This window comes from Varroa destructor, unplaced genomic scaffold, assembly GCF_002443255.2.
Source record: "Varroa destructor unplaced genomic scaffold, Vdes_3.0 BEIS01000002.1, whole genome shotgun sequence".
Classification (NCBI taxonomy): Eukaryota; Metazoa; Arthropoda; class Arachnida; order Mesostigmata; family Varroidae; genus Varroa; species Varroa destructor.
In genome coordinates this window covers 11746727-11818815 of record NW_019211455.1, presented here as the reverse complement: position 1 = coordinate 11818815, position 72089 = coordinate 11746727, and the positions used below count along the sequence as shown (strand labels likewise).

General features: G+C 42.5%; 1 protein-coding gene and 4 long non-coding RNA genes across 8 annotated transcripts; 3 read left to right on the top strand and 2 right to left on the bottom strand.

The window, feature by feature from the left end:
• The first annotated feature begins 9672 nt into the window (after positions 1 to 9672).
• Positions 9673 to 12120, top strand: LOC147757379 (uncharacterized). The gene is made up of 2 exons (XR_015321608.1): positions 9673 to 10938; positions 11251 to 12120. It is a non-coding gene; the product is annotated as an uncharacterized LOC147757379 (long non-coding RNA).
• A 6978-nt stretch (positions 12121 to 19098) lies between these two features.
• On the top strand, positions 19099 to 27617 carry LOC111245394 (uncharacterized). Of its 4 annotated transcripts, none has more exons than XR_015320911.1 (4): positions 19099 to 20054; positions 20904 to 21287; positions 21612 to 21716; positions 21944 to 27617. It is a non-coding gene; the product is annotated as an uncharacterized LOC111245394 (long non-coding RNA). The 4 variants fall into 4 exon arrangements; XR_015320910.1 differs by having other exon boundaries at positions 19112 to 20054; positions 20893 to 21270; XR_015320909.1 differs by having other exon boundaries at positions 19112 to 20054; positions 20893 to 21287.
• An 11367-nt stretch (positions 27618 to 38984) lies between these two features.
• LOC111244843 (uncharacterized) lies at positions 38985 to 44207 on the top strand. The gene is made up of 4 exons (XR_002671077.2): positions 38985 to 39350; positions 41543 to 41654; positions 41846 to 42932; positions 44077 to 44207. It is a non-coding gene; the product is annotated as an uncharacterized LOC111244843 (long non-coding RNA).
• LOC147757378 (uncharacterized) lies at positions 42692 to 45480 on the bottom strand. Its single transcript, XR_015320908.1, has 3 exons — positions 44277 to 45480; positions 43995 to 44149; positions 42692 to 42828 (listed from the first exon to the last, which is right to left on the bottom strand). It is a non-coding gene; the product is annotated as an uncharacterized LOC147757378 (long non-coding RNA).
• Positions 45481 to 58891: 13411 nt separating this feature from the next.
• On the bottom strand, positions 58892 to 70075 carry LOC111245751 (uncharacterized). Its single transcript, XM_022794466.2, has 5 exons — positions 69115 to 70075; positions 62638 to 62775; positions 61878 to 62382; positions 61453 to 61731; positions 58892 to 61274 (listed from the first exon to the last, which is right to left on the bottom strand). The coding sequence occupies exons 1-5, from the start codon at positions 69304 to 69306 to the stop codon at positions 61030 to 61032; spliced, it is 1359 nt and encodes a 452-aa protein (XP_022650201.1). The 5' UTR covers positions 69307 to 70075; the 3' UTR covers positions 58892 to 61029.
• Between the last annotated feature and the right edge of the window lie 2014 nt (positions 70076 to 72089).

Here is a 72089-nt window from a genome sequence, read left to right as displayed (position 1 = left end):
CTACGCGAAACCACTACCGCTTCCATTAGCTTTATTCAGTTTGGTATGGGTGAGCCATGCAGAAGCTATACCAAATATGCGTTGTTATCACAGACGCCTACCGACTATACCTAAGTAACCAGTACAACTAAAGCCACTCACGGTGAGTCTAGGGGGTACCGTATAGCCAGTCTAACGCTACGCTGTAGGGCATTGGCTTATGCAGACTCAAACAGCTTTTGGAGCCGAAGTCTATGCATGACGTAATGATAATATGAACGTCCTGTGCATATAGATACCTGTACGCGGCGATACATCAGCGTGTGTTCCTCTTAAGCCAACGAAGTGATGGACCGAAAAGCTTATGAAGTCCCACGACACGAGGTCTTCATGAAGTTGGCGAAGTGTCTATCTCTTTGGTGATTATACGTGGCACCTAACAATATCCGCCGGCAGGCCCAACGACAGCCGCAACCAGACGTACATAGTAAATAAAATTGACAGTCAAGTTAAAAAAAAGATAGGTATAATTCGCGGCGAAGCTCGGCGGGCATTCCTTTGCCGCATTTCTAACGCAGACAAAACACGGAAAAATAGTGAGAAATATGAAGAGCTAGGGCATTTTGTAGTCGTTGGTCATCGTTTCTATAAACATTTGACTTGTAGCTGCATAGATGGGGTAGTAAAGCATAGCGAACAGGAACATGAATAATACTGTATAGGATTTAATAAACGTTACAATGGACGGCCTATGTACAACATTGTTAACTACCTCGTGTCTGCCTGTCTGTCTCCACACATTTGACGTCAATGAGACACACGGACAAACATGAGTAAACATAACTGAAATGGGTAAAAGCAAATAGTAATCAAATATATAATTAATATTTATAACTGTTATATTGCAAAGTTGTTATGGACTAGGAATTGTATCGGTAAGGTGTCTGAGACCGGACATTTTCTAGCATATTTGTGTGGCTTAGGTTTGCTGTTGTTGTCGTTAGAGTTTTTATTGCTAAATTAACAAAATAAAGAAAAGCATCAACTTTGTCCGAAGACTACTCGTTAAACTACGCGACACTGAAAATGTATTGTTAAAATATCGGAAAAAATTTGCCCGTTTACCAGCAGCCCTTGCCGAACAATTGATCGTACCATAGCCAACGACAAAAAGAGATCGAAGATTCCGGCACGCACAAAGGTGTCTACACCTCTGCGTGGACCATTCGTCGACCCGGGGGGTTTTGACTGTTCATCTATTCTGGGAGCTAAACCATATTCAAGCGCAAAGTTGTGTAGCCTCTCGTTTTTCAGAGGCCTTAGCTAGGCCACCTGACCTATATTTACTGACTAACGGTTGGTATTACAGTTATTATAATGACTACTAGTATAGTTACGTAGTTTGTTTGGTAAACACATTGCGCTTCAATCGGATGTGGCAAGGGTGCAAAGGACTATGTACGCGATCGGTCAATAGCACCTCGTCCGAATCGCCAGGGTTTATCTTCTGTTGAGCATAACACACAAACTATACTCGTCCAGGCGTTGGAAGGCGTTTGAATTTGGAGAGATGGCCGACATGCCGATCGTGGCCGCTGAGGCCCGCCCACTCGGTTCGGGGTGCCATCTGTACAGCTGGAGTAAAGAATGTTGTCTAGATCACTATAACACTGGAAAATACATTGGTGTGCAGGAAACGAAATCCTCAGTCAACTTATAAGGTGACCAATGCAAAAAACATCTGTTCAAAGGCTAAAAATTGTCCTACTGCGAGTTCATTCTACAGAGTCGCTGTACCTGCTCATACTATTTATCGAACTGGCATTGTTATTTACATGATAACACATTAAAGTACATTGATAAACAATTGTGTAGGTATAAATGAAAATAACGCACCCGAGCGTTATTCGTTTAGAGGTAGCTCGAGCACAGCATGAACCTGTAGCAATACATACAATTATTTAGTAACATAATATTATTTTCCGTACCAGCTATACATCAATGAGCGATTGGCTTTCAGGCCTCGGATTGATGCAATGTTATTATAAATAGTCACATAGAAGGCTAGCAATCACAATGGTAGCTCAATCATCGTACCTTAAGGTTACTCTTGATGTGACCACTATGTGAACTCCTCAAACATTATGCAACTACTCAATGTCTGACTGCATTGATGGACACGTTAGGGGAGACGTTATTGGAGGACGTGTTAGGCTTGCTTTATAAGGGGACAATTACACATGGCTTGGCTAGTCGTTTGTATATATATATTGTTCCTAGTATCTTCAATTGGCGGTGGAATCTAAGCAGATAGGCTCAGTCAGTGTCGGCCTAACAACTACCCTTGTCTACGCATATCAGTACGATGTGTCGCAGATATATCGTGTTGGATTATTTCATGCATCTGAAATGCGTAACAAACAAACATCAAAGGCTCAAGTAGAGCCTGTGGCTGTAGTAAGCGCAACATAGCGTTTCTTCTCAAACCAATTTACCTCGCTCTTAAATATCGCCGACATATCAGCTAGATTTCGGCCTTTAGCAAAACTTCGTTTGTGAATCTCGGCCTCCTTCTTTCACCCCTCCTTCCGCCCCCAGTCAGAGCTAAACCGCTCCAATCGTCAGGAGCTGCTCGGCGATTCAATGGTCAAACTTCGTTGAACAGCCAATATTCCTTCCGTCAATCCTTTGATCAATATCGATAAATAACGGTCGTCTCGTCCGCAATCAGAGATCGCGTTAACACTTACATCGGCTAACAGCCACAAGAAAAGACAACATCAACTCGACGAACTCCCCACTACTACAATAGACTGCCATATTCTACTCTTAGTACGCCATAAGAACACTCGGGACGAAATACGTTACGGAGTCTGACTTTTTCCCGTTCCAGGCACCATATTACCTTCATAAAGAGTCGAACCGGCAGCTTGAGTTATCGTTGTAGTTGACCGATGGACGGCAGTAATCATAAATGATTCGCGCTTCGTCGTTAGGCAAACGCTGAACCGGACAAAACGTGCACCCTGGCTGGTTCTATTCTTATGATTATGCCTATGTTTGAGTAGTGCAATCATATAGAGAAGTTTTTCTTAGTAAGCGAGCCATTTGCTTGTGGGTGGATGACTAGTGAGAAAACAGTCATCTCTCGATCAATAAATCCAGTAGAGTATGAAAGCAAAAAGTTGACTAGAAGTTCAGTCGGCAACGTCCTTGCTGCCGTAATCATTACTAGAATCATCATATCACAATACGTATGGATATCAGTCACACGTAGTCAATACGATGAAACTTCGCTGTCACATCGTTAACTTACTCAAGCCAGATATTCGACAGATAAAACAGTGCCAATTACTAATCAATATTTTAGTTGAGCTACGTCAAAAGGACACTGATAGGTCAGTGTAGTAGCAAGCAACAGGTTAAAGCGGTTTCAGCCTTTGTCTTGGCTTATTGCCACAAAACGAGTCATCAATAGAACCTCGTTAGACGTACCCCACTTCGGGGTATATCGGGGACAGCTACAGTATTGAGTAATATATACTAGTAGAAGTTCTGGAGACAATTTTTGCTCAATGGGCGATTCAGCAACAATGGCAAAAAACACAGGACGCGCCACAGCAATAAAGGAGAGGCCTGGAGCAACTTAAATGGGCGTATGACTAACTGACTGAGTGTGTAAGACAGAAAACTGTGTTTGTGAATGGCGTAGGTAGTAGCTGTTTGCTGTTAGGGGGCAAGCAAGAAAAGCGAAAGGGGATTGGCTTTATCTGTCGCTATCTATCGCCTAGTGAACGAGGAAGAGAGAAAGAACGGCAGCTTTCTGCCCTGCTACTGCTACCGCTGCCGTGAATTGGGTACGGAAAAACTAACGGCACGAAATAGACGACAGCGTGGCAGAAACAACAACAATAACAACAGCCATCGCAGCACCACATCGACATCGAGCATTTGAAGGGCGATCATCCTTCTTGGCAGAAAGAACGTTGGCAGGCCCCTAGGAATCCAGCGCGCGCGTCCTCACAACCGGCAGCAGGCCAACACAAACCACGACTACTAAAAAAGTTCAGCTGGCTGAAATACAGAAGCTGACCAGAAAGTCAATGGACAGACCGTCGGAGTCATCTATTGACGCCGGAGAAGTTGCCAGGCAAAAATAGCCGCTTGACTAAGTTCAGCCAGCGCAAGCATACCTTTGCCGTCGCCTTCAGGCCTAATCCCTTTCACATGTAGACAACGGCTTCGGTCTCATACCAACCAATTAACTCAATAAGCAAATGGAACGATGCGGCATTGCTTTTAGTCTGACCGACTAAGCAGGTGGTTTTTTTTTTAATCATTGGCCATTCCGCGCGACGATGTGTGTCAGCACCGGTAATTCGTAGCTGCCGAACAGAAGTTGTGTTCGTAGCTGGACAATCGATAAAAAAGTTGTAGCCATGCAGTGGCGACCAGGTAACTTCGTAGCTTACCTATGTATACGTGTGTACTTGTGGCCACTTGTGTTGCATGATCGGTTTGTCCCCTTCTGCCTCCCTTTTATCTTTTAATTTTTTTACGTACGAGAAACATACATAGATGGCTATGTCTTGAGACGGGCAATAGGTTGATTTTAAAGTGGTAACAAGGGAACATGTAGCGACAAAGAAGCATGGCTACGAAAATGTCGTATGATGCATGGAGCTAAATTTCAACGTAGCCATAAGAGCAACTGTTCCTTGTAGATCTACACAACGTAACTTGTGACTAAATAGAAGATATTTTTGAAGTTGTATTAAACGTATCTACTGCATATTTAGTCTGGAATCTTGATCGGGAAAAAAACATTATTCCGCTATATAAAGCCAAGTATCACGGGCGATATTGTTTCGCTGGCTATTTCTATATGATTTGGTGTTCCGGATAAAAGCCTTAGTCGCTAATCATTGGTTAAAAATCTGTGTAATGAGTGAGGTAAACGTGAAATTATACAGCTTTTTTGATCAGCAAAGAAGATCTTGAAGATCTGCTGGAGGTGAAATACCTTATTTCGTCAAAACAGCCTCCGTACTTATTGTGCAGGCATCATTCGAATTTCCTCGTGTATATTTTTCTTCGATTTTTCTAGCTGTGGTTGAAATAACCAAGCAAATGTTATCGTAGGACATTTCATCGATTGACCATCCCCGCTTCCCATACAATAAATACGAGCTGTTGAACCTAAGTTCTATAGGAATTCTTCCCTTCTATAAGTGGTATTTGTTTTTAGGCCAGAGACACCGCCGTGCTCCTTTGTCACAGCCTGAGTAAAAAAATTACTTAGTTGTTTCGGATCGTTCGATCCGAATAACACGGATAAATGCCAGATGCGCGAAACGTCCCGTCGAATGGCGGCACTTTAAAAATGATAAAGCATAATATCTAGTTATCTACGTATATCTAACGTGTTCCTTATCCAACATCCAAATCTCTATTATCAGGCATTTTCGACGGCCGCGACCATTGGCGACCCTTGCAGTGTTTGCTTGGCGTTCGGTACCGTCCCCCGCAACGAGTGCAGGTGCTCATCCGAACACTTCGACCGAAAAACGTTCCAGTGTGAAAAGTCCTAAACGCGTGTGAAAGTCCTAATGTGTTGTACGTGCCACACGCCAGTAATCGTAGCAAATTCGCGCCGCAGATACCCGATAGCTGGATCAATCGACTGATCATACACAGGATCTCCCGCACGAAAAAATAGACGAATCTCCGATCATTTCTCTCTTGCTCGCCGCTGGTTTCTTTCGTGATAGAAACTTATCCATATGAGAATCAGGTTTATTGGTCAGCAGCTGTGCTCAACATTAACCGATCCATCAGTTCGATTTGAGATCATTTCGTATGATCGAACAAAGATACAGACAGAGCAGACATTATTCTAATTACTTTGTTCGCGTTTGAGAGAGATCCCTTTTCATTAGGCCGTCCGCCACGTAAGTTCAATGTTTACGTGCAAGCGTAACAGCGAGTGCAGCAACATGCGTTATGGCTGAAACAGACGCGCGTAGCCCTATGTCTGCCGTAATGGCCGAACATTATAGAGCAATTGAGGTGTATCTGTATGTGAAGACGAACGAGTAAACTTCATTATGAAATCTGCATTCCGGACGCCCGATCGATTGATCCGTTCGATGAACATACGCGCGAACAATCTATATGGCACGGACGTTGATGTTCAATTGACTGAATACTCTTCAAAAGACCAGTTTGTTTCATCAAAGAACGGCTGAATTCTCGCCTTTGCAATCTTCTTTCTTTCCCAATCCTTTTCATTAGCACAATCTGATCCACAGCAGTATGCTTCATGCGGTTCCTGCAATGTAATATTGAATCTCAGCAGCGGCAGAAGGACCAGCAGCACCATTATATGAGTATTCTTGCATTCCAGTATATTGTTCCTACTGGTCTGTACATGTATAATATTCTATAGAACGATAGCTCGGTTAGTTACACAGTTAACATGTGTTTTATTATCATGATTCATAAGGATGTGGCTACCTGGCTCGATATTATCAGTCTCGTAGCAATCGCGCGGAAAAGTGGCGACCTGCGCCTCCGTAGCTGGGCGCATCTGAGCCAAGCCAATAAGCTCCTTTTGCAGATTATTCTCACCCTTTTCTATGGATATCATCTCTGCCAAAATAAATATCGGTATTCTCTAAGGTACTGTAAGCTTTTTTTGACTACTAGTACCATCGGCGCTTCATATACCGGCTTAACGTTCCCTCGCGCGGAGGATCGAAAGAAAGAATCCAACAGTCTTCAGTGATAGGCATTTACTCTGCAATGCAATACCGCTTTTGTAGGCGTGGAACTTGTCACTCGTAATGTTTGACACCCACCTCAAAAGTTCTGTATTATTAAATTGAATAAGTTTAATTATGTACGATTCCAGTATTGAAATTATCATATCAAAGCTAAATATAGCGCTAATCAGGCTATAGCTTCAACTTAACCAGCCATAACTACTGTTTGAAACTGTGGGCAATTTCTAATATAATAAGACCTGTGCCGCGCGCACACTCTCATTCGAATCATGAGCGCAAAATGAGAAAATGGTTTACTCATCGAGAAATGCTAGAACACGACACGTTACTTACTTACCTATAATGCGCCCAGTTTAATTTTTCCGTAATTTTCTATTAGTGTTAAGTTAAATAGCATGTGATTACTTCGCTACTCTTCGAAATGATATAAAAATCATTATCAAGGACGAATCGTTTAGTTAAGTGACGACAATTCTGATGATGATTTCGTACCTTGCCCGGCGAGTGTTAGCTGCCGCTGATGCACGACGGACAAAGATTTTGTCAATAACAACCATTGGTGCCGAAAATTGCCATTGGGTGTCCAGCTGTTGATAGCACTGCTGTCGTAGTAGCAGAGGCCGAATTCGGGGATGGGTGCTAGACAGGCTACGGGTCGCAACGTGAAAAGATACGCGCCCATGATATCGGAAGAGGTGGACTCCACCATCTCGATGACGTATGGAATAGGAAAATTACAAAAGGCCCCCCCCACACCTGCGGAAACATTGACGATACTGGAGATAGTCCGTTTAGGGCGTCTACAATGACCTTTGCAGTTTTGAGCTGTAACTGTTTTTAACTAGAACTTGTTGGTTGTACAAGTGTTCACAGGGTCCCACTTTTCGTTGGACCTATAACAATGTAGACAGGGTAGCTAATATATGTCCATATCTATTTACTGTATTTTCATCTTGATGAAAAGCTTGGCTGCAGAGAAAGGTATCAATTTCCGTTGTGCCCAGATGGCTTATTTGGATAGATAGGGCTATCCGCTTAACAGTTACATGCGAGCATTGTCCGATTGAAACCTAAACTCATGAGAACACCTGCATCGGACCACCACCCTGATGCCATACAGCTATAAATGTTTATGGTGTATGTACCGCTTTTTCAGCTGCATGCACCCACCGGTATATTACTGTCTACGATTTTTATAGTTTAACAATGGGTTAATGTAATGTGAAGGCCAAGACAAGCGAGCGTCCCGAAATTTTGTTTCTTTAATCTTTGTTCAACGAGGTTGTACTTTTTGTTACGTTCTTAATTCAGCCAACGTGAACAGATATGATATGTTGATGTACACCAAATCTGGGTGCTAGCACACGTGCACGCTAGCTCGTAACTCCTTGATCGTCGCCTTAACAGGAGGTCCTTGAATAGACTCATTTTCAAGTTCGAAATTACCTTCCCGGATCTCTTCGGCCAATGACTCACACTGTTTTTGGTACTAGAGCATTTCCTTTTTCGCCGGTGTAGCTCCAAGCTAGAGCTCATTATCCTAAATCACTTGAATTCTCCGTTTTGTTTAAGAACTTAGTAAAGTTCGCCGCCTGAAAGCCTAAATGACGATATCTGAATAAACAGGCCGGCATTTCGAAAAGTTCAAATACATCTTGAATACCGAAAAAAGGGTCCCGGAATTTCGCACCGGCATAAATAGCGCCATCTTGTTAGAAATATGTATATACGCATAAATAGGTAGGGTCATTTTTGAATCGCTGGTTTTGCCAATGAGGCTCGTTATGCAGTTGGATCGACGAACAATTGGGTTGTGTATGTGTTGATGTAGTAACACGCAATGGCACTTAGTTATGAAATGGGGTGCACATCAAGGAGCTCTAACAATAAACCGAGCCAGCGAAGCAGCCTTACCCCCAGGCATCTTTTATGGCCGCAACGAGAATAGTGCATAGGGCATTTTGTGAATGAACGTGAATTTTTTACTTGGTAGTTGCTGCCGCCGCTGTTGTCGTTGTTTTTTTTCTTTCGTCACAGCAGATATGATGACGTGTGCACGCGGCGACCGCTTCGGGCGACAAGCGAGGGACGGTCGCGATATGCTTCTGGTGCCTGAAACTCTTGCCTTGCCTGCGCGGTACGAAATAGATAGTGCGATAGAACAAACCTGATAGCGACAGCTCAGCGGAGCGGCATCTCCGCAGAAGTCATTGCAGCAGCAGCAGAAATTTCTGTTCCCTTGCTCGTAATTCTCACACTTATAGCAATAGTGGTAGTACCTGCCATTCTGTCCACTGCTTTCTTCCTATTGGAACCAGCGTCTGGTCTATTGCACATTGTATCTCCATATACGAAAGAGTGTCCAGCTGACCCTTGCGTGACGATGCGCGCGCATCTTCGTACACGCTTGTGTGTACGTATACATTTGTGTACCTATCTGGTTTTCTATAAGCGTGCGTGCGTGCGTACGTGCGTACATATGCACTTTATCTAACAAGTCGTTTTCATTTTTAAACGGAAAGAAACTGTTGGCCGAATCTGGCAGCGGCAGTAGCTAACGTGGTCTGTCGCTGCTTCATTTCATTCCGTTCGCGGGCTTCTCGTCCGTATCTTCTGTAATTACGACAGACGCAGCAGCAGCAGCAGCAGCAGTTGTTGGTCGATGGCTTGCTCTGATGATATCCTGCCGTCACACTCTCTGCCTCCATTTTTGTTATCTTCGTCTTATGTATTGCCTCTATCCGATTCGTTGGCCCTCTCCAGACGCCCATCTTTTTCTACCTTCTACCAGTAGCAGCAATAGGAGATGCTGTAGATGAAGACAGAGGCGGCGGCGGTGGCGGCGGCGGCGGCGGCGGCGGCGGCGGCGCGATGGTGGCGACCTGCAGCAGTCCGCAGCGATCGTTGCCGAGGCACTAGTGAACTGCTGAGCTCGCCATCTCTTGTTGTCTTCGTTCACCTTCTCGCCGCCGCTTCGTTCGAACGGAGCAGAAAAACAGTTCGCTAGCTCAAATCAACTTCTGTCTACTACGACCAGCGCCACCGCTATCACCACTAGGATTCGTAGAGCTTATGTTGCCGCTGCTGCCACTGTCACTGCTTTTTTTCATCGTCGTCCTCACCTCTATCTTTGCCTATGGCGTTTCTTTTTTCGCTGTTGGCGTTACAGAAGTTGCAGCCAGTTCCTGTTTAGCCAGGGCTTCGTAGCATCGACTCATTCGCCGGTAGTGGCACGCTATCTGTTCCTAAATGTCATCTCTTTTCCTTTTTTGACGATACCCCGCTGCATGGAGATACTCCGTCCCCCACCTAAGCATGCTCGATTTTCTACACTCGCTAATACAGAGTAGCGGTGGCCAGAAGAGAGGATGAATCTGTGTATATTTCTGGCATATGCCAACAGTAACGCTTACCTCCGGAGAAGCACAGCATCGGGCAAAACAGAATGGCAACGAGAGACTTCAGAGCGTGGCGCAGATACCCGTTCGACGTCGGATGAACGGAGCCAGTTGTTTCCCCCGTCAAAGCAGTGGCAGTAACGCGAGCTGCCTCCGCTAAGTAATAGCAGTTTGCGCTACCTCGACGTTCGGCTAGCCCGCAGACAGCAGCGCATTCATTGATTGGATAGCGGATAAACAACGAATAACAGGCCATAGGCAGTGGTGATGATGCAAATTGAGGCACCCTGCTGGTCAAGTTGCGCGGCAGATTCAGCAGCCGAATCGAAGATGGACACAAAGAAAAGCCAAGAAGAGATTAGAAACGAAGGCTGAGGTGTGCAGTCCATGGACACGCCGGCAACGGGAGGGTGAAACAAGAAAACCAAAAAAAAAAATGGCAGAAAAAATAGGAAAATGGCAGAAGGCAAGCGGCCAGCGCAATATACGAAGTAACTACAACAGCAGGAACAAGCGGTATCAACATAAAGAACGAGCAAAAGCAATCGAAAAAAGTCAATGATCGTACGTAAACGAGCAAAACTACGCGTGTGTGTGTGGATTATCTACATGTTTGTACATATCTGTCTGAGTAGGCTCATGTAAATTAACGTAATAACGTCAGCAACGGAAGCGCCGCCAGGAAACCGTGTTACGGTTTAAAAGCTTTGGACACTCAACGTCTTTACATTCATTCGGGTATCATTGAACAACAGGGCCACTACGACCGTTCACATGTATGGAATATCTATTTACTGCTTTTTTATGCGATGAAATATTACTGGTTCGCCGTATCAGAAACCATGTACTATGAAAGACGATAAGATGTCATTGAGGTAATCGCCAGTGAGCATCGATGACGCAGGTGATAGTAATATTCGACATAAGTACAGTGAATGGAAAAACGTGGGGAAGGAAACGTATGTAACTGGGTATGAAGTACCTTCTGCGCGGATTACAGATAATTAATGCAGGGCATTTGGGGATTAACGGCAAAAAATAGGTAACGTCATAAAAAAAGATAATTGTTAATTGAGAGTACATTGCAGGTCTACGTGTGGCTAACATGGGGAGAACATAACCTGAAGAGATAGACAACTCAACGTGCGCTTACAGCTTCGCCCTTCTTATGTGTTGCTACGCTATATCTTAAAAACACGATGCATACATTTCTATATATAGATGACAAATACTGTTGTGTGTAATATATGAGTTATCTAACAGGTTCGAAACCTACAGAGCTTATACGAAGTCCTGGCTATGAAAATAAGATTCGTACTTTTTTATAGCTATTAGTCCATAAATCTATTTTCCATATGTCTCGATGTTTGGCTTCCACTGGACCTGAGTGAATCAGAGGTCGCTTTTCTCCTGCGAATTTTAGCGTCCCTTAAAATGCCGTTTTTGCCTTCATACAAAAATGTCTCATAAGCCTAACTGACAACACGGACCATGGCTATATTTAGGAACTAATCAATACGATACCGTAACAACAGGGAAATTTCTAAATGTTTCAACTGTTTCGTCTGACACCGCCGTTGATCAGCTGGCCGTCAGCATAAAACGAAATGTGATTACGCGCGGATTCGAACCCAGACTACTACATGTATCTGCTATTAAAAAGCAAATAATAACTTACCCATTATCACAGAGGGTCTAGATAGACAATGCAAATGTGCTTATATACAATCCAAAATCGCGTTCTGTTATTATTTCACGTCGTTTTTCAATAAATAATTTCGTGCTTTGTATCGACAAGCACAAATTAGAAGTTGCTACACAAGCCTTTTGTGCGCAATGGTAGAGCGCTACCCGCTTGTTGTGCTTCGGGACTGTCTTGTTATTAAACACATTTTATTTTTTTTGTGTAAAAGTAAAAGGCTGATTTCACTTGTAATAAAGGTAACGTGGACGAATAATCGCCTGTTTCTTGGTGGCTATAACTTAATATAGCTTCTTCCCTATATAGTTTAGAGATAGTTAATCATTCAATACAAGCTCATCGTACTTGTTGACGCCATACAATTTTCGTAGAAGCATACACCTGTATATTTGATGATACGATATATCAGCGTGGACGATGAGGGTGGCTGCTTGTTACACGCCTCGGTGTTACTTTTGAAGGTGGAGAATGAGAAAGAGGTTGTTGACTTCGGTTTACGGCCAACCAAATTAATCTCATGATTCATGAAGAAAAAACGGTATCCCCCTAGGGACAAAAGTATTTCTTAATTCAGTTATCTGCATTATCCGTACAGAACTTTCTAGGAGCAAAACTCAAACGACCTACAACTGATCGGCCTAATCCGTGCGCTCCGAGATTTGAACCCGCGGACCTAAACTTCTAGTGTATATATATATATATTTCGTATTTACATGTATTTCTGCTTCGATCAAAGGAAAAAATTATGGCAAGAAACGATAGAATCGATCGACGGCGTCCACTCCGTTCACAAGAAGCTTATCCCACTCCAACTTACCACGACTGAAGACAAGTTTGGCAACACTTACATATTATACGTAAATAAGAGAAAAAGCTGCACAAAAAAGAGGTATCGTAAAAATGGCACGAAAAAAGGAAAATTCTGATCTGAAATTTACGCAAATCGATGCGATTTCGTTTCAGTAAAAAAAAAAAAAATGTATTTGTAAAGGGAAAGCATTGGATTTTAGAAATTTGTCCTTTTATGGTGTATATACACAGCGTCCTCCTCTCGCGAGGCGGACGCATTGTTCTGACCACTACAATCCCACCAATTAGCTATTCTAATAGTTCGAGGATTATGTTACTTCAATACTTCGTTGTTTAGTGTGACATTTGTATCGTACGGCACGGTAATTAGCTCGGCAAAGTACTGGCCCCAGCAGATTTTGCCGCAACGACAACTCAACAGTGGATCTGACGATGGACGGAATCTGCGCAGTTATTTCTGTCAATTTGAAAAACAATTATTGTCGGTAACAAAAATCGTTCTGAAGTTTTTTTTTTCAAGTTTTACGTCTGTGTCTATTGAGGGGAGACAGAGAAAGAGGGAGGGGTGGGATGAGAGAGGGATATACTTCATAAGAGGCTTTTACATGTCGAAAGCGATACGATGTGCATTCAGTGACGAGAAAATTGCTTCTCATCTTCCGGGACCCGATACTTGTGACCGTCGGGGCTTTCCTCTCAAGTGTTTGACACAGCTGCACCGTCACTTAATCAACATCTGAAAACAAACATGGCTCCTTTCTGCTATTGGTTCGTCAGTTCAGATTTTAATTTCCAGATTGCTAAAAGTTTTCCTTTAGGGCAAATCGCTTCTAACTCAGGTAAAATTATAATACCTGATAATACAAGAGCGGAGATACCTGGCGCATCGATAATGAACATTTCTTTTCGTTTTTTTTTGAAAATAGATTTTATAAAAAAAAAACTCATATGTTTGTCTTATTATGATGATGATTATTATTATCATAGAGCTTAGCTTTAACGCGAAGCTCTCGATCAGCCGTCATGAAATTTATTTATGGGCACTTGGTTGTGGCACCCGGCCATCCGTCTCTAATCTCGTTCCTGTCGTCGACGTTAACCGTTTCTTCATTCACTAGTATTGCTCGCTTACCGACATAAATCTTCGAGATTTTTCTTTATGGCCGTGATGTAGCCGATACAATGAGCCACCGTTATACAGCAACGCGAAACATGCTATGGCCAGCTTCTGAAGAAACATGTTAATTGCATTAGCTAACAGGAAAGAGCAACAGGCCCAAATTGATTCTGTTCTAAATATCCTTGTTTACTTCTTCCTTATGGAGTCCTATCCAAGTGTTGGTCATTATATCTATTATGGTCAACAGACGTTCTAGGGCTGGATCTGCCACATAACCTATCCCTTCAGGAATCATTAGAAAAGTAAGTGGTCCCTGTACCTATGAAGGATTCTTGAAGTCCCTCCCGTTACCCTTTTACTTAAATATGTGATCGTTCTGCTCGGTTCCTGCTCTTTTCGGCTCTGGCGGAGCGCTACCCGAAAAAAAGAAAAAAAAAACATACGAACCATTAGATTACCGCTTCGGCGTTAGAAAAACAATGAAACAATAAAGACTCGCTCTTCTCGAGCCTCAGCTTGCGTTCTGTGTGGTGACAGTTGGTCGGGCGCACCCGACGCACCCTCATTCTGTCACCTGACGTTTCATATTTCTCTCTTCGACTCATGCTCCTCTTCTCGTTACCACCACCTACACCTGACCAAATCTTCTTCGAATTGACAAAATATGGGTCCCTGCCCGGCGTCTTCCTCTATTTAGCCTACGTAAATGTACTTCGGATATATATACACATAGAGTTTCTTTTGTATCGCTCCGGCTCCTACTAGAAGTAGCCTTAGCTAACGATTAGATGTATAGAAGAAGAAAATATAGAATATAGGGAAAAGTATCAAAATTGACTTTATCATCGACCAGGCACGTCGTCGAATCGAGAAACCTTCGACCTATGTGGAGGTTGAACGTACTGTGTCTGGACAACACTAAGCCAGTTACGATGGCGGAGACGGCGGCGATATCTCGAATTGATTATAAATGCCTAATGTTTATATTGTATTTTTTTGAAATGTTTTTGTTTTCGCTATTGTTGCTGCTGTTGTTCAAATCTATTTTTTTATCACAATCTTTCCAGTATTGTCAGCGTATTTATTCGAAGCATCTTCCATCTTCGCCAGCGGTACCGGTTGTGGCAAGTGAGTTCCGTTTATCCGCTGGCAAACGTGAGGAGTACGTGGCGTATTTTCTCATAGAAAACACAGAGAACGTAAACGTGGTGATCTATTTTGTTATTAGTCGGCAGGCGGCAACACGCGTGCGGCGCCGGACAAATTTTTTAACTCTAACTTACTAGTTTAAACTCGGTTTCTTGTACGCGCTGGTGAAGGGCTGGTACGAGGGACGCGGTCAATAACAAAAAGCAGACCCGTAATGATACGATCAAACTAATTAAAACGTTGTCGATTTCAAGGGAGGATAACCTTTTGTTACCATTATACCAAAGACATTCATATTAAATTGTTAAAACTCAATTGATGGGTGGATCCAAAGGAAACAGACAAATCCCTATAAGATTAAACCCGCATTCAATAGTACTGCAGCGGTCATATGGAAGCGAACTGTTAGGGTAGAGCGTGCTCTACCATATAAAAACTATATATCATAGTGCTATATAAGCGTTAGATATGTTATTATATTATAGAATGGAGATTGTGTATGGTTATGTTATGCTGCTGGAATTGTGCATTTTCGCTATTAAAATTCTACCCATCTTGCAATATGTGATTGATCTTTTTGATCAATTAACATAGCGGCTCCGTTGCTTGCTAGCGGATAAGTAAGTTCAATACGTTTAAACGATGAACGTCTAAAAATCACGTAGATGCTGCGGTAGAAGGCTCGAATTGGAAAAAAAAAATTATACCGAGCAAAGAATAGGCTCATCAAAGGTAAGGCCGCATTGCAGTATGAAATTGCTCTTTATTGTGATAGCAGCTATGTGAAGTGCTTGTTTGAATAGGACAATCCTTATATCTAAGGTGCCTATGTACTTGAATGAACACAGAAAGTCTAACTTCTCTTGATCTAACTCTGCTTTGTTAAAATTAACTGTTGATCGAGAAAAGCAAGTAGAAACAAAGAGCTTTCGGAACGCCGTTTCCTACAGCTGATCGTCAATACATCTTAAGCGTGTTTAATCAACGATACGAATTGACCTGAGCCCCCTTGTTACATTTATCTAAAATAATCAAAGGGTAACAATTTTTACAGAATTATGCGTGACCGAGGTAAATAGATGGCCAATGATGTCGACGGTACGAATGGCAACGGCACTCATACGATTTAAAATACGTTTCTGATACTTTCTACAATCTTATCTATTATCCGTACGGTTTGATCTCCCTTCTATAAAACTGAAATACGCTAGTCTTTTATAACTGAGGTGTTCCGAAACCGTACTATGTCTATCATTCCAGCCAGATATACACTGACCATTACGCTCGCTGCAATTAGTCCTAGATGTTGTCGACTTTATGGCTTACTCTTGCAATCCTGCGAAAGGTAACAACGTATCCATGTGTATCTGCACCGTTAAGGCACTGAATCCCTTCTAATTTTGAGTCCAGCTCTCCGAAAAGATTCACACATGTTACAAAGGTTTCACCTATTTCGGTCAAATACAGAGTTCTTCATAGCAAATTGGAGAAAATCACCTGCGGTTATTTAGCTCATGATTAAAATGAAACCTGCATTCTGTTCACTAGTATACGATATTACGTGGCACTACAACGATCCTAAAGCTACAGTTTAGCCTGATCAGGGATAAGCTTCTGCTAGAAAGAGGCCTCTACTTGGACTATTTAGTGAAATATTTTGGACTCCAGGAGTAGTTGTTCTTCCTCAACAGTTGTTTACAACTTGGCGCATCGGTTTCATCAAACTTCATAGAATCCTTGTCAGTGTACAACTAGGCAGAAAGACCTCTGACATCTCAGCCGAATCCACCTGCCGAATCCGAAGGCACACGTTAATGCTACCGCATGATATCTTCATTACATACGTGGAAACGAAAAAAAAAACAGATCTTTGACTCGAGCTTCGTTGACTTTTAGAGTAGATCGCGGGTAATCGAGGATCTGTCGCTCGCACATTATCTAAGGCAGCGATTTAAAGTAAAAGATCAATTAGTTATAAACTATTCAGTTTGTCCCAGGAACTGTTCCTATGTCAATGGAACCGATCCTTATCGAGGACAACGTTTGTTCTGGGCGAGTTCTTTCGCCCAACTTTGCATACATTTCTCATATAAGACAGTTGGGTCAACGAACGCCGACACAACGCAAGGTCCCGTCAATATCTTTACTTCCATAAACAATCCAGGGTCAAACTCTATCTACACCCATTCGATACGACAATCCAGGTAGGGATTCAGCCAATAGTAGTCATCAGGGCTTGGGTGAGGAGCTCTCCTCTTGCGGTGTACGTATTGCGGTGTACGTAGTCACCACATAAGCATGCAGAAGCTCCAGTTGAGGTGGTATGTCTGAAAATTTCTACCGGTATCCATCAAAAGGCGCTGAAAACCATATGGCGCCACCTAACTCTAATTGTATAAAGGAACTAAATGGCCGGGTAGCCAGACGATATCCAGCCACTGACTTCACGATATATAAGGAGCTGATTCTAGGAATGGGTAACCCAAAATTGAGTCAGCTGGAAACGAAATCTGGAAACGGGTGATTTGTACGACGACATCATCTGGCGTTTCGAAATCATCTGGCAGTCTTGTGCCGAATTGTCATTTCATCAATGCGATAGGTATTGTCGCACAATATTGGCTACTTCCAAAATCTCCATGTTGTTATCGTACTGTTTAGTCGTAACCATTTTCGTCTAACATTAATTGTTGTATTCTTAGGAAAGTGATATTGAGGAACGTAGTGATCTCAGCGATATTTCCTCATCAGCGGGAGATACAGGTGCTGTTGAGTCACACTGAAGAGTCACTCTCAGGACAGAACTTCATCAAAATTTCGTGCCGGTACCCTTTGAATGGATGAGTCATTCAGGTAGTTGTGAGGGTCCTATTTACGTTCATCGGTAAGAGGCGACTGGCCTCGATAAAGCGTGACTGTGCTGTGCTGCGGATAGCATAAAAGCTAAATTGTTTAGCGGACATATCTGGAATGGCCTTATGCTATTTACAAATTATCAAGCTGCTAATTCTTGAGCTTCGAAAAAATAATTCGAACTAGTATATTATCTCTGTACTCAATTCAGCATATCTATACGTTCTAGCAATAAATAAACTAGCAGAGTCAAAAAGCATTAGATCTTCAATTAATATAATCCAGAAGCATAAATATCACAGATAAATATGCTTTTTCTGTTGCCCACCCGGTGGGCTACGTTTCGTCACGCTCACGTGACAAGCGCTTTTCATGACGGAAGTCATTACGGATGCCTCGTCCGTAAAATTTTTAGCAGTACCATGACCATTCTGAATGTATCTAGAATTAGAGGGACGATCGGTGACATTATTGTTGTTTAGTTAGTGGACTAACTAATATCCATAGAAGGGATGACGCAAGCGCTTCTGTCGAAGAGCGAATGCATCGTCTACTGACGGCCACCTGTATGCATGGCCGCACTGAGCTGCTACAGAAAAAGTGTGTCCTCTGCGTAGCAGTGCAACAGTCAGACAGAGCCAGAAATGATCCTATAAATGCTGATACGATCACAGGACCAGCACGCCAGGTTGGCACCATCTAATCAGTAACTTTGTTAAAACAAATGTGATCGGCTAAAAGTCTAAGTCAAGAGAAGTTTCGAATGGACGCCGGTGAATCGCCCGAGCTTGCATCTATCTCTAAATGGAAGTCGTAGTCTATTTAGGCTTCATAACGCGAGCCATTGATCTTCACCCTTATGATTCCTATTCAGTCTAGACTCACAGTATTTATACCTTGTTAAGCCTCAGAAAAATCCATTTGTTTCGTATCAATAATTTCCAAAGTGATCCTTCACCACAACTCACAACTATGTTAATTTCCATGCAATTAGAGACGAAGGAAGTTTCTCTGTGACTTTCTAGCCCCACGTACTTTTCTTACGCGAAATATATCTTATTTGTTTGATAAAAACGTGTCCATGTACGTATATATCATACGTCTTTATGCAATCCTCACTTCCTATGTAACCGAAGAAATGTCAAGTGAAGTTTTCACAAAAAAGAAATCGGACGATTTTTTGGATCGAGTACTGTTTTTACAAGTATCGAGTACTATTTTTATCGAGTACAATTTTTCTATGAATGAATTACAACAATTTGAATTTATACTATTTCGGTTCAAAGTCTTCGCTGCTTTTTCTATCTATTAATTTCGATGGGCCATTAGACTTTACCAGGGAGCTAGCAATGCCATCGTAGAAATGCTCGTTGCATTGCAAAACGGACACGTTGAGAGAACGTATTGCGTACTGCTTACGCGCTTGTGTGTATATGTGTCTTTTGAGCATGAGTAATCTGGATGGCTTTGGAGTCATGGGTTTGTGGAATCGCCTCAGGATGCTACGATGACGCACCATCGGCCCGTTGACTGTGCTTTGCCCGCGCTCGGCCCGTTAACACATTTACGCTGTGAGCAAAAAAGTAATCCATCTCTGAGCGAGACAGGTATCACCATAACACATATACCCTTCCGCTTTTTCAGACTAACTGGCTAGCTGGCATACGCTAACGGGCTCTCACGCAATAACTTTTAGACGTATATCATACCAGGAAATTCCTGCGGTTTGCAGTGTAGTTTCCATGTTCTTTAGCTCTCCCTTAACAAAGAGACACAATTGGAGTAAACCCACGACGGATACAAACGCCGCTGGCAGAGGTCCGTCCTAATGGTTCAACCCGTAGACTCGTTCGCCCCCCGTATCACCTTCTCGTAGCCTTCTGATCGACACACAAACTTGCTCATAGAGCTTTCCAGTGCTCTCGGTTGAACTAGAATCGGACTTATATCATCAGGGCTTGCCCAGCGTTTTCGTGTCAGCGAAGCCCTAACTGGTTTAGCATTGTAGCGGCACGCTGTTGTCACAGTTCGAGAGAGGGCAATCAGAGGCGGCTCCCTGCTGGGGAAGGGCAGGCCAGAATGGACTAGGTGCTAGCCTAGAAAAGGGGCAGCACACTCTGCGCGACGTCGGAGCCAAGCACAGACCAAAAGCACATAACCGGCTGGACAGCGAGGGAGCTGCCCCGCCATTCACAGCAATGAAGTGTAACAGTTGACACCATCTAGCCTCAGTGGACGTCCATTTCAGGAATCATATGGTAAGTCGGATTTAGGTCGATTCGTTAGCGGTTAATTAGAGCTAGACGCAATTACTGGACACTATTCCTTGGCATTATCTGAAATACCTCCCTGTCTCGACTTGATGCATGATGAAAGGAGTTCGGATACATCGTGTTGTAACGAGGCTGATTTTCGCCAAATTTTAACTTGGACAAACGTAGAGTCGAGTCTGTCGAAACGCTATGGCTATTTTGTAGCTGTATGTAAAAGCCGCAGCAGAAAATTTTTCTTTCGATAATTTGTTTCTAGACCTGTTGCACTTCGTCTAGATTCTACGAAATCAGCTATTTTGAAGTTTGTCTGACCATGGCTGTCTTAAATTACATAGTAGCCTAAACTGGCATCTTTTTGATAGCCCAATTACGGCGTAGAATTTTTTAATCTTAAAATGGAATTAAGTAGTTTTAGCAAGTCGCTAAAAATATGAGAGATCTACATATTCAATTCTATTTTTATCCCTATTATGTAAAGTCAAATCAAGTTAGGACGAACAAATCTCTATTATCTGATGAAATGCCCAACGCAATTTCTAACGTAAAGCTTAAAAACCTTGCTAAACAAACGCTTTTTGAGCCAAAGAAGGGGCATTCTAGCTAAGCTTTAATATAAGTTTCTTGGAACAGGGCGAAGGTGGTGAATCGAAATGTTTATAACACAAAAATCACTTGTAAATTTCCAACCTAGTGTTACATTAATATAAAATGTAATATCTTATCAAACCTCAAATACAAACCCAAGTTTACTTCCGCCTTCCTTTTTCCTGACGCTAGTCATCTTCATAGAATATCTAACAGCGAGCATTGCGCATCTTGCAAGAATTTGGTCAGACTATTACAGAAAGCGGGTTATTTCTGCCCCTATTATTCTGGGATCCCAAAATGCTCGCCGTGCAGTGCCACCTACCTCGAACTCACTTAGCGCATCCGTACAGTCCGCGGAAGGTTTACACAGCCCGGAAAGGCAATGCGGGGGGTGGGGAGCATGAGTTTAGCAGACGGGGTTCGTTGACCTGGCTGACACATCAGGAGTCAGCGGAGTCCGTTCGCCCCCGGGGCAGAATGGCCCTTCTCAGTGTGGAGTTTTCTTGATCGGGTAGAGGGAGGTCGAATAACATTGAGCTGACATATAGGGTGAAAGCACGGACGAAGCGGCGACTTTGGAAAGTCCAAGGATTTTCGCCAGAGGAGTGAAAACGTAATTTTTTTCGCATAGTACGTATACCTTATATAGAAAGTCGATATATATTTTTATTGTCCGAACTATATTTACAAAAAGAAATGAAAACGATTTGAACAATGCTGCGGCGGTCACCCGATCAGAATTGTATTAGGCAATACCCCCCACCGATGTAGTGCGATATTACAGCAGGTATGCAGTGCTGCAGTGTTTTGGCATGTTATTGGATTTCAAGAGTTCGCAGGTAACACATCTGTAACTACTTAAATTAACTTGGAACGGAAACAGAATCACAAACATTTCAGGGAACGTTTCACTTAGTCGAGAAACGGCTCTTTGTTTTGTCCTATTTTACATAGGCCAAACCCACGACATCCAAGGAACCGGGCCGTCTACACCCGGATAAGTTCCTGCCACAATGTTGATGAATAAAATTGCACTCCACTAGCAGAGTCCATACGTAGGTTAGTCGAATTATTTTTTACTCTGTCTAGTAAAGGCCAACCGCCTAAGTAATACTTAACTATAACAGAAGAACCGGAGACGAGACTCGAGACATTTTTTTAGAATTTCCAGTAACACTTCGAATTCTCATACAAATGGTCATCTTATAACAATATCCATCTATGTCCATAAACCTGGAACAGGAAAACCTTCTGTCTAAAACAGCTGCATTATATTATCTTTACAGGCTACCCTTAGCTTTCAGCTGCACCTCCACACAAAATTTGGCTGTCATCATCATCAACAATGATTTCTGCTAGGCGTGCTATTATTACTCGCTGCTTTAGCACCGGAAACGTCATCAAATCATCACTGTAATGTACCACTGGCCTGAACGAGAATCCAGTGCAGAATCAGAAGCACTGCCAAAAGCCAAGACTACTTTTTTGCTCATAACCCGCTCCGTAGTTGTTCTGCTTAAGAAGTAATTGCGTGCGTGTGTGTAAGGTTCCCGCTTGGACAGCTTCTTCTGGACGCATGCTCTCGATAGACCCGCTAGATTAACCAAGCTTTTTTAAAACTGCCTAGTGCACAAGAGGACCTCTGGCAATCGCCAGTGTCTCTGTGGCACAGCGCTAGGGCAGCTAAGACCTGAAAGGACCCTATAATCCTGGATCTTCGTGTCCTCCTACAGCTAGTTCGAAACACCTTTCTCGACACCTAATCCATTCAACATCTTTCTCGAGACTTCCGGTATTCCGAGGAGACAACGCACCATTGACGGCCATCGAAAAGACATGAGATTTCAGCGACCTCTAGAAAATCGGATGCGAGAAATGTAGCCCAGTGTTCGCGATGTCAGCACCAGTATGAATCCACCCTATAACGATCGCTTCGTAACGTATGACTTTTACATACATTATGTTCTCCAGTCGCTAACATGATTGGACTCTAAAAGTGTCCAGATATCATACGGCAGCCAAGAAACATACATTCATTCGTACTGTATGGATGCATTCATCGCTAAAATCAGGTACAAACTTTGTTTGAGCGCAGAAATTGGTAGCTGGAACAAACTACCCTCAATAGGCATCTTTTCGAGTCTGCTGTTCCTATTCGTACCAGGAACGCGAACTACAGCCAGATGAACGGTTCTCATATTGAAATCTATTAGCGTTTGGGTTGGTACTAGAAATTCCATAGGCAATTTTCTGTATGTTTCCTGAGCAATTCCATGTCGTCCTCTCTGGCAGGGAATCTCATCGAGCTCTCATAAAGCTTGTGTTTTATAATATTCTTGAGAAATGCGTCGTCAAGCGATAACATATATGACTCATGGCTATGTCGTGGCGATGATGGCCTGCTGAAACGTCCCTCAGATCTTCAGTGAGCAATCGATTGTCCCCCATAAATTACCCGAACGTGCGTTAATCTCAGATTCATTCAACTTAGAATAGTCGTGAAGCGTCTTTCGTGTGATATCTGGCACACTGGCATGAAATCTATTTTTGCTGAATATGCAAGCACTACCGAAGTATGCATTTTATTATTGAATGTAACGTACACGTACACGTACCAACCTAAACATATCATCGACTTCTAAAAATGGCTCCTATCAGTATTATATCTCTGTTGAGCATTTACTAATTTACAGCACAGTGAATAGGCAGCGTCGAGTGCTTAGATGCCCTAATTACCAGCTAGCCACTGCCTGCGATTGATTTCTGTTTTCTGCCTTCGTGCCAATATGGGGTGGGCTTATCTTGTTTTAGGCAGGCTCGCTTGTAATTCAGAATCAGATCGCTCCCAGAACGGTAAAAAATGAATGTGGCAGAGTCTCAAAGCTTTTTTCTCCCCTGTTCATCTATCTGCAGTAAATAATCTCTATATTCTATTTGACCTATATACGCAGCTAAATATATACGCATTTTATATATACCGAGTTTTTGCGAAGTACGAAGGACGACGCGGTAGAAGTTAGTGGACAAGCATTTTTAGCATCAACTAGACGAAATTTGTTGGCGTTCGTCGACATTTATTGTTGTGAGAACTTGCAAGGCTTTTTGAGAGACTTTGTTTGATCGCCTTTTAAAGGCCGGTGGAGTCGTCCTTAAAAGGCAATAAATAACAATTGTCCGAACGACCTTGTATGGGTACATAGTAGTGTTTGGCAAGCATTTTTCAGAGCGTAGCGTTGCTAAACGAGCATATGCAGAAACAGTTCCCTTACGAAGTGCTTAAGATATAAGACAAGACGTCGCTAACATGAGTAATCTAGACGTACTTAAAATGTTATTATAATAATATACTTTGATTAGGTTAAAGGCCCACCTTCTTCCCTAAAAAACCAATGCGCTTATGTCGGAATGTTAAAATGCGTCTTCCCAGTGATGTTTCAAGCTTTCGGCCAGTCTGTTAACTCGTATCTATTAGGTCGACTACCGTGTAGGTTTTTTTTTCCTGACTATTGATATGCAGTAGAAGGCGGCCAAGGGTATTTGTATCAAAGAGTAGATCTGCAGGTAGATGTGTTTCAATATTCGAGATAGATGTTCGATCGAACAAAAGGGGTCACGTTGCAACACTCTGGTACTGAAGTGATCCACTATTCATAGTACGAATGTGCTCCGAAGGTTCCGGCTAAGGCAGAAGAGTATTTCTGCACCCAAAAAAAGCGAATCTTCCAAATTTCATAGCTCATTTTCCAGTTGCTCCTTTATCTCTTTCTTAGAATGGAAACGTTTTACCGTGTTCCCTGTGCTTTGGCTATTTAACCACTTCTATCGAATTTTGTAAACTGTAGTAGATAAGGGACCAAACAGCAAGCCTCTATACGACTACATGGGCAGCAACCGCTCGTGCGAAAAATATCTCGTACGGAAACCCATATACTTCATGGATCGTTGAATGTAAGCCGGTCAGTGGATTGGCGTGATATGGCAAACATTTGGCCCTACCAATTAAATGGGTCAAATATGCGGCGGCAATGTCTATCTGACTAAGCCAACTTGCGTGGAACCTGGAGGCGAATCAATTTTCAAGTTATTTTCCATGCTCCCGCTTTTCTGCCCTCTCGGTAGTACATACACAACCAGTGAAGCACTTTGTTTATCCGAGACAATCAGCATCCCTGAGTCCAGTCTCAAGAATCGGTTCCAACCTGCGGTCGGTTATAAGCTTTCTCATAATGTTGGTATATCCATTTGAAGGCAGAAAGTGACGATCTTTTCTTGCATACACGTTGCGTACGATTGTGAAACTAAGTGTTTATAATCATTGACCAATCACGTTCTTGAGCACTCCACGCATTACCAGTCAACTTGCGATATCTCACAGTGTATGCTCGTTTAGACGCTGTCCTGATGACCTGTTTTGCTGTGAAGTGTTTGTTGCCCATCAAAGCTAACAACAACAACAACAACAACTGGACTCTCTATAGCTCGCTCGAGCCTCTATGCTGAATAATTTTTGTTCTATTTCTGGAATCCCCTTGATGCCGTTGCCGATCTGGCACTACGCCTTAGAAAATTCACCACGTGAGCACTCCTAGGCTTAGCTTAAAGAACACCAAACGTAGATACAGTCAAAACGCGTTGTGTTAAAAGCCTCATTTACGTCCAACGTGTACCCATTGGTTCAAAGATGCGGTTCGGGTTTAGCAACGCTCGAAGTCTAAAAAAGCATGAACTAGATCTACCATTTGGCTTGGGTATAAAACAGTAAATTTTTTTACCTTTACTTGATTCTACAAACAGCTACCATTAAAATCAATTCCCGTTGACTGCAGTTACGATGGAAACGATAGAGATATATGGTGTATTAGGAGGCTGCTACAATAGATTCTATTAGCTGTTATATATATAGACAACCTTGATCTGACCTAGAGCTACTGTTGTTATTACCGTTATGTGCTTCAAATCTCGATGATGTCGGGCCGATTAGTAAATCGAAACAAAATTCGCTACCGCAAACAGATTATCACAGTATTTACAAATACATTACATTGCTATAGCTGAAAATTCTATTTACTTTAAGTTTATTCGAAACAAAAACACCAACAATTTATCATTCTATCAGAATATATAATCGATATACCAAAAAGAGTGACAATTAACTTAGAAAGTATAGTTACTATCCGCAGCATATATTTGTGTTAGAAAACACTTACTCCTATACATCCGAGAGCTCTGAACAGCTAGCCATGGCTAAGGCGTACGCTGACACCGGCTAGGGGCGCGGTGTATCTAGACGCCACAAGTGCGGCCAAGTTTTTAACTTAATTAGTTTAAAACTGGCCAGTTCTGGTCTTTAGCAGAAAGCTAGAGAAAGTTAGAAGGCTTCCTCATGTATTACAGTAGAAGTGCCGCTTGTAAGATGGCTTTCCCTTCCGTAGGACTCAAGACTGACCTTTGCTTCGGAAACAAGCGGCTCTCAACCCGAAGTATATTCTGATTCTATTCGTAACGAACTGATAACCGACGTGCGTCGATCGAATACGAACCGTACCGCCGGACGACGATTGTAGGTAACTTACGTATTGCGTAAAGATGATGTTACAGTTGTCCCGTTCATCTAATTTGAGCCTTGTAAACCTATAGACAGCATGTCGGTTTTTGTTACGCTTCATCGTCGTTTGTTACTCGTTCGATTGAACCAAATCGATGTTGTCGGTCGTCTTTGTTGTTAATGAATGGATGGATGGATGGATGCATTACGGGGGTGTAGGTGGTTCGGAAAATGTTTGTGTCTGCTCGCCGATCGTCTGGCGAAATTCGTATGATTAGCAAAACCTATAGTGAACATTTAGTGCTTAGTGAAATACTTACGATAACTGGCCCGTTTGCCTAAATTAGTGGTCCGCATAGAATATCTTCCAGCTCCATGTTACCTGTACCGAGCATCCTGTCTATAGAAGAGTACGCGAAAGTCCAAACGCCCCCAGGCGTTCTGACGCAGCAGCGTCAAGACTGTTTTTGTCAACTGATATACGGTATACATATATTGTTCAATAGTCGATAAAAACGTTATCTGAATGCCATGGTATTGTGTCATTGGACGCTATTCGGATACAAGCTATTCCATGTTTATAATATGAATAAAATTGTTGTGGACAGATTGTTTGGGTCATAAAGAAACCCACAAATGACTCGACGAAGACAATTAACATTTGATGTTGGCGTTGCAGTGTTCCCTCGATAACACAATTGATACCCGTAAGGAATATTTACTATCAGCAATCACTGCGACGAAACACGCTGATATAAAGATAGTATCAACTTGATATGGATGTGATCGAAGGAACAGCGTATCTAGTCCGCTTTCCGCTTATAAGAAACGCAATTTGTTCTAATCTATTCGATGTGCTAACGATATGATACCTGTTTGAACGAGAACAATTTATAAACACGGATCGAAGCAGATACAGAAAAAACCGGTGCAAGAACTTTGTAACGGCGAGCGCCAGGACGACGAGCGCCAGGACGACGAGCGCTAACGGCAAGGGGATATGGCGGATGAGAAGCGTCGTCTGCAAAATGGTGCTGTCTATTCACCGCGGCAAAATACTGTGCAGTGAATGAGGCTGCTTTCAGGGCTTTGCGTATGAAGCTTGCTGACATTGAATGTTTTGTAATAAAAACCACGTCTGCGAACATGGCATAACGTAAATAAACGTAGAGTCGAGATGAGAGACCAAGCTAAACTAGCCAGATCAGTACGGTGCGTCAGCAAGTGTACTTGCAGCGGCAATGCTTTTGGACATATGTCGTAGTGTCGACATACATACAATCTGAATACCAATAGTTAGGACCATGTAGGAGCCGAATAACTTACTGCCAAGTTAAAAAATCTTAGATCTCTTTGTAATATCGTCCAGTTGTACTATTCGATACCTATTGGCAAATAAATGAGATTTTGTTTCAGTTCGATGATTTTTTTCTAGGCTAATATCGTATGCTTTTTTCCCGTTGCGGGCCACAAAATGAAAGTTGCGTGCCGAGGAGATCCAGCGTGGCCTGCCTTAAAGCTGTTATTATAGTGCCCAAAGACTTTGCAGAGCCGTAGGTTGTGAGGAACTTGGGGCGTTCGCCCAAAACAGAAACACTAAGCTAGAAAATACTTAGATAGCTAACTTCTCTATGGGAAAACAAACTCGAATTTCTTTTTTTATCATAATAGAAGGAGCGAAGTGTTCGCTATTTCTAATCGTTACCACATTTGTGTTGTAGCCAGAAAAAAAAACAGTTTAGTTTAGGAAAAGTTCGGTAAAAAATGACAGCTGTCAGTTTTTCCGGTTGCCAGTTCTCGGTATCTGCAAACGTCCTTGCAATCAGGCTCCAACAGCATCCGTTCTTCGAGCCCAAGAACATTTCCGCCAAATCGATATCAGTCGAATTGGTTCTAATTGAAACAACAGCATCTTTAAAATTGACAGTAGACCACCGCACTAAGTAAGCCAGAACAGCTGTCTTTTCTTCTTTATTATTTGTCTTATAAACTCCTTAAGCCCCGTCTTCTATGTATCTTTATGAGAAGCCCTAATAACGAATTCCTCTTTTTGCCTGCCCGAATCCGTTAGTCATAACCGACCACAAACATCTCGCAACGAAAGAAAACCCTTTTTCCCGTCGCAATCTACCGACCAAGCAAAAAAGTCGAAGAACTAAGCAACAAATCTAAGGGCGGCCATGTATGTACATAGTACATCGCGTATACCACCGCGTCTTTGCCCAGCGTCGTCTAAGCGCCCGTTACCCAACGACCCAGCGAATCGACAAGCACACAAACCGACTGAGCAACAAACCTACCTATCTATCCATTCCATCTATCTATCTACCTACCTACCAATCGGCCAACCGAACGGCGATCTAGGCTTTTCGAATGTCGCTCTTCACCCATAGAAACAACTGTATTTCTCTTCGGCCAGCTCCGTGAGAAAATCACGAACATCTAATCACGAATTGCGCCTCAGTCACCTTTCATTCATTTAGTACCGCCATGCCAAGTTTTTACGTCCATTCACGTAAAAAGACGCCAGTAACGACAAAGACTACGACGCCGTGAGCAAAATGGAGTGAGGGCAAGCAACAAAACACACGCCGATGTCGATGATGATTATGATGAAACTACAGCAGCTGCTGATTTTGGTGATGCCGTTGCTCGTGGCGGTGTCAAGGAAAGAACCCGACTCTGAAGTGATTCTAGCACCAGCCAGCTAATCATTATCAGCAGTACAGCCTCATAACTATTTCCTGACCCTTCTCCCGCTACTCGACAGGCGAGAAGCTGACCGCAAAGCTAGCTAGTAATTGGCGACTGAAAGTACTCTGCAAACGAAATCCAGAATAGCTTAACCAGCGTACAGATAGCGATGTACTCAGCAGTACGGCACCTTCTACTAATACCAAACAGTAGTATTGAAAACAACAGGGCATGAAAAGGAATCGAACCCTTCGCGAAAGAGACAACAGCAAATTGTAGAAGAACTGCCATACAACCAGGATAAAACATTGTGGAAACAATATGCTCACTAGAACGAAAATGATTTACGTCGTGAGCCTTACATGCTCGTGTGTGGAGGTTTACGCCCCATGTCGACTTGGGCCGGTTATAGCGGCGACGGCGTCGCTGGCGGTAGAGATGTCTAATTTAATCTAATATATTCAATTTAATCACCTCAATATCATATCCCGTTTATTTGGCTGTGTGCGAGGCTTGTACGCGGCGATCAGTCTGCGACCGGCGCAACATGGCTCACTACGTAAATGTTCTCCTACACGGTTCTCCACCATGAACCCCGAGTAGCAGACGTGCAAAGGACAGAATCCGTTCAACGAGTGAAGCAACAGCACTCACTGCTGCGTACAAGCATGGCCCACCATTTCGTCGATTGAATGAATATATTACTCGCTCATTTCTCTTCAGCAGCCATTGAAGTTACATGGTGTCGGATATAATGATAAGGGTACGCAGAATGAAGGAGTCAAGTATAGGAAGGCAGGAAGGAAAAATCCGCAACAAACAATTTCATACCACTTTCTATTTAAACTGAAGAATAGGTTTTTGTGCACAATTCTAAACTATTTGTACTTATTGCTACGACGTAACGTTGCAGCACAATTAAAAACCGCGATCTCCTAGCTGTCTAGACTTTTTTTTCGGACAAATGATGTAATCTTTTTAGCACGTATGAAATCAATGAAAAATTAGGTCGTCTTCTTAGTCATGCACACGTCTGGTTGGCATGTACGGCTTGCCATCGTCGCAGCTTCAGCGTATCACACAGGTTCGTCGTCTCTGTTAATCGTTGCTTTGTTACCACGCTTTACCTCAATACCGACCTGAAGGGTTGTCCTCAGCTGGATCATGCCTAATCACACTTGAGATCGATTGGCATTTTGAATCTTAAAATATCTGTACGTCGGATTGGGGCCTGTGAGACAAAACAATCGGGGCGGAACTCAAGGCCTGACAGAAATCGTTGGAAGGTAAGAGAGAAAGCCAATTAGTATCGACCGAAGCAGCAGCGACAGAAAAAGAATCCTATCGACTTCGTGTTATGTTTTATGTTATCACATCATCATCAGCAGCGGCAGCAGCAGCAGCAAATAAACAAAAAGAAATTGCATTAGACCAAATAACAGTTTTGAGCCGCTGCGGAGAACGGCGGGATCAGGCAACCTCCACAACAGATGACGAGAGCAATTGTAAAGCCGAATCTCAATACATATAAGCGATTGTTTCGTAGGTCTCCTGGAGCGCGTAAATAGCGAATATTTTCGAAGCATGAAGGAATCGACGCTTAGATACGCGAACTCATAAAAATTTGATTGAGGCTCTCATATTGCTAAGCAGAAACCGTATTTTCCATCGTACTTCATATTTATCGTGCAATTAAAATCAACATTGTAGCATTTCGTTCAATGGAAGCTCTTGCCCTCATGAAGCTCTAAATAGGTCAAATTGCCTCGTTATTCGTCACTTTCAAAGGAAGACGGCCTAATGCACCTGGCCCTTTTGTGGACAATGACTCAGAACTCACTCACGGCTTCGGCTGGTACACTGTTGATAAACAAATTAACCAAATACCTAACACCACCGACTCGAACATGCCGTAACCTGCCATCGAGCAAACTTTCATTGTCTCGTTACACTGTGACTATAGTATCAGCCTGTTCGTTGTCTTGTTCAGCTAATGATTGCGGCTTCAGAAACTTAGCTTGCCAGTTAAACTTAATAAACATTCAAAAAATTTCCCCAAAATAACTAATAGTTATTCATTCCAAACAACAAAATAACACCTTAGCCCATCATTCATAATGTGTTAAAAATTAGAACAGCTGGCAGTGATCATTCCCGATATATATTTTTTCAACTCTTTTTTTTGTTTTTATTTGTAAGCAGCACGGTGACGACGACGACGACAATAACAGCATAGGCCGACATTTCCCTTTGGCCTACAGGATGGATTTTGTGTTTGCTACTGTGAGTGGATGTATGGGAGTGAATTATGCGTTTTTTTTGGCGTCAATTCAGTCGAACTGCTACCGACTATTAAAAGGTGCAACAACCCATAGCATCACAGGTTAACCCTTTTAGGGTAAATGACAGAAGAAACACGAACGAATCTCTGATCATTTTCGTCCAATGGCCGTTCAAGTCAGATATCTACATGTAGATAGTAAATAGGTAAATCGATATGATGGTTATTATGACGTTATGGGCACGCGGTGCTCGACCGTTATAAAAGTGCCGTATCAACAGACTATTCTGGTGCTATGATCAGGCGTTTTCGTGACAGCATTTACCTTTAATGGTTGACGTTCGTACAGTAACAGAGTTCTACTGATAAAAAAAAGACAGAGTGTCCTAGGAGTAGAAATAGACTGTGGAATCAAACAGATTCGCCAATAACAGTGACAACAAACCTGTATCTGAATAAAAATCGTCCGTGATCGCAGCGCAAGATCATGTGACGATTGGAAAGATTCGTAGAAGAACAGCAGACGATAGTCGGACATCAGGCTCAAATCTGTTTTCAGTTGTTGAGAGGTCACAGGAGACTTCAACGCTGACAAAAGTCAAACTGTAATTTCAACGTTCATTGACTGCAACGATCCACGATGTCATAGAGTATGGCGCCTGAATTGAGGCCTTTCGATGGTTTATTTTTAGGATTATACAGTAGAACAGTCAGTCAGCGTAATTACAGCTTCGGCAATCGGAACCTGAATCACTTGCTTGTCGTCTTCAAAATATCCCTTTTTGATTCACAATTACCGCTTTAGTATAAATCGTACGGCAAACAACTTTGATATGGATAAACTCGGTGAAGTCTTGCTTAAATACGCTATAAACAGAAAAATTTGGCGGAATTACATTTGTTGTTAATTATAGGCCAAAAGAGCCAAAAATGCAATGGCTCGTAATGATCAGAAACTTTAAAAAAAAATGCAAAAAAAGACGCAAAAGCTTCCACTGACGATTGGAACATACCTGAGCGACCGATATTATATACATATGATATTTTTCTCTTCTGAAGCCCATCATTTCTGTATCAAAAATACAGGTGTATCAATATGGTTTTTTGAGTCATTTTGGTGAATTCTAGGTCTCTCATATCTAAGCCCAACTAATAATCCTCCGGCTTTCATCACGGAGACCTTCCTTGGATTTTTTAAAAGCATTATCAAATTGGCGTATACCGTCGATTTTGACAAAAAGAAACATTTTAAATCTTAATGGGAGTTCGTCCATCCATAAAGGTCGTATGATAGCCTATTCTAGCTTTTTATTTCGTTTAGAGAAACGACCCATTCTGTCCACCATGATGAATGACCAAGAAGGAAGCGGCTCCTTTCTAGTTCTAAGATTGGCGGATGAACGCATGCTCGCTATCACAAAAAGCCCGCTAAAGTCTGTTCCAATTTAGGTGCTGCACCCTGTATAAAATTCTGTATGCACACGCCAGGAACCATGTTCAACACGCAAGACAGTGACGACAATTAATCGTATTAACGAAGTATGAAAGGTCGAATTTGATAAAGTTCCCAACAAAATTTGAATTTCATTAACTGTCCATTAAAACGATACTCCTGCTGTATCTGCACAAGTAACATTTGTGCCTCAATGTTGCTGCGCTGCCCATATCTACAGATATTCATTTGAATTTCGGTTCCATTTTCCTGGTGAATCAATGCTCGAATCTTATCATTGTCTTGCTTCTGATTGATTTTCAAAACCGGCAACTATTTTTTTGTTTTCCACTATTTTAAGTGACAGTATGAGTATCCCTGCGTATCGTTCTACTTCACCATTCGGCTATACCAGAAACTGAAGCCCTTGTCACTGCCGTGAACATACGGCCAGAAGCGCGCACCAGCGGAAACAACAGGCTGACCGGACGAAGCAGGCACCCTTTTACGGTTTGTTGTTAGCTGCTCTAGTCTTACAAGTTCAGTGCAGGGAATGATGACAAAAATACAGCACAGGTACGAACTACCATAGGTCGAACGGCAGCGTGGTCAACGCTGCCACTTGTTTGCTTTGGGGAGTATTTGTTCGGCCCTAAGGTACAGGTGAGAAGGATTGCATCACACATACATTGGACACAGCGTGCCCACCCGGCCTATTTACCTGGCGAAAGGCAGAAAAGGGCCGTTATGGCCAGAGTAAAATCGACTTACGCTCAATGAAACAGACATTTTGTCGATGAACTTCGCTTCAGCGGCTGGTTCGACCATCAGCCGTGAACCTTAAGAAGGACAAGGTAGCCTGTGCAATGTGGCTTAGAAGACGCGGCAGAGTGCCTTTAGGTGTTGCCTAATAGCATTTTCTGGAAAAAAACATTTGTTTAAATCGCTGTGCCGTATTTCAATTTAATTAGTATCTATAAATTAGGCGTAGATATATATATATATATAGTCGTTAGGTCAACAGATGGATCGCTGCTGGTAACAAATATATCACCTAGAAACTGAAGTGGCCATTACAATAAGGATACTATAAGCTATGCCTAGTTTCGGGTACTTCAGACCTGATTAGTCAGATTCGTTATAAATGAGCGAGCGCCAGTTGCCCTGTTGGGGACGACTTTTGTAGGCCGGTAATTTAATGTGGAATCTCACAGTATTGTTAAGGTTTCTGCCGATCGTTTTCACCGAAACTCACACCTTTTGAATGCTATATTGCTATAAAAGTACAGGTATCTTAATCAATGAGGCCAAACATAGAAGGAACAACAATCTATTTCAATAATTAGTGAACTATTTTTGTTTGTGTCAACGCTGTGGCCATGCTCGCCATTGTTTTAGCTGGACAGTTAACGTCGATTTAGCATGCAATGGGCACAGGCGAAGAACGCTAGTTTTTCAAGACTATAAAAATGTATAAATGCCTCTAAACGATAATACTATTCAATGCACGATCCAGTAATCTGAATAAGTCGCCAATTGCATTTTACGTCCGAGAACAGCGGAACACCGAACGACCAGATAATGATCTGCTGACATTTACTGCACGGACAGGGTTAGTAATTGGTCCGATTGAAGGTTCTGATGATGACCAACATTAAAATAGCATTATTACGTGACCCGGCACTACGCAGAAGTTGAAATTTTTTTTAACGAAAAAAAAACTATCGCCGTTGAAATCAGTTCAGCTGTTCGCTGACGTCGGCCAAGCCGACAATTCCCCGATAGACAATGTCACGCCGTCGTCTGCTCTATCAGTAAGATATCTATGGCTGTTACACACATCATAAGGAACGATGATTTCATCATAGCTCTATAATTGATGGACATGTTTGCGCCAAATCAGAGTTCCGTATGTGCGATATGTATCATATCTGGGAAAGACATGGTCTAATAGCAGCCCCTGCCAGCAGAAAACGAGTTATGGAAAATGATGGAAATCGCGACTCTCTGCCATTGCGATGCAGTGTCGACCTTCGTTTGATAAACGCATCAGCCATAGTGAACTTAACTGTATTGCGGATAAAGCAGATTATTATATAATAACGCACAGTACATTTGCTGGAATGAAATTCGAGATAGTCTGCGGTTATTCAGGTAAAAAAAAAAATGGAAGAAATTCATGGTGAAGCATGGCTCTGTGTTAATGATATCAGCCAATTATAGCCTCGGTCCTCGAAGTTGCGTTATTTGGTGCGTCAGACATGATATTGGAAGTCTCGTTTGCGAAGCTGTAGCGAGGGCAACATATCTGCATAGAAACGTATTTTTTAACATCAGACCCATATCGATTCATCTAATAATCTAAAGAATAGATAAATTTGACAAATGGTCAAGTTAATATCGTTTCAGTACCGCCTTTGAAATATATAGTGATGCATTGCTTTAATTCGTTTAGATTTATATGCATATAAATTTCGTTGATTAGCTGGTTGTGGTAAGCAAAATTAGGCGGGACACTCTAATCCAGCTTCACGAAGGCATTAAATGGAAAAAAGAAATTGGTTTGACTTGTCATCTAATAAATAGCACACCTCGTTCTCTCGATAATAATAATAATAATAGAATACTAACTAAAAATCGGCATCAACAAGATTATATAAAAACTGCTTAAAACATAACGAACGGAAGGAAAAATGATAGACCAAACGCAGAAAATAAATAAGTTAAAATGTAGCATTTCGATAATGTTTCAAGCTTCTCTCTTCCTCTGTCTTTTTTTTTTCTCAGTAAATTTCGTTGCTTTTTCTAAAAGTTACGTTTGATCGGTCTCCGAATCGGTTCATTTAAATTGTTTGTAGGTTTCCATTTGTTATCAGTTGTTACACTTCTATTTTAATGGTATGTCTTATATTTCGAAGTATCGAAATGTTCGTATTATAAGATCTGAACAAAACGATTATAATAATTTCGTAAAGCAACAAAATAATCCCCAAAATTTAATTATATTTGACCATTCACAAGTGACAACTTGGCAAAAAAGAGCTCTGCTACCAACGTATAGCATAGTTATTCATGTGCCGTTACAGTTTCCTTAACTGAAACCGGTTACAACTTGTTCGAAGGTTCTGTTTTAGGTACTTTTGCGAAAAGTTCTAGTACCACTAAATCCTGAAGACCTAGTACTAGAAATACTGATACATAAGCGCAGAATTTAACCTCTTCCCCGTTGTAATTGACCGGCTCCTATATGCTTCAAGCAGCGAACGCCAATTTAGCTGTAATATAGAAAGAGATTACGCTCCTATTTATTTTCACCCAGTACTTAATATTTTACCATAATTTGCTTACGGTTGGCAAAATCACGAGTATGTTGTCTCTAGCTATGTCTGGCTTAATCTAATGCGTCTCTCTTTGACGAAAACGATCATGATTTCTAATTGCACGGGTTAAGAACTATTTAAGCTGTGTTGAATTGGCTGCGTGATCTTGGCTGGCCTTCATCTTCGGTAGACGGCTGGCCACAGACAACTGGAATTTCGAATTTTCATATTGGAGACTATTTCGAAAAATGTGGTACGCAGTAGCCTTTTCGAAAAGGTCACTTTTATCTAACTCCGCTAGCATAGAAATTTCTTTTTTCTGTTCTATCTAAAGGAAGCCAAAATGCTTTTATTCAGCTTTGCCAGTTGCCAGACAATTACGGAATGTTTCCCTTTATACTTGAAATCCCCTTTGTTGTAGCATAAACTGGCCGTTCCTCGATCGAGTCCACTACTCCTCGTGATGGCGCAGTAGTAATGTGTTCGTCTATTAAATATTAAAACATATGGTGATCTATGTTTGAAACGGGGCACCTTTGTTTTGTGGAGAAAGGCAGTTGTCTGAAGCAATGCTTAACGAAACCAGTAGCGGACGTAAAATTCGCAGCAATAAATATTGCCAAAGAAACGCTTATGTGAAAATGTCACGTACGCCTTATAACTTGAAATTTTCTCAAAAAAACTTAAATTAGGTAGATAGGAAAAAACGCTCAACACAACTGAATGCCTCAATTCCGACAACGAAAGAAAACCGCTAAAATGTCTGGTACCGTATTTAAATTTTAAACCGGTTGAGATATATCCTGTCTCGAAAATTTTCATGGCACATATAACTAATCTAAATTTAGAACTAGACAGACTAAATTCGAAAACTTTCTTAAGATATTTCAGCTGTAATCGCAGCTACAATGAAACTCTTCGAGGTGGTATTTTCAACCTTTGCACTCGTTATACGACCGGGAACATTTCGCTTTATGAGCTCTTGGAAAAACAGTACAATCAATGACGTTAACCAGCAGTACTCTTTAAATTAGCAGGCAATGGAAGATTTCATGAGCTTCGAAGGCGCTTGAAGTTTTTTAAATGTTTCTGAATGAAGTTACTAAATCCAAACTTAACTCAGTTCAAGGCAAACTGTGCAAAGTTTTCCTTTTTGTCAAACAGCGCTTGTAAAAAACAAATCTCGCAGGACGACGTTCTAAAATGGTGGTCTCTTATCTCTGTACTGATTGGATTCCGTCTCCTAACCAAGTGTAAATATTTTAGTACTATACGACCATTGTCAGCTGCAATAGTGTCAAGCAGTCGTTTTTATTCAATACGTGCACCCACTATCTATAGCCAGCTAAAGCACGGTATATGCCCATTTTAGAGATTTCTGCATTAAACAACGACAAAACTCAATTCTTATCTTTCTTTTCGCCACCTTTCCTGCATATCCTTTTCTCAGCCATTTCAGGAAATTGTTTTCAATTGTATTACTGCCTCGTTATCCAGCAAACACACAAAACCGACCGAAACGGCCTGTTTCATCGACTGCTGCTAAGCGGGGCCACTGGCAATAATCGCGATTCTATCGTTACTTGTCCTATTTTTTACATTCCTTCGGTCATATAGCGAATCTACTTTTTCTTTTAACTCCATTTCTTTCTCTTAACATTGACCTATACTTTGGCACAATACCGTTTACACACTCTAGGCTCCATTTGGCCTGCTTCGTTCCTACGAACTTCGCTATCGTTTAGTTAGTATGTATATCATTTTCCCCTTTTTCTTCGATTCCACTGGCACCCCAACGTGCCTTCTGAGATATGTAGCGTTCAGGTGATAAAAACACCAGCCTCTTGTCAGAGGATTGTTTCTACCTAAAAAACGCACAATCGTCATTGAGGTCTTCGCCGTCTTTTCGAGCAAAACCAGTGACGGTGGCTTGAAAAGCACGAGCAGTTCGAGGCGAGAGTGCGACAAAAGACGATGTATTGCATTCCTGTTTTGTTTTTGTCATTATGCCAGGCCTGTTTGTGGCTCCACGCGACGCTGTGTGTGTGAATGTATTGGCCTCTAACTTGTTGTTAAGCGATACCCCGACAACGAGATAAAGAGTCCTTACGTTTTCGCCTTTCTTCGATGACTACGTCTTGCGATTCGTGCGTTGCCAAATCGCACTCTCAGCGCATTGATCTCCCTGTCGACGGCTGCTATTTTGCTAAGTGGGGCGGCATGGCTGTTTGAAGTAGCGTCACCCAGCTCAGGTACCCACAGGCGGCGGCGCTCGGGCTATTCGGAATGGTAGGACAACTCGTTTAGGTTCATGCTAGTTTAAAGGTGTTGCTTCTTCTTGGTTAAACTGCCGCTCCTATTATAACGTCGTTTTGGTAATGGCCTGGTAGAAGTGTGGGTGGAGGTATTATTTGCATTTAGTCATCGTCAAGCGCGTTCTAACATGGTGACGCTTTGGAATCAAATGGACGAAGGTCAAATATAGTATAAAGAACTATGGGAATTGTCTATGCCACTAAAAAAATGGTGTATGGTTGTATATTTCTTCGAATTTTCTGTCCGCGTTCGGGAAATTTGCCTTCAGTTTTGTTGCTGTCGTGAAACTAGAACGATGCACTACTGCAACAGGCGTGAAAAGCAAGCAAAGCCAAGGAAACCAAAATTCTTGGTTTTCAAAAGCTATTCGTAAAAAAGTCATCAGCGTCGGTGAGCATCATGCACGTGCAGCACGTGTAGCCTAGAGAAGTTAATCTGTCAGACTTCAGTGATATGCCACAATGATAATTACGGATGTGATTATCTTAAAGAAAATATAGAAAGAAAAGGGTCGCAACGAGGACATGCTGTATACGGTCAAAATGCGTCCCTTCCATCCGTCATCTCGAGCGCTCCGCCTGAGAAAGCTGTTATCGGGTGACGAAGCAGGATCTACATTGTTGATGCGGTTATCAGCTACGGTTATTGTACTTGAAGTTTTATATGCAACACCTAATAATTCGTGCTCAAATGGCCGCCGCTTCTCAGCTTTGCCCGCCTATCGTCCACTGTCTATTGACTTAAGTCTATTGACTCTAGATAACGATAATAGAGACCACAGGAACATTGGAGCGGCTTTGGCATCAGCCTCTAACACCGTAAGCGATACGAGACAAAACGAACGAACAATCCATCTCTGGGCAGGCAAACCGCATAGATCTAATAACTCGCTCTAAGTGGTGACAGCCGGGCAGTCGTATGTACTAAGTTAGTTCTCACGTTCGCCGGCGGAATGATTTGACGCAACTGCTGGTCAATGGAGGGTTCCAACAGTTGTCAGGGTGCTAATGTCAGTATAGGTTCAGCAATAAGAATCGCCTATAACAATGAAGACAAAGGCACTTAGTGCCATCATGTATTGCTGCATAGCAAATGTGGTATTAAGGTAAGCTATATAAAACCTTCAACGAACCTAACCACAGTACGGTTACCTGCTGAGGTTAGTAAATTGCATACCATTGACACGTTTCATAGTAGTAACGGCAATTTATATGTCGTCTAACTGTTACTATTATCATCACTCAGGCTAATTGAGCTTGAGAAGATTTAACTTGACACAGAAAGAGAGTGAAGCTTTTCTTAGTAGTCGTTCGAGTTCAAGTTCAAGAGGATGCAGACGTCTTACGGGGAAATGCTTCACGCTATAATAAATGACTTTCTTTATTATTTACGTAGGTTGTGTTGCATCTCTTCTTCTTACTTAACGAACTACATCTCGCGATAGAATACCTAAAGCAAGTACCACTTCCATCAAGTGAATCTTTAGTTAATTGAACTTCCCATACCACTGCCGACCATTTAAATGCCGAGGTCGAACAATTTCAGGTTTCTAATTTCTTGATAACTCCGCTGTACATTTCACTTGAGGTAGAGCTGTACATGTGTATGTAACATGTGTTACATATTATTCTACCAGATTTCTTATATCTGTCTTTAGATTAAACTTTGCTTCAACATGTTGGTGACAGACATTGTACTTTTCCAGCTTTGCTTCAAATTACGTTTAAATGAAGCTAAAAATCACCCGAATGTCATCCAAAAACATGTTTGTCCAGATATTCGCGTATGTTCTGCATAGATTAGGACATCTTTGCTCGACTCAACTCAAGCGTGAAGCTTTCGAATCCGAGGCGAGCACTGCGAAACAACAATAGAAATTCATCAAGCCGCATTCCCGATTTCTTTTCCACTCCTATTAAAAATCAACACAGTTTTACTTTGTTCATGTTCCTCAGCAGCCCCGCCAACAACGTGTCCGGCAGGATGAGTGTTATTAAATCAAAAAGCCACCATTTCTCTCATGTGGCATTTACATGAGAGATCAATCCGATTTCAGAATTGGTTACGGCTAAATTCTACCAAATAGCGGAACAGGCTTCATTTATTTCGGCCGCTTTGTCCTAATAATCTCCCTCTCATACACCACCGCTGGCGTCGAACTTCGACAGCCCGTCGCACAGTTGTCCTATTGAGGACCGAAGGCCTCCCTCACAGCGGGCGTTCACGTGCGTTTAATTTTCAATGTCTTTCTCCGTGCTTGTCTACAAACATCCTTCGATAGTCCGTGAGTTTTCTTGTAGCCTCCGCTATCTCTGTGTTAGCCTCTGTAAGCCTCAGATCTAATCGCATCGAAAGAGACGAGCAGGTATATACCCCGGAACAGCTTCTTCATGCTTGTATATTGGGTGTGCGTCATCGTCGCTGAGGTAATCATTACAATAATCATTTGCATAGAGAAAACTTTCTTCGATGCAGTCTCTCTGATCTGAAGCCTAACCATACTAATAATTATAATTTTTGCATAAAGCGTATGGCGTTATTTATGCATCAGCGCTATCAATGCAAACGTATAACTTCCAAGTATTATACGTTTCTATGTATATACAACAGCTGAAAAGTTTAGCAAACAACCTGTGAATACCAACTGTCTCTCCTAAATATAGGGAAAATATCCAGCCGGGTTTTCTATCGACTGAAATGGTCCTTGTGGATACGGGTGTTACAACAGCCTTTGATGAGTAGTTAATTAAAGATTGATAATAAAGTGACATTTGCGCGAATTTTTCAAACATTCTATTGCTGTCAGAATTCGAACGTTTTATTTCAAAAACCAACGGTTTCAAGGCCATAGTATCAAAAGGAAAAAGATCCGCCAGTGGTGCCGCTTTGACACGACGTACGTAATAGGAATACAGAACACAAGCAGATCAGCGTACACGTATAGATTACGTAGAGTGTTAAAACTTGATATAATTAAAAATCGTTTAACTACTAGATATTTTACGTGATTCTTGCGAAATGGCTTCAAACTTGTATATTCTGTGGAGGGCTCTAATATGATATAAAGCAAAAACTTTAACTTAAAATGAAGTTGTAATGTCAACGTTATTGCAACAATGCTGTAGCCATCTGTCGTGCGACCACTCCTAAAAACATCCACGGATATGTTTTCCCTTGAAAATAACGGTCAGCTTTACACACTTAGAAACTACCTTTGTTGTGTCTGATCGCTAGAGTCTCTCCTAATTAGACGTACCATTTTTCTAATGGATTTGCATTTTTGTACCACGTACATAGATGAGGACGCGACAATCCCGCTATTTCAAGGTATACATGAACCGGATAAACTAGCCTGAAGTTTAATGATGATTAAAGCTATTTAACAACAAGTGTTTAGTTAGTAACAATGGTAAGTTCGTCTGACTGACGCGATAAGCTGTGAGTCCTTACTAATTGATTGTAACCATACCTTATTGTGTCCTACCATATTTCATGTCTTGGACAGATCTTTCTGTGCATTTTACGTACAAATATACTGTTATAAAAGTTTAAAACAGTACACTCGCTGTAGCTTTGTCGTTATTTCAATTTTCTTTGCAGATGCTATACATTTTTAATCACAGTGAAACGCCGCCCGGAACAGCAAGTATTCTATACGCGTTCCGAAAATGAGGTAACGAACAACAGGATCTCGCTTAATATATAGAAGATAGAAAAGGCACCTCATTCTCCAGCCATCCGCTTGTCCCACCGAAATGCAAAGCAGAAAACTAACATAAAAACAAGGGATGGCCTTCAACTGGCCTCCGTTGATTCTCGGTGTGTACTGTGTTGTCCAACACAACTATCAATATCAACCATTTACCGAAGTGTGGACGACGACGCGAACTTCTGCTTCGACTTCGTCGACGACAAAGTAGAGCTGCTGTTGGTGCTATTAACGCTATATTTTTTTCGTCTATTTTAGTCAACCAAACAATCGCTTGAAATTAAACGTTACGCGGTGTTTTGTGCTCGACAAGGAAAGATGGCAACAACAGCAGGGTAAAAAACGAAAATGCCCGTGATGTTCGGTCTATCTCATTGAGGTCCTACTCCTAGATGTGTGTACATATATAGTATCGAAGCTCTTGTGACTGGCCGGCAGTCCGTCGCTGTGCGAAGAACAACGACTGCAATGGCTGCAACAACCTCATATAAACGACGCCAAAACGCGACAGAAAAGCACCGCTGTCCACCAAATCTGTATCAGGAAGAGAGCGTGTAGACCAAACGAAGAGTGGCAAGAACAAAAAATCGTAGCGAAGGCAGAATCTTCTTCAGCAGCAGCTGCCCCAGCCGCCGAAACAACGTCTTCTTTTTCAATATGCGCCACAGGTCGTTAGAACGAAATCAACGAAGATTTATTACGCGACGGTTCGCACACGAGACCTCAACAACGGCAGGTAGTACCCCCATCGCCGCCGCTGTCGACGCTATCAACGCCACCACCGCAAGCAATATTACAACTCCTCCGCCTTCTTGATCGAATCCCAGCCACGGCCTTAGTCGCAGTGTTTAACTGGACCAATTTGTATGGAAAGCTGAAAAGGGCCAAGAAAAAAGGATAAGACCAGCACACAACGGCCCCGATAAACGAGCACGAGAAACAGAAGAAACTAATCGAATAAACAGAATAAACCGTAAGGTAATTTACTTTTTCGCTGTATACATACAATACAACGAATAAGCAAATATATATATATATATATATATAAATATATATATTATAGCTAGTGGGGCTAGCGAAGACGTCTAAGCACGTATATCTTGTAATAATCGATAAATGTATATTAATTAAATTAACTCTTATTTATTAGAATTAAACTCTTAGAAAAAGTATGTCGCTCTTTCAACCTAGACTAGCAATGCAGTACCGCTTCTTATATCAACGAATTCTGCCCTATCGACATACTTTTCAAACATATGTATCAACTATCAAGGCAGCCATCTGATAAGGAAGAACCCAAAGAAAATAACTACATTAATATATATATATATTTTGTTACGGCGTAAACGTGTAAAAAACGCATGGTTTCTATCTTGGTTATCCGTCATCTCTCAGTTCACGGCTGTTTTATTTACGTATTGATTAATGTTAAACAAAGTTGCATTATTTGTCTTTTTCGTTTACGACAATTCCCTTCTTTACCTCCCGGACAGGGTGAGCTCGCAACAGATCTATTCATTTCGACCGTGTTTATTTTAATAATCAAACACATATCAAATGTTTTCACAGCAGACGAACTAGTGGGAAATCACGCCATAACCAATGGCCATGGAACCATTACGCTTTATAATGATGGCTTCTAAAATCATTGTTAAGGAATACATACAAAAACTAGTTCCAAAATCATCGTAAAGTTATTACGACTGGATGCAATAAACATTGTAAGATCTTCGCTGTTGTTTAAGGAATAAAGATGGTAAAGCAGAGGTTTGTTTCGATCAGGACTGTTATATTAACTGTCATAGAATAGAATACATAAAATATACCTATTACTATCAACAAATGGAACTTACTCCAAGCAGAAAAACTCTTTACATATATATGTATGCTTATGCAAGTAAAATACTAATAATAATTGGCACTTTCAAATTTGGCGCCAACTCTTCTATGGGCGTTACGCGTTTTAAATATGGCCATCGATGTAGCTATCACGCACATTTGATAAGGAATGGCCCAAAGCAAACAATAATTATACATTACCTGTGTTTTATACTAACTGCAGTAAACTTCATAAGCATTGTAACAGGGTAACGTGTTTTATATGAACATCATTCTCTTCCAGATACACATTATGCACACCTGGATATACACTATGACGTATTGTGATGCTTATAATTGGCGCCAATCTCGTGCTGCTGTAATAAAAAAAAAAACAAGACGCAAGTCAAAAAAGATAACTGCGATGAAGACCAACACTCTGAACGGTGCCTTAAGCACGAATATATATTAATATCCACTTGGAAAGAGTAAAGGAGCGCCTACCCCCTCTAGGCCCCACACGGATATCAATCAGATACGGTGTTACAAGATGACGCTGCCGTGCTATTGCGCCTATTAGTTCGTTCGTTATTTTCTGCTCGTTTCCGATGTTGGTAGTTTTTTTTGTCTGCACATCTTCTCTTCCTTCGGCTCGTTCCTATCCTGCAATCAATTGACAACCGTAAACCGCGACTCGTGACAGTGACGTCTACAACCCAACGGCAAGCAGCCTTTAACTTCTTGAATTGATCAGGCGTGCAGCATACGTTCAGTATCTGTTCAAAGTTGTACGGCAGCGATAATAGCGGCAGATCGGACACGTATCAGAGCTATGGTAAAGGGTTCGTTCTATGCATTTTCCTTTACTTATGACCAAATGACTGCCGCCACCGTGGTTAGCTTCGTCCGTCACAGCTTTTGCGGATGATTCGATCGGGTCAGACCGATACGAATGTCGCGCACATATCATTATTACCGGCTAGTTCACGCTATGCACGAAAAGCATCATAGACCTTGTTGTGTTTTCGTCTCCAGCTGTCGACGACGACGACACGGCGGCGGCGGCGGTGGCAGCGCCACTGGAGCGACTGGGCTGCTCACTCTGAAACATGCTGCAGTTGAGTCAGCGAATGAATCACGAGCGGTGGAGAGTTGAATAAATCTGAATGGAAAAACGGAAGGTGTTGAAATTGGTCCGTTGTTTTGTTGGCTCGCCGTTTCGATAGTTAACATTCCTCCTTTCTTTTTCAGTTTTCTGCTTTTGCTCTAAGCTTCCTCCTTTAGCCGGCCCTAGCGAGCAAAATTCCAGCCGTTCACCCACTGGTCACTGTTATTTCGCCGCTACCCGTTGCGACGCGCTCTCATGAGCGCATTCAAACGCACACTCACGCCCTGAGATGCCACGCACGATCAAAGCCAGTCGGTATTCCCGACACTCCAGTGCTTGTGAATGGTGACTGGGTCCGGCAGCAGCGGCTTCGTGTCGTTGCCGCGCCAATAAAAACTGAGGCGCGACTCAATAAGCGTAAGTCAGCGGGGCCGTCGGCAATCGCACATGGACTACGGCGGCGGCGGCGGCGGCGGATGTCGTCGCTGTGTCACTCGACAGAAGGAACAACAACGAGAGATCATCATCATCATTATGATCACTAAGAATGACAGGTTTATCTGTCCGTTTGTCGCATTTGCGATAATAATCACAAAACAGTCATCGGCACTCAATAGAACCGGCACGCTAGACAATGCGACGAGAGTGGCTGCGGTAGCTCAAAACGTTTAACGCACAGGTTCGTGTTCGCCGTAGTACGGCAATCGCTGGAGCTTGCAGCGGTGAATGAACGTAGTGGAGATGAAGTCAAAGCGTACGACCTCAATTTTTGTACGTTTTCACGTTTTACGCTTCGAACAGCAGCAAAAGTAGTAGCAAATAAGTAGTAGGAGCCAGAATAGAAGAAAAGGTCAGACGGGTCCGCAGGCCAATAACAACGGGCAGAGCGTGCGCGCTCACTAACCGTCTGCAGAGCAGGTTCAAATCAGGGATCACGGATCGCTAATGGTTTTGGCATTGGTCGCGGGCGGCAGCGGCTGCTGCTGGGGCAGAGGTACTTTCTGGGCATAGAGTTATACTTGGCAATGGGGGTGGTGAGCATACGAATGAACATAACGTAAGTTGCTGGCGGGTGATTTGGCGTGCTGTCTTACTGACATACCGGCTCGCAGCTAGATACGCTGTTTCTAATTCCCTAATAACGACTACCACTCCATAATATTTCATCTGCGGCATGCCACTGCAATGGACCCAGCAGCGTGCTACGTCCGCCGGATGCAGATTGAGCCGAAAACAAATCGAATTGAATCCCGTTGATATGTCATCAGCTCGGGGGCGTAAAGAGCACACAGGCAGTAATGGAGTTGAAGACATGAAGCCCGAGACGACGGACCGGCAAAGGGATTCAAAGTAACTGAAAGACCCACATTGTGGGGTTTTCCTTGAGCTGAAATAAGCTAAAAACTTTGTCTCAATCAATATTAGCATGTTTAAAGCTGTGTAGCCTTTGATTAATTTGTAGACGTAATCAACGAATGTTGTACACGCAGTGAACGAACGAAATTATAATAGGCGTTCCTGACAGGTGGCGTGAACGGCAGAGTTAGACTCGTTCGGTCCAGTGTATCAGATGCGTATCGTTTATTTCTAAGAGGGAAAAATATAATAAAATAATTATATGCATACATTTCTATAGGGAGCATTTGAATTCATGGCTGTCCTAGTGAGTTAGCCACTGTTTTTGTTTTTAATTAAAAAAAAAATGGTAACATAAAGCAAAGGCTTTGCGGAAAAACGCATCTGCTCACGCGTGCTTCTCTACGAAAAAAGGAAACCGTACTTCCTCACTTTCAATGCGAATCCGAATAAAGCCCGTTACGAGTTCGTTATCAACACTCTGTACTCAACCGTTGCTGGCTGTTTCCTATCGTGCAGAAAAATACGAACTTACCGTTGAATAATGAACATACTGCATGCTTGGACACGTAACTGTCATAGTACTTCATTTAAAACAAACACTTGTTAAAAATTTACTAATCCACTGTCGAAGGCTGAGCTAACAAGATAACGTTCGTTGTCATGAATATAAGGAGCACAAATGTAGCAAATTTCCTCTGCTAAAATTTCTGTCTTTACCTGCTCTCTCAAAATATCATTTCAGTCTCTAATGATTTGTGGCCCTTAACAAATGAACCTTGAGTCAGCCTGTTACCAGCTAGCAGTGGTGTCATGTTAATCTTTGCAGCTTTCTTCGTACTCTCTGTTCCTTGCCGCCGTCGCCGTCGCCTTCGTGACCTGCTTTCACCTGAAATGGATGCCGACTTTTGCGGCTCCCTCTGTCGTCCGTAAAACGCTTTTGCTTTTCCTTTTCGATTTTCATTTTTCCATCTAAATCATTCGTTACTTTTCTTTAGTCGGTTTCGGGTGAAGTCAGAGGAACTCCCCAAAGCGGTTTTGACGTCTGCCGTATTAACGCGGACGGAGTCGAATAAAAGTGCGCAGTGAAGCCGCGTCCCGTACCGCCTAACGCCGTTCAGACGGGCGACAGCGTGACGCATCTGAAGGGGTTATACTCGTAGACCTCATCACACCTGCTCACCATCTAGAACAACATTAGGTGACCCATAGGTGTAGCCTGTCAAGTTTTGTTGGTAGCATTTTTAATCCTGTCATGATGATTAGTTGGCAGACGGCTCATTCCTCTAATAAACTAAAAAGATTGTTATACATATTTCTGATACCGTACGTTATAGCCAACATTATCGGATCAATATGCTTTCGATTAATTTGTTTCATTAGCTTGTTTCCTAGCTTTTTTCATATGCATCTTGATGACAATGAGTGCTTATGTTAGATTTCCAATTGCTTTTTACGGTACTTGTGACTACGGCATGAGCCACGGTGATACCAGCGGCAGCAGCAGCGGCGGCGGCGAAACGTAAAATAACACCAGCGCAGGCCTACGCGCGTATTTTGCTCGCAATGCTACCGCCAGAGCGACTCGTGGCGTCCATCGATTCTATGAGACTGCGTGCGGAGCTGTTATTTAATCTGTCGGCCTGTCTCAAAGTTTGGCCAGCCAACAAATAGCTAATACAATAGTACATTTTTTTTCCTCTAATACTGTGTCGTTTTTGTTTGCGCTGCTTCGACGATACGGCAAAAACCGCAGCCGTTACAGGTTGCGAACGGCCCGATGACGACATGTAAGATGGCGGTTGCTTCTGCTGCAGTTGATGATTGTAGAAATATTGGCGGTCTAGTCGCAGGTGAGTCAGCAGACTTCATCGTCAAGATGAATCTTTCACACTGGCCCAAACGCTGGCTATGCCGCGGCGACCATCGACGCCACGGAGTGCTGCTCCTGACGCTGCCGTTTCAACCTATCTTTGCTATGATAATATTCTGACCTTTGACCTGCATCTCTTTTCTGCGCTACTCTTAACTCTCAATGAGCGTAGTACAGTTGAACTACTCGACGTGGCCCGATTTCACTTGACTCAGCAAACGATGCGTTGAATGTCAGCTTCACCGCACTCGAGTCGACCACCAACGCAATGGCCACTGGCACTGCATTGCTCGCCGCTTATGGAATATGCGTTCTCGTCCAATGGAAGCGCTCCTGTTGCTGAGGGATACGCATGTACGAGATATCTACATATGTTTATACTAATAGATTATTTTTGCTTATATTCGAACGGTTGTTCACGAAGATTTTGTTGGCGGAAGTGCAGCCAAGGTAAGATGCGCTCTTTTGCCCTGTTTTTCTTATGGCACACAACATTGGGTACTCGCATCGTCGTCGCTGATGGTAGTTGGATCAGGCCCAAAACTAACAGCTTTAGCGGGCCTTGTTTGCAGAAGGATGAAAAGACAGAAATTTCATTTTTCCCTTACAATTTATGTATGATATAACAGATGTTTATTTAATTATCGAGAAACACGGGCTAATTGTGCTTCACCTTGGAACTTTGTTCCTAAAAACGTTACTGTATCGTGTAATGAATTACCTCTCTAAGCTTCAAGCCGATGGCTGTTATGACGCAGTCTGCAGGCAATATCAGTATCATATAGGTACGTCTTATACAACAATTACGCTCACTTTATACATTAGGGGAACTACAGCCTCATCGAAGACACTTCATTTTTGCTTCGATATATATCTTTAGCTACGACCCTTTGTGTGAAACAAAAGTGCAAGGATTCTACAAATCTTCATTACAAGACAGAATAAACTAAATCATTTGATTTAAGTACCTCAAAACTTCCGGTGACGGCTGAGGCTATAGTAAGGCTGGGGTGATAAGCCAGTCTTACATAGAATGCGTGTTTAATTCTGTACATACGTGCAAAATGTATTTAGAGAGAATGTTTTCATAGGCAAGTATTTGTACAGTAACGAAAAAGTAATCCCGGAGGGATACATATGAAGTCTGCATGGCTACGAGGCCGAACGTGCGTATCTAACTGTGTAGTAGTGAAGTGCAAAAAGGCTTCAAACCGAAAAGTTACGAAGCACTGCGGACATCGGAAAAATCGACTCACTATAGATATATAGACTATAGATCCGTTTAACCCAACTGAACAACGCATATCAAACTACTTTTATCAGGACGTTATTTTTAGGACGCTACTTCAATATATCCTACCAACACTAATATGGCTCTGATACGATCAATGTACGTAATCAATCATGTTACATATTACACTACAAATCTCTGCAGGTATTGAAAATCCTTCAGCATCATCGCAGTATTTCCATATTGAATCGAGGCTATAAGTTGAACTGCATAGTGTACGTTAACCACGACTCGAAGCTATCGGCATCATACGCATAACTACGGCCTTCAGCGTTGCAGGACAATAGTAACATCAAATTTGCGGTGCTACTGCTGCTGTCCCAGTCGACGTTGTGTCCTTCGTCTGTTTTTGCCTGCCGCGCCAATTACCTCAATTTGTTGTCGTTGCTATTGCTGTTGTTTCCTTGCAGCAAACCGATTGGTCTGTTGTCGATACTTCGACGGGTTCCCGGAACGAACTAAATACTTATTTGTCCGTTCGATGGCCCCATTGCCATTGCTCGCCACCAGCCAGCCACAACCCCCAAAAATTGGCGGTTATGTGCTAGCTAGCTAGCTGGCCCTTGCTATTCTATCTGTTACAGATCTATCTCTATGCAGGTATCTCTTCGTAGTATCACGGTATGAGCACAACGAACGACGCGGGTCGACCAGCCGATTTTAACCGATGCGTGCGCCAAGCTCGACCGATCGACTAGTGATCGGCCATCGTCAGATCCGGTAATGTCTCCTCCTTCATTCCCCGTGCTTTAGGAACTACTTGCCGTTGTAATCGTTGTTGCTGTTATTTCGTTGTTCTGAGGACTGATGGCACGTAGCATCAATCCGGTTTGCTTGATACTTACAGACGCCATCGATGCTGCAGTGATTGGTGACTACACATTTTTTTTGCTACCAATCGCCAACAGCCAGCCAGCCAGCCAGCCACTGGCCAGAAGCATCTCCATGCGTTGCCGGCATTAGAGGGGGACGGATATGTTCGATTTTTTTATTTGCTTTATATAATGACTAGCAAACAGCCGTTACTGTTCGGCTGGCAGCTGTCGGAGTAATGAGATGACGTTGCCCCCGTGCTTCTGCTGCTTCCACTGTTCCTGCTGTCCTTACCAGCGATGCCTGCCAACAAATCTTTTCATGGCCACTTTGTTCACTGAGGCTAGTTGTCCAGTTGATCTCGCCAGCGGCCTTTGTACAGCTAGACTCGAACCGGTATGGCCTATTACGTCAGAGTTACGATCGTCGTTGCATTGTATTGTGCTTTGATGTCTTGTATTCGTTCCTCGATGTTTTACGCGAACGCTTGTATTAATCATTGTCGAGGATGATTTCGCTGTTACTGCTGCAGCCACGATTAATTGCTAGCGACTGGCTAGTGACGAACGACGCTACCGCCGATAGCGATAAGCAAATCGTCGGCTTTCAGCCGCGATTACAGATACTTCTTACAAGGAGGTCGCTTGGCATCGATCGAATTGTCGCTAAATCTTCGAGCCTTTCTGCCCTCACGCAAGACCTCAAAAAGAACTGCCCAGAACAAAAAAAAAGACAATTTTTCTGTGGATAAAAAGATGTAATGTCTACATTAACGTACGCCAGAGGCAAGACTGACAGCTCAGGCTGATATCATCTAACTCAAAACCCACCGGTTACCATAAGTAATATTCGTCTATCACGTAATATCATCATGAACAGACTACTTGACCTCCATCGGTAGTGTTCAGACCAAACGGTTAACAACGAAATAACAAATAAAAACATTAGAAAAAAACTCGTAGCAAAACCGCGCCAAGGATGGCGGCCGGACGCAAGTGACAACAGCAAGATGACGACGCAGTTAAAGATGACGTCGAAACCGAAAGCTTCTCGGCCAAATGAGATCGCGCGACCGTTAGAGCGCACCAACGAGATCATCGAATACGCGAAGAACAAATACGAAATCCGTTACAACGGATAGCGGAGCGCAAAACTGGTTGGCAGCAGAATAGTATGCGAAGTCTACCAATACGTACTTCAAATATCGAGCGCTACCGGCGCGCGCGTCAGATCAGCGATGTACAGATGATGATAAAGCGAGGTGTGCAAATGGAACTGTGGAACCAACGGTTGCCATTACCGCTATGGCCGTGGTTGTCTCATGTACAGACAAATTTTGAGCGAAGTGCCAGCTTTTTCGTCCTCTGTGTAGCTCTTGGCTGGCGGTCTTTGTGAATAATACATTATTAGTTTTTTGTGGTGCTGATGACAATGATGTCTGCCACGTTTACTGATGGTACCAATTAATTCAACCACGTAATGGCGTACCTCTCGTCGCTTTTCGCGAACGAAGCCGCGTCGACGATTCAGTGCTGGACGTTTCGTAATCGACAATTCCCACAGCTGTACTCAATCGAACGATAAAAACGAGGCAAAAAAAATGCCACTTAATTAGATCTAACTGAGCCAGAACGACACGGCTTAGGCCGGCTGTCGCCACTCATCATTCAAAAACAAACGGCCACGTCATAACGACAATAATGTAACCTTCGGAAAAAGGAAAAACGGTGCGTGTCAAGAAGTCTATAACATTTATTATACGGATGTGCTGTGAACTATGGGTCCAAGGCCATCTCCCGACTGCCACAGGGATGCATTGGCAAAAGGATATAACAGACGCTATTCAGCGCGAGCTCCGTCTACACGGAGGGCGATAACGTTTAGTTCGTTTAAAAGTGTTGGCTTACGTCAATATACCGACAGAGATGAGCTTTCTTTACGATGCCTATCGAAACAAACCCTGGCGATGACTATATCCTATAACTGGAAAAGTTCAATTAGTTTTACTAATTTTTCTGTTCACTAACATATGTAGCCCTCATCTTCGATTAATAGCATAAGTACTATATCCTGGTCCGTCTCTAATAGTCCGAGCTCTCGATGCGACGTCACTCACCTCATTCGCATCGAGAGATAACGCAGGTCGTCCGTATGAGCCGATTTCCTCCACCCACTTATTAGCTCCACTCAGTCCAAATATTCTGTACGTTGCGCTTGAAAAGTGAATAGTTGAGACCGAGGCTATTTGAGTGAAGACTGTCGAAACATCGCTAAGACGCCCGGACGCTAAACAGGGGAAAAACGTTTCACAAGTAACTATCAACGTCAAATGCTCGTTACTACGACGTAGATACTCACGCAGCAGCTCTGTTCGGCTTGAGAACGTTTACCCGCATTATCGCACTATCTCTGACTAATTGTTCATTTCATAAACTTGCGGTGGGTACCTGGTAGTATCTATATATCCATTGAAGTCATTTTGAGTGGGCAATTTTTTCTGGGCAGCTTACAACTGGTTATACCTAGGCATAGACGCACACAATAGCCTATAGGGGAATACTAATTTAGGCTACCTGCTTCGAAAACTAGCAAGGAAGCAATAGAGAAGTGATACTTTTTATATTTTATTCGGCGTTCGTTAACCCCCCCAGAAAGTAGAAAATTGCTCGTTATTCTCATCATCATTATTAATAGCAGCATCATCAGCACCCCAACTTGTTCCAGTTTTGGCCAAGCAGGCAGCCGCTGTTAATCGGTCAGCTATGTCGAAAGATCCTTGTGAGTAAATTGTACGAATAACCGTTCTTGTGTCGCTGTGTGTCCTAACTCGCTAGAAATGATCGACTTCTGCTGTTATTCTCGTTCTAGGTGTACTGGTGGATGGGATTCGTCTAGCTGAAGATGGTCCTGGCTAGACCTGGTGCTAAGGCGATATGTGAGTTGGGGAGCTCAGTTCGATTCTGGTGGCTTCGACAATGATTGTTGCTGAGGAGAAACCCCTCGCAAACTCTTCATTTTCTACAAACTCGTTTTTTACTACTACCAACGCCTCCACTTTTTCTCTATTGGGCACAAAGTACAAATGGGCTATCTCGGCTAGAGGGATCAGTTGAAGAACTTTTACTCAGTTTAGCTTGCTGCTCTAGATAGACAGGTCTGATGACTCACCTGTTCAACGAAGAATCTCCTTCTAAGCGGAAGTTCCATGGTGCAACGTCGCATCTATGACCAGACAACTCTAACGATAGCTGAATACTTTTAAGTCACTATCGTAAACGATGTCAGAATTCCTCTAGAATTTATGACGTAATAATAATATAAACATTCAAAAAAAAACAAAAGGAAAATGACTAGCATATCATTGATGTATTGTCATTCCTGATAGTCTATACAATATAAAAAAGGTAAGAGGGTAAAACTATAAATCACATTTGTACATCTGGTGAATTGACCAAGTCTGGTTTAAATACAGTATGGATATTAAGTGGATAGCTATAATCTTCATTGTTTTGCAAAGACATCCTCGAAAGCGGAGTCTCAGCTCTGTAAGGTAAGTAGCAGTCGCTGTCCAGTCAATTATTTAGTCAGCCGTCATGCCTTCATTACTATGTTAAAATTAATACGAATACAAGTGCCTTTATGTAAATCAGGCGATTTACATACACATCTAATTTACGTTCCCAGTGTTAAAACTGGTCGCGAAGCAACAACTTCTTCACACTTCGTAAAGCCCTAGAAAAAGGCATAAAAGCTGTCTAAAAAAATAATCCCAGTCGCCCACTTTTCTTTGTTTATTAATAACCAGCCGAAGGATAATAATATCTCACACGTTGCCTTATTTCACGTCAATCATATTTGATGACCAATCGAATTAGAACCGTGTTTCGAGTTGGCGCCGGAAAGTGTATATGTCTTTGAATAACACCGAAAATTTTTCCTCCAAAAAATCCTCAAGCGAAAACGCACCAACATGCTGCGCTCCCCGTCCGATGGGGCTAAAGCAGATACATGCAGCGTAGCTGTTATAAATTGCCGTCGATGCATATATACGTGTAAGAGACAGCTTTCAGCGTACATGTATATGAACACCCCGAAAATATCCTTACGATGCTGTCCACTTCTCAAAAAAATAGATAGCCAGCCATTGTTAGATAAGGCGAGCAAGTACACTCCATCGTTCCTCAAAGGTTTCGATGCCATATGGTTCAGGTGGCAGGCAAGCTGACGAGTGCGTTCATACCTTTTTTTAAACTCCACACGCCATTAAATTCGTGTCGAAGTTTGCTGAATTTGTGAATTGCACTGGTTACGTTGCGTTGAGATTCCACCATTTTGCCAACAGCGTTATTGTTTCGTTGGTCAGCAAGATTCTCGAGGAGCTTCACCGCGACTGGTAGATCTGAAACAACTCACTTAGCGCCAGGGCATGATCGGGCAGATGAGAATACGCTGCAATGGTGCTTCTTGTAGGCGCTTGGCTGACGCAGAACACGTTTTCAGGTGTGGTTCAACTGGAACTTTCCAGTCGTAAAGGGCAGGCTGCATGGAAAGAACGTTCACAATGGCCGCAGGGCTGACGTAACATGACATGACCTTCTGCGTGCTGTTGTCTGACTGCAGTTCTAGGTTTCTAGTATTTAAAAAGTCCCTAATTCCTTGAACTTCGTTGCGACCATTCAATGGTAAGTTGACTAAACAGCACGCGTCGTCGGGGCTTTTATAGAAATTGTTCCGATAGTATCACGATAGCTCGATGCCTTTATAGGGATCATTGACCCCGGATCGACTTCTATTGTTTATGGAAGCATATAAAAAACTAACGTTGCCGTTATAATATTAGCTTTTGTATTGTCATGCCGTTAAATATACCATACCTCTTTCCAACCTTTCAATTTGAATACACGGTTCAGCCATTATGAGTCGTTCGAATGCGCAGGTTACAGGTAACAGAATAATCCCATATGCAGGCTGCCCTTCATATTTAAAAGTAATAAAAATCCCTTTCAATCAAATGAACGATCGCTTCTTTCGCAAGGAAAAGTCATTATTGCACATAGATGTGCCACAATAAGTGCTTTCTAACTATGGTTTCATTAGGAACCTACCTTCATTAACCACGGTATTTTTTGAGAAGACCTCTGTGACAATACACCTGTATTTATGATAATTTATCAAGTACATGTATGTGCATTATAAGCACGGAAATCTTATATTGGCGAAAGCTACAATTCCTAGAGGTGTTAATAAACAAAGATTTTCTTCAGAAGCAAATAAAATCTACCAAATATATTTAAAAGGTTTTTTCGCTTTTGACATCAAAGAATAATTGTAGGCTAGGTCAGCGCAAGTTGGACCTAATTTGTACAATGCTAGGCACAAGAACGAAACCAACAATTGCGGTTTGCTCATAGCCCTTTAATTGTCATTATTCGGATACAAATTGACTATATATGTATTCGCACATGTTGTGTCATATGCATTGCTACAGGACATGAAGCAACGCTTAAAAGTATGTATGTAGTTTGAAGTAATTGATGCTCCAGTAAAGTTACTCCAGAGGGTCGCCTTAAGTCCCCAGTGTCGTACTGCATTCGGTTGTCGAACTTATTCAAAGTATCATGATTCTTATAAGCTCCATCGGTCAAGACAGTCGTAAAACTAGCTGCAAGTGTGCCCCTCTAGATCTCTTTACCAGCGCACTCCTGAGACACGTCCGCTCACGTCCCACACTTGTCCGGCTTCCTCCGATCTCCGGGCTCACAGTACGGTACCGTTCACCTGACGTTATTGTCATCATGGGCCGCCCTCAATATGCTGATTGATTATTATTACTCTGTCAGAGCATGAACTGTGTGTCTGCGTGAGCTACAAGCCTCAAAGTACACGACCCAGCTACTATCACGCTTAGGACGAATTCGGCTAATATTCACTTTTCTGAACTGTTCTGGATTTGACTTTAGGTACTTCGCGGCGTTCCGCCATCGCTACGACCCACCATATTACTGACACCACAGTCTTCGTTATTCTCATTGTCCTTTCAATGTTTCAATGTCCCTTCAAGGAAATGTTCGTTTTGGATGGTACGTGTATCAAAAAAGAATGCCTGTCCAATGGAGTGGTTATCCCCCCACTTTGCGGAGGTAACGTCCAGTCTCGGTGTTACTACTACACGACATGGGAAATTGGCACACAGAGAGCCGGTCGGTACGTCTTCGCGTATACACATGCATGTGTATGCTATCAAGTCAGGTCGATACAGGTACCTCTCAGGCAGTCCCGTCAGGTCGACCACACCCACGCCCGCGAGAAACCCGGATCTCGCAAATGAACAACAACACCAACATCAGCACGGCCACCAACGCCACTGACGTTGGCGTCACCGAAAAAACACGAAATTTGAAGTAAGAGGGCAATCGTCGCCAATGCATCGATTGTACTTTTGCTGTTTGTCTCCAGAGTCAGAATTTTGTTGTTGTTGTCGCTGTTACTGTCATCCTTGCTTAACGGTATAACGTTTACGTATGTCATATCGATCAAGGAAAGGGCGTAATCTAAGCAGCGACAGTTTTGGTGGGTAGACACGGGGGTGTTTATGGCCCCCGGAGTAAACGTTGGTGCTCAAGCTAATGTCGCGATGAATATGTGCCCAGAACTTTAGCCCATACTTTAGCGCGGCCCTCGTCATCAACTTAGCTACGCGAACAACTGCTTTATATCCCCCCAACAGCAACAGCCGGTGATGGTGGCTTTGGTGCACAGCCATATCATCAAGTCGATTCAGTTGGGTCTGCTCACGATATTTTTGCTCCTATCTTGTCACGGGAGACTCAATCACAATGATGCAGGCAGATACGTATGAGCGCTGAAAAAGAAAATATGTGACGACATGGAGCTGACATACCGAAAACATTACGTAATGCAACTAGCGAACGGTATATTAAGACACGGCTCCGAGAAATCAAAATCCATTTGCAGCCGCAGCCTTATTGAGTCCTATTGGGACACACTGACAACAACTGGAATTAATATTGGTTTCAATTGAAGGTAAATTAGAAAAAGGCTACCAAAGGAAAACAAAGTAGAATAGTTTTTAGGAGGTCGACGTTGCTTAAAGCAGCCATTAATAAGTTCCTTCTTTAGCTGGTAGAGTTCGTTTGAACTCTCTCTTCGTCATTTCGACAGAACCTTCTTCAGGTTCTGTTGAAATGATGAAAAGGAGAAGCAACATGCGTTACGTTCAAGTGCTATCTCAATGACAAGTTTCATCTATCCGCAACTTAATACATTAGACTGCGTAGAGCGATTATGAGGCTTTTTATCTACCTAAGTTCTCTAAGACGAAAGATAGATTTTACTTGAGCAGATACACTAGTCTATTCCCGTGCGCGCACAGACAGAGACAACAGCGCCATCGACCGAATCAGCTGCTGCTCAAGACGACAGACAGACTTCGCTGGTCAGTCGAGCGACTTTGAACAACAAACAGTTCAGTTTAGGCCAGCCCCACCGGCATCAACCTCAATAATGAAGAAACCACAGGAGACCCACAGCGCTGCCTTTAAGACGCAACAGCAAGCGGTTGTTACAGAGTGTTACAGACGAGCGACCGAGTGGCGATTGATGGTGACGATGACGATGCTGTCGATAATGGAGAAGATGAGGTGTGCCGCGACCCACGAGATGCGCGAAACATGCTGAGCTAGTGGATGTTTGGGCATGTATGTCGAAATCGAGCCCACAAAGTAGGCTATAGGCCTTATAGCCGGTGTGTTTTAGACGGCTTCGTGACCGGCGAACCCCCCGCCCGCCCGTCCAAGGTCGCCAGTTGTCAGGTGTATCCGGCTGATGGCTTTTTCAGGATCTCCTTTGGGATTCTTGTTGAGCTGGATCAGGTGCATGAGCTGTGGCGCACGCCGAATGAACCAAATGTTCGAACTAAATAGCGGGGTAGAGTAGGTGCTTAAAAAAGAACGTTTAGCATACGGTAACTGGCTTTGTTATGCGAATGTCCTACGCCACGTAAAAGAAGCAGCTTTAAGGGGATAAGCAGATACCGAGAGTCTCCGGAATACAGTCATAGTTATTTAAGATCATAACAAAAATATTTTTTACGGAGCGCCATTCGTTTAAAAGGGATGTAGCGTTTTCTTTATGTTTAGTTGTTATACAAGCATAGCGAGTATTTAAATGTATATTATGAAATGTCGGCTTATGCAATCAGATTCCCGAGTTTATTGAGATACTGCATAAGTTGAAGGAAACCCAGTTTGAACGAGAGATAGATTAGCATAATTTTTATTGTCACCTCTTAAAGTGATCAACACAGCACGGCCCTCAAACTCAAAAGTCAAACAGACATTTCATATTAAGAACGGTTCTATGAAAGTTTCCCAAAGGCATCTACCATGCTTTAATTCAGTGTAAAAGGTACTCCTACAAGGCCGTGGGATCCGTTTCTCGGCAGAACTAAGCTGAAATAACCAATAAAAACGTACTCCCTTTGGGTCATCGGCCATAAACAACCCTACCCCAGTGCATTATATGACATATAGAAGTAGACAACATGTATTTCGATTCTGAGCTAATTTGATCGATACTCCCCTTCTTATAAAGTCGACCCGGTTCCAGTATGATACGCTAATCCGATGATTAAAACTAGTAAAAAGTATGAAACAAAATTTACACTTCAATTCATTAATAACCATTTATTATTATTTGTATTTATTATTTGACATTGTTGATACCCATTCATTTTAATACTGACTTTTCTTCATTTTACCGTAAGGGAGCCCTTTTACGGCAAGTACTTATTATTAATCTACCGCTTTTACTAGTCGCTATTTTTCAACTTTCCTCAAGTCTGTTTTACTCACCTTCAAGACAGCTTTCCTCCCATTCACTCTTTACATATAAAAGATACATAAAAAAAAAATACTAATCACAGCCTCACACAGGAAAAGTAATCAACCATGACCAACAGTTCCGATTCACTCGCGTGTGGCAAGACGACCCAATATATGACCCATTTCCTGCCCAACTACTCAGTAAGACTTCGTGCATTTTTCAGGACATCGTCAGGACAGCAGCCTGCAAACTTAGCCCTTTGTCTACGGTCCGATTCGCTTAAATCTGAGTACAATCATCGAAACTGCATTGGCGAATATATGCAAAATATAGTACAGTCTACATCCTTAAAAAGGCCCTATGCTACATTCATATCTTCTTCTATTATATATTTTGTTAGCACTCGGGTGTTTCAGCTGTCCTTGTCTACGATATCTACGACTAATTGCTCATACGTTTAAATATACTGTTATTTTCAATAATAACTGTTCAAACTCAATATCTTCTGCGTTTTTTAGATTTTCACTTCGTGTTTTTTTTCTTTAATATTTGTCCGTTGCATAGACTCAACTAAAACAACCGGTCGTCATAGCGTTAATGCCTTCAAACAATTGAATTTGTGTCAACAATAATAAAACGATGTTTTTCCTTTTATATATATATATATATATATATATATATATATATATATATATATAACCATTCGGGAAAAATGATAAAGCGTAGACTTCGATTGAATGTCGGGCTCTTTACCATTGTTTTAAGCTGCTAATGCGTGTCTATCTACGGAACTGGTAAAGATCAATTGTTTCAGTACAGCCGAATATAAATATCATATACTCGTAAAGGACCCGAGATGGCTGCCACATGGGTGAAACCATTAGATGGAATCGAGACCACTTAACGTTTTGGGCAAACGTTGTCGATGAAATAAGATTCAAATTGGTGATGCAATGCTTCCCATGGAAGTCGGATATCGTCTGCTAACGATTGATTTATCTATGATGATCTAGTTTTTTTGCTTGTCAATAAAACGTTGCTTAAACTTAGTCCGTTTTTCAAGCTGAGCGAGAATAACACAACCTATAAAGAACGAATCTCTGGCCCTGCCAAAAGCAATATCACAATAGGAGGTCGCCATTCTAAAATTGTATTTATAACAGGCAGTTAGCGGTTATCAACCGCCAAACGGCTTGACCATTTTAATAAGTCCACTGAAATTGGGCCATTCAGCTTAATTGAAACATAATTCAAACACAGGTTTTCGTTCTCTGACCTTCTTGGCCGTACTTTTTCCATTTTGATATATTTTTTTATACATTAAATACATTTATATTAGATGTACAGGCAGAAATTTAGCCTATCTTAAAAAGTAACATTTAGGGTTCCAACAGAAAGATTTCGATCTATTCACTATCGTTCTCGTACGAATCTGAGCAAAGTTGGTGACTGTTTAGGCTTGAAACTCCAATCAGTGAAAAAAACTGTGTTAGATTACTAGAAATAGTGCCGATTTCTAGGAGAATTGCAGTCACAGCATTTAAAAACTAATTTCCCTGTACACCCGATACATATACACAATGCTAGAAAATACTGTATTAAGTAATCATCACTGCCGAGTAGCCAGACCACCTTCGGAGCTCGTTACTGGCTGGACGCCCGTCCAGAACCCGGCAAGGACGAATTGCACAATGGGCTAATAGAATTTCTATCGTTAATAGCCAGGTTTGCCCTGGTGCCAAGTTGGTCGATTGAGCGACCCATTTGGTTTGTGATCCCAAAGGCTTGTATTTGGTAGTGTACACTTTTCTTAGACACCTGGGTAGTAACGCTAGGCCAAACGACGCTGGGCTCGACTGCGGTCGTTGCTATAGAGCACATCTTGTGACACAAACTACCCGCCGCGTTTGCGTCTCGTGATGCGGCACTATAGTCATATGTAAATGCGTAAGAAGTAGGTCTAGTATGGAGACTATAAGGATGTGACCCCCAAATTCGTGCTATGTGAATTCAGGACTCCAGGCGCTCCTCGGGGACTTTTCGGCTGATGTCGCTTCATGTGAAGTGCAAGATGATCGGAGCGCGCAAATGATCTTCCGCACACCTGACATCGGAACGGCTTTGCGCCTGTATGCTTCCGGTAATGACGGGTCAGCTCATCCGACCGGGCAAATCGCCACTGGCAATCGTTCCAATGACATCGATAAGGCTTTTCTCCTAAAAGAAGCGCGAAAGAAAAAAATAACAAGGAAACATAGTTATTTGTGTCATCTTCAACATCTAATACTCGAACATGCACGCCTAGTTATCAGCTTTGTTTTTCCTGAACGTCCATGTTACCTCGTTTTATAGTTTCTATCGTCAGCTAGCCACATTAGCTAATTATAACACTAACCAGTATGTATTCGTTGATGGGCTTTGAGGTGCGAACTTTTCGTGTACACTTTGTCGCATCCGGGGAAATCGCAATGATGGATTCGTCTTTTCTCGAGATCTGGGTTGTTACGTCGATTATACGTCCGTGGCGTGATGGTGGTTTGTGGCAGAGCCGTTGTGGGCACGCGCGCCGAGGGACTAATCTGAGGTGGAACAGCGGGTGGCGACAACGAAGCAGGACAGCTCACAGGAGGCCAACAGCTAATCGGATACGAGGATTCAGTTTCCAACTTTGGTACTGAAAAGAAAAGCGATGTAAGAACAAACAATACACGTAAATATAATGAAAGAGCGCCATGAACTTTTGTGTAAACACGGAACTACCAGGCATTTAGATCAGTCGATCAAAAAGAGATGTAACACTGAGAGGTTTAGCCTACTTACCTAGAGTGGACTGTTCAGTAGCACTCCAGAACGTATTGTTTGGTACGTGAGCGTGCGGGAACGATGCCTGCTCGGCCTGCTCGACTGAAGCATGTTGTTGCTGCTGATGATGTAACTGGGCCGGAATGTAGTAACTTGGCTCGTGCTGAAGAAAGAAGTCATCGATTTGTGGGGCGTACCGCTTGTTGCTTTCAGGCACTGTGCTTGACGGATAAGATACCCGAGCGGGTTTTGACCCGTCCCCGCTTGGGTAAGACCCTAAGCGTGCCGAGGATTTGTCCTGTGGTACGGTCGGTCCGTAACCCCGCAGTTTATTGTAATCTGGTGAAGGACAAGGTGGTTCTAGAGTCGGCAACATCGAGCTCGGCGGCGAAAGCGAAAGACTCTGTGCTGCCGGGGAACTCGACGGCCAAAAGGGAGACTGACCCCCTTGTGCTTGATAGACAGGTCCAACAGGATACGTTGCATGATTTAGCATGTTGCCGCTGCTGTCCGTCAATTTCAGCTGTAATAACAACGCCGAATCATAATTTTTGTAATTTGTAAGCAATCCTTAGTATTGGCATCTTTGTTAATTACTTGTGGTGCGCCCGTAATGCTAGTTTTTTTAGACGTCCTAATGCGACTTCAATACAAAGCTTACGTCTGAGGATAATACTAGAAAGTCTTGTATGAGCTACATTTACGTGGCTTTTGTTAGGAACTACCAAACGAATGCTAAAAGAGGCAGCAGTATTTGAGGATATCGAAGCAAACTCACCGAGTTGTGGTTGACTGAATTAGCGTCGCTGGCTGGATGATGAGCAGATGGGGTCCATGGCCCCCTTAAAGGAGAAGGTTGTGGCGGCGTTGTATGACCAGAATGTGAATGTATATAAACCCACCGCTCCGAAAGACTCTGCAAAAGACAGAGAATATAGATTTATTAGCACAGTTCATCTTAGGACAACTATACAGGTAAGTAACAGATCCCAAATACACGCCAATTCGATTGACACAACTTCATTACATACGTTAAGAGCCGAACTGACTTAGTGTTTCTAGTAGGAGATAGGTGCCAACCAGTAGTCCTAAGCTTACATAGGTTGAAGGACTTCGTATGTTGGATGATCTGCGATTTTCACTATAGAGTTAGAACGTTGTGTATCAGGAGCGTTTTCAGGGGCCTCACAATTGTTGGCCCTTGTGATTTTTTAGACACTGCTATGGGATGTGCCATAAGCTTCGTGCTCGATCCTATGGTTGACATGCATCTAATACGTGCGTTGCTTTGACTGGTTTTGGTACCTTTTTGTATTACTTTATTAGGTATAATATTAGGTTTCTTCTCCTACACAAGCCTTTCTATAGTGCTAATTGAATCACTTGTGCACATGTTCTCTGTTAACGTTAAAATAAACATTAGAGCAATAAAGAGCATGTACATGCAACACTTCTAACACGATCTTTCATGGAGCCAGACCATACATAGCTCGCAATAAAACGTGGGCTCCGAATGACCAATCCAAAGGCATCCTAACAGTTATATGTATGTATATATAATCTTCGTACCCTAAGTGGCAAGCACATTATCTCATCGTTCGCCCCTCAAATTAGACATAATGGCTCTTACTATTTATGAATAATGAAATGAAAGCATATATAGGGTAAGCGAAGCCAAAATGAACGAAAGCGACCCGTCCAAATCAACAGAAACATAAAAAATCGTTTATACACCAAATCGGCAGAAGAAGAAAAAATTGAGTAGCCAAAAATGCGACGTTCGTCTCATACGAGTATCCTTATTACGACCAGCGTAATAATTATAGTAACAGTATTAGTAATATGTACTTAATAAAAACAGAGCTACACCAATAAAAAATTGTACTACCAACTGTTCGAACCACTGTGCAAAAGTGTAATCGGGAATAAAGAAGATATATATAATACATTTCATTATGGGATCTGCTAACTACCAGAGATTGCGCACATCGTATGCTGGGCAGCTAGAGCCTCGTATTCAGCATACTTATATCGAAATCAGAGACAGAGAACAAAAAAAAAACACGATTTTGGGAAGGAACAAAATCCCGTCAGGAATAACGTACATATAATACTTTTTAATGTGCAGATTTAATTTATCACATAATATATAATCAGTAACGATGTAACATAACGATAGGTATATGTAAGTCCACCCGGCACACATGCACTTATTTGTGAGAAAAGGCGATAAATGTCTGTAGATCGGTGCAGGCTTTCAAAGCAAACTGAAGTTTGTCCGTTCCAGTGCTAAAAAGAGAGAACAACTCAAATAGATTTATATGAAGGAAACTGGGAAGACTTGCAAAGATTTATAAACTCAACCGCCGCAGCAGAATTGTAATCTGTAAAAGCCACAGTCTACGGCAATTGGATGATTTTCTGTCGATGTTTATCGTCTCGAAAAATATTCGGTTCGAAACAGAACAAGTTCAGTCATAAAAACCTTAGATGATCAGAGCGGAAGCGCTTACGAGCACGTTCCGTGAACGTATTCGCTTGTTACCTTAACGTTTTAGGGCACGGCTTGGCAGTGTGACCAAGATCGCATTGCTCAACGTAGAGACGAATCTGTCCGCAAGAGTAAGTAGGAAGTCCTGTACTCTTGAAATAGACCGGTTGGGTTTTTTGTCCTTACTGTCGGTGGCAAGCATTACGCACCACTCAGGGTGACCCATCGGGTGTGACGCCATTTTTCTCCTTTCTATAAAGGAGTTCGGAAACAGCAGCCATTCGGTTTCAGGAATTAATAATTCCAACGTGAAGGCAACAGTAACTAGAGAGGTAACCTAATTTACCTGGTTATTAATGGTTGCTTATAGAATAGGCTCATTATTGGGAGTAGATATACAATATTGGAGTGATGTTTTCTTAATCCTCCGTGAGCTATTCGTGCTGAAACAGAACCGATGTCTTGTAAGAATGACCTCTGACTAGTAATGCGTAAACAATTATCACGCGGTCCTAATCGTCAATTGCGTGCTAAGTACGTTTCGTTGAAACTGTAGTTTATCAGCGATTGGCCTAGCGCCTTCCGTAGATGAGTTTCGTCAGAATTTGCGACGGTAAACTTTGCTAACAGCTGCAAGGCGAGCTATACCAATTAATCTTTTATATAATAAAAGCCAGCTGTCTAACGTACACGCTACATTAGCAAGTTTAATGGTGTCCCATCAATTTTCTTCGTTGTTTTGATAAGATCGATTCCTAGCGATGCTTAAATTCGGGTTTCTAGTGAATAGAGAAAGTGTATCATTCCGCCATCTTGCCGCTTGCTTAGGTAGCTACTCACGGATAGTATTAAACATAACGACACACCTAATAAAATGACGTACATCACATGACTCGTGCGATAGGTAAGCGCTTGCAGCTTAGGTATATCTATCATTTTCGCCTAAACAAAATAGGATAAGCCTTAAATGATAAACCACAATCTACTGCGAACTTTCTGCCCGCTAGTGCAACAAGCAATCAAGCATCGAAGTTTGATAAATAACTCAGAATGTGCTTCCAGCGTGCGTTGCCGCATCTGCGCACACACACGTACTTATGTTACGAGACATCTAAAATTGACAAGGTCAATATACCACTCGCACGCACTCGTCGAGGGCACGTAGGACGTCGATGACCTTAATGGTAATAGTTTGCCTTCTTTCGACGTTGGTAAAGGTACTAAAGTGGTATCTCTGCGGATGTCGACACTATCAACAGAGATCATCAAATGCTTCCGCACCCAATGGGAATCGATGAAAGTTGTAGGCACTATCGTAATAGCAGTACTAAAGGAAATACTTTGACGAAGTGCTAACACAGAGTGGCTGGCAGCCGACATATCTTCTTTGCCGGTTTTTGGGCTTGCCTGAGAAGCGTGGGAAAATTATAATAAATACGGTACATCTAACTGCAGACAGCGATGTCAGCTACGTGACGACGCTTTCCTCCAACAGATAATGTCGTTGCTGGCAAAATGGATTATGGAAGTCAAAGAAATGGTGGCCGAAGACTACTCGAGAAAGAAAAACAAACGACACAAATGATGACGTTTGATCAAAGTTGACAAGAATGGTAAGCAAATGTTATGAACGGCCAGATATCGATCTGCACTATTGGAAAATGCCGATGCACGTGTCGCAAAAACGAGCTGAATGAGAGAGGAACAGAGGTCGCCTGTAAACCGATAAAACCCCCAGTAAAAGCAGTGATTTCGTTTAAACGTTTAATGAATTTTTACCATTAAGATCGTGATTTTAATTCTAAATTTACACATGCTCCCGATAGGTAGGCGCAAGAGCATGTAGTCGACGCTGAAAGGTGTGCACAACAGACACGGCGACTCAGACGCACCGATTCCTGTCAAGAACAAAGCGGCACGTCCGCTGATGGTAGCTCACTCGTCAGTGGAGCACATGCACAGTCATTGTGTCTTTCCAATCGTCCCAAGATTCTGCTTTGACCTGAATTGTAGAATGTGGATCTAGTGAGTAAGCGTATCCAGCTGAAATATAAAATATATAGAAAGAAAAACAGGCTTTTCTAGTTCTAACCTTGTTATGCCACACACCGCCGCGCTTTGCACCAGAGGTTGGAGATGCGAAATCAAAGCCATTTTTAAGATATTTAACTTCGTTCGGTTCACTATCAGATCTATTCCATCCTATCCTTTCAATTGATTTCTAGCTTTTACAATGCGCCGGAAACGTTCAGCCAATGAATCAACGAAACGCCGTTTTTCTATGCAAAAGAAGCGCTACGATTAGCAAGGATTTACTTTGTGTCAAATAACAACAGAATGAACTTGATTTCTGCTGCACAAATGGCTAAAACCAGGTTTGCAGCCATCGGCCAATCAACCCTGGGCCTTTTGAGTCCTCTACATGCACATCAAACCTGTTCAACAAAAAAAAAGGTAACAATGTAACATGAAGTCGAATCTAACATTTCGTTCTTATGTTATCGCTGTCGCTTCGTGGGGATATCATATTCGTTGATCAGTCGAACAGACGAATAGATATATCCGTATTATCTTTGTGGCAAATTTAGAGGTTTAGGGATATCAGGCAGAGCGCGGGTACCCCCATAAAGTCGAAAATGGCGAAAATGGTGATTTGGCGCCGACCATTCGGCTGTACGCCAATCAAGCGGAATGGTGCCCGCTCGACCACTAGGAAGCAGCGAATCCAATGACAGTACGGAACTTCGTCGGCTTCCAACGCTCAGCCCATTTCGTCACGAGATGAAGAGGACGAAACGAGAGCAAAAAACATCCTTCTGGTATCCTCGGCGGGCTACGGTCCAACAATGAATATTCCTTCCTATTTTTTGCTCAAGGTAGATGTAGACACTACACCGCAGGTTCACAACAGGCAAGGTTCAGTAGGCATAACCACAACTGGCAGTCTGTTAACGCAACATTAGGCCAGGAAGATGAAACACTATAATTCTATTAACAAATTATTTTGTTTTGTCAATGAAATAACGCAGTGAGTAGAAGTACCAGAGGCACACTTCATCCTTTTGGCCCATGGAAGACACGTCAGAGTCTTCTCTCGAGCATTATCGGATTACGTTTAATTAGTGTCTGCGAATAGACTCGAGAATAAGCTGAGTAGATTTCTAAGTGTACTCAATTGTCTTTTTTAACGCTAAAAGTGTCTGAAGCCAATTTATTGGGTGTCTGACTAATGCCTTATTTTTCGATTGAAGCCATGCAGTGGCCTTTAAAATGCTGAATTTCATGTAATTGAAGTACAAATTATCAATAACAAGGCGCCTAACCAGGAATACGTTTGGACATGGCCGATGCTCCTGCAAAATATGTCATCTATCCTATACAAGGCGGTGGCTAAATGAAGGTTCTATATTACCTTAAAAGCAGTGCAATGTTCCTTTCCGCACTGAGATTGACAATAGCTTTTCGCCGCATATGTTTCTTTCGTACTATTGACAACGCTTTCTACAAATATTTTGTTGCTGATACTCCTCAATCGCCTACTTCCTTGAATTTACAGACTATTCGACTGTCGAAGCCTTCCTATGTTTGTCTGCATAGTAGCTTTATTTAAATTTGTTCTCTATTTCAGCTGGTCTCTCCTGTGTGCAAAAAGAAAGTCGATCGTGTACCCAAGAAGGCCCCGAGGTTCATCATTCATATTCCATATAAGCTAAATTGGTACGCATCCGTTCTTCAAAAAAATCGGATATAAACGAACGCCCAAACGAGTTTTCCCCTTTTGCTCGTTCGAAGGTATGAGATAAAAACGGAGGAGATATCTGATAAGTAAGGAGTCAGACCTACAGGCCATTCTTATCTGAGTAGATCGTTTGCAGACGATGTTGTTTGCTGTCGTTGAAAAATACGACGTCGTTGCAAAACGCGAAGTCGTTCGTTTTGCTATCCGTTGAGCGACCGCAGGGACTAGGAAAAAAATTTAACGTGAGTAACGTTTTGCGTGTCGATGCTGTATCAGATGTAGAAGCATTACAAACGTTTCGGGTTTTAAGCTCGGTATTCAATCTTGCAGGCATTGTTTTATACGCCTAGCTTCCAGCATAAAACGAAGTGTGCCCACGTCTTGATTAGAACCTAAACTACCACGTGCCTCTAAGTTCTGTAGGCGGACAAGTCACTACCGTATTATTACAAGGACCAAATGTATACTATATAAGGCGCTAACACCACTGGAATGGATTCGGTGCACTATACTAATGCGTTACGACGAGAGGAACATGATGATCAAATGAGAGAGTCTAGTATGTCAATGTACAAGCATGCGCCTGCCCTGCAAAGAACTTAACAATAAACTGACACTTTCACAAGTAAACAATTTTACAATTACTTGTGGAATGAACGTTTCATTGTCATCAAGCTCGTTGAAACAGCAGAACATTGTGGAAACTAAGGAGAGATTGCTAACTAACGAAAACGTCTCTCTGTGCGGACCTCGATGTATCAATGTGTACATGGACCTAACCATTTTTTGGAAAGCCGTTAAACATAAAAAGCCGCATCTAATGTATGCGCAGTTGATTTCAACCAAATTAAAGCTCCGTTGCACTAGGAATTATTAGAGAGTTTTTAAGCCAAGTGGTCGATAAGCTTGTCGTAGTACTTCGCAAATAGCTAACAGACGTCATCGCACGTTAATTGCATTACAACTACAATGTTTCTATGGACTTGGTTCTCTTCAGACTTTGTGGTCTTCAGCGGTTATCTCACCTGTCCGGTGAGAGCGGCTCCATGAAGCATGTTGTGAGGTGAATGTTGGTGTTGGTTGAATAGCGGGGTCGTACCCGTAGCAGAAAGAATGGCAGCGGCGTCAGGCACGATCTGGTCGTCGGCGGAAACCGTCGCACCACACGGGGGTACAACAACACTTAGAGTGCTGCCGAACGTCGCCAGGTCGCACATCGCAGCCACTCCACACGATCTGGGCGCATCAGCCGCCCTTGACCCAGCAACCCGACCTTATTTGTTAATAATTAGTCCTACTGATGATCCGACTCCCTATTCGGCTGTAACACACACATGCGCACACCCAGCTTTTGAGTAACAATAGCCACTAGACCGCGCTACAAACCACGTCGGTTTTAAAGTTCAACACATCTTGCATTAAGGCACAAATGAGATCAACACTGAGCGTATCCACAGCGCATAGCGAACTTCCTCGTTTAGGCAGACACCTTGTATTAGTTACAATCGCTAGCACAATTCCATAACGCAACGTCTACGCGCAGATAGATGGAGTGCTCCCATCTTAACGCTTGCCTTTCTGTCACGCACAAGACTGGGGTCACAAATAGAACCGGTTATGCCTAACCACGCTTTCCGGCTATGGATGGACAGCTTGATAACACAGGTTGTTAAAGCACACGTTTTTCGGTTTGGATTTTGCGCGGCGAAGATTTATCCGGCCGGTAGAAACATTACGTGTATTTGTCACAAGACAGCATCAAAGCTTGTTAACTTCTCACTTGATTAATGCTAACCAAAAAGACAGATTCACCGTAGCAGAGGCAGCTTAAACAGTTAGGTCATCCGATGAAATATCGTACAAGCTATTTTCGATAAGCTTGAAATGTAATGTATGAAAGAGCTTTCGCTCTTCACCGCAGCATCCAGGAAGACTTTACTTGGCTACGAACTGCGGCAGCCTGGCTTACTTCTGCGGCAGTACCGATACGACTGCAGAGCACGCTTTCTGGGCAGCCGATAAACACTAACCGAGCCGTCATCGACCAGAGGCGGGGCGTCGTGGACAGGCAGGCGGAGCTTTTAGCGCTTTGTCTGTTCGACGTTGGCTCCACCCACGTCTTCACGGCTACGGTATCTTGCTCACCCTATGATACTAAAACGGACACAGCAGCAGCGGGGCACCAGCCGTTTGAATCGAAGTTGCTTTGCCGGCGCGGTCAACCGCGATCAGATACCTACCGATACCGAGCGCAACCACTATGCCGTGATGAGGCTCCGGTTCACCTGCAGTAGTAGCAGCAGCAGCAGCCGCACTAGTGGTAGTGAACACTGGACATAGTCAGCGGACTCCTCGGTCGATCGATGAACATCCGTGCAATGTTTAAAGCGGGTCTTTCTGGCCGACCACTAGCCTTCATTCCGAAGCCCACATGCCTACAATTTCGATTGTCGACGATGTGTCGTAGAAACACCGTCGTCGTTTAAGTCGAATGTGGCTTTCCTTCGCAACTGCGGCCACCGAATCTTGTGAGCTGCAGTCATTTCGGAATACACGATGCTGCGACGCTACTCCCTGCTACTGCTACTATAACTGCAACTGAGACCTATCTCAATGAAGACTGGCCTTTAATCGTTCGTGGAACCAAGCGAAATGGGGAATCGCAACCCAGACGGTGGATTCAGTTGCGGCAATGCGCGTCCCGAGGTACAAGCCGATGGAGGAGCCGGGACTTATTGTAAGCCTCCTTTGCAAAAAAAAGTTTTAAACCTCTGCATAACAGCGGTACACTACGCAATGGTTAAGAGGGCAGTGTTTCCAACCCGTCTTTTTGTCAGTCACACGGTAAGTCTATATTGAGTATATGGACTTGCTACATTCAATGATAGCCTTACGTTAGGCTATTAATTTAATAACAAACGCCAGCAGAAGGGATCAAGATTTGGGCGCGGACTCTTTGCTCGTTAGAAGCTGGGGGGGGGGGGCTATAGACAGAAACTATAGAAAAGATAAATTTGGTCAAGTTAGAGGTTAAGATCTGCAGGGATGAGGACATTTAACGTTAATAGGTACAACATTATTGATGGCGAAGGAACGAGGCTTGAAGTAAGACTGGATTTGTAGTTTATGACGACATTTACTCGGTACATCCGACCGCCTTAATATTACTCGCGTTGTCATGGGATTATCAATTCCTCTCCTCCACCAAGTTGATTTCTAAAGGGATTTAGGGCAGACTGTCGTACGCCATTAAAACGGCTGTTGCCGTAGCGAAGCCAAAAATTATGTTCTTCATTTAACGGGGATCATCATGATGAACACCACTTGAAACACGCATTTATCTTAAAATGTCCTCAAAGTGCACAACTATGTTCTTTTCAGACCGTCATAAAGCAACACACTATACTGTTCAAGTGATGATTACTCGTTACTTTACTTAGTATTTTCGGGTATTTTTAGAAAGGTTTGAGCTTGCAGCATTACAGCCAACGAAAGACTGCAAACTCTTATAAGCAACTCTAGCGGCCAAACAAAATCGTCTAGCAATAATTTACTCAAAATAGGTTTTGCTTTTTTGCACTTTTTTTTTTCTCATTTGGGGCGTCACGTATAGCCGACTGTGTAATATTCACGCATGCCATAAATGTCATGCCTAGAGATGTTCTAACTAGATTATGCACTAAACCAGGAGTCTTCATCTTCAATATATTGGCTTAAAAATTACTCCCGGAATTTACTATATGGTCTTCATATGTTATAATGTAGAGCATGTGCAAAGTTATACGTATGCGTATTACGGATAAAAGACGAAACTTTCTCGGCTTTAGCAGCAAACGGCAGTAGCAGACAATGCAATATTACCTGCATTATATACTAGACTTTTTGCAAAGGTAGGTTCTTCGTCTATTTTTATGTTAGCCGGTTTATTAGTGTGTTCTTCAATATTGTTGCATCGTATTTATATATGCTTATTGGTGTCCTATTCCTCTCCGTCCGATTT

Coding starts and splice junctions, on each gene's coding strand:
- LOC111245751 (XM_022794466.2), bottom strand. CDS start 69,306: ATGTGCGACCTGGCGACGTTCGGCAGCACTCTAAGTGTTGTTGTACCC. Junction 61,732..61,877: donor TACTGAACAGTCCACTCTAG/GTAAGTAGGCTA, acceptor TTTTCTTTTCAG/TACCAAAGTTGGAAACTGAA. Junction 61,275..61,452: donor CCATCAACGAATACATACTG/GTTAGTGTTATA, acceptor CGCTTCTTTTAG/GAGAAAAGCCTTATCGATGT.